Raw genomic sequence first — 72,089 nt, 5'->3', positions numbered from 1 at the left:
ATTTCTTTTTATATATATATATATATATATATATATATATATATATATATATATATATCAAGAGAGACTAACAGAGAGAGTCAAAGAGAGAGAGAAACAGAGAGAGAAAGAGAGAGAAAGAGAGATGAACAGACAGAGAGAAAAACAGAAAAAGAGACAAACATACAGATGTGTGTGTATGGTTACATCTAGCTAAGTGTAACCAGAAATATGTTCAGCATAGCACTGTAGATGATTTCACACACATTGTTATTGTAATTAAAAGAGTCTACTTGTTTTGCACATGTTGATTGCCTAAGCCGAAAGTAAAGTTTTGATTCCTGTGAAAAGAGTATCTTACCCAAAGAATTTCAGCCAATGATTGTAACAAATTTCTTGTGGGAGAAAACCTACTGTAGGCATATAACTGCTATGTTATATTACTGTATAACCTTGGAAGAAACTGCGAAGATAACATGTAACTATTCACATATGCGTTCAACTTCACAAAACGTACACTTGACGAGAGAAGAAATGGCAGAAGCTTCCACATTGCACAGCCATCCACGTAAATCATACAAATTTATGATTTATGAAGCAATCGAATCAACGCCAGAGAAAAGTGCAAACGTGGCCAAAATCTATGACTTGATCGAAAAGAAATATCCATACTACCAACAACCTGACATACAACGAAGTTTTAAAACTTCTGTACGATTCACTTTATCAGCAAATGACTGTTTTGAGCGTTTCCATGATCGGCTAGATCAACGATATGGATGCTGGCATGTTGCACCATCATTTAAACTTACCATGGAACATGGAACATATCTTCTATTAAATAGCATATTTTTGCCTAATACCAGTGACACTGAAGCCGCACCGACTGTCGCGTCTGCTGATCTACCTGCACCCTCCATTCAGCCAGACCAGATGCAAGATGGACATAACTACTATGATATGTATCCAAACTTATGTGGGCAATACCAATGTGGATGGGAAAACAACCAACAACTGTACGTACCTCCGGACGTCTTGTTTGAAGAAGCCACTGCAGATCCATAAGACGCCCTCATGGAGATGTGTGTGATTCAGGATTCAACGGTTGCCTCAACCATGGATGATACTGTTGTGCCTTCCTGCAGCGAGCAGTTGCAGCCAAATCAGTTTTGACTTCTACAAGAATGGAAAATACAAATTTCGTTATGCCTTTACTCAAATCATATATGTCTACATTAATAATATACACCATGTGTTAGCCAAATGAGTGGATACAGCTTGACATTGCAGACAGGCTTACATGTAGCGTGCACAAAGAATTATTTCCTATAACAATATACTACATGACGAACCATTAGTACACATTGGTGACGGAGTCCTAAATCCTAGATTTTTATCGCTTTTAAAGTATCATTTCAACATGTTACACTAACTGTAACACACACACACCTCATTGTTTAGCATTCAACATATAAAAACAAATTGTCGCCCACATATGACGTGGGACCGTGGTCATGTCCCAAGGCGTCCTTAAAAAGGTTTACCGATGCAAGCCCCACCCCAAGTGACGTGCGCGCGTGAAACCGTATTGGCTGTGCCCATAGCTTATTGTTACGGTCAGTGCAGTGTGTCATGGGCGCGCGTCGGTGGGGCGGTGCGTGCACAGCGCTGGAGGCCAATGTTAATTCAGTGAGAGGGGTGTTTGCGTGCATTTCACGGTGCCTTAACATGACATCACACGTCTTTTGTTCGCTCATTTGCTGATCGTCCGTTTTTTTCGTGGGCACACGTCCGTTTACAAAGTTTAGATATGTACGTGTGTAGAAGGGATTTTGTTTTGCTTCCATATCATTACTTCCAGCCATGATATGCGTACTGGTAGCAGCACCATGGAGGGACATGTATTGAACGCACAGCCTACACATCGTTTTGCGCATGCGCTAAGACTTAGTCCACACATTCGTGACGTGCGCACGCAACAGACGTTGTGCGCGCACATTATTATGAATACAGGCACCGGAAAAATCATATCAGTAGTAATGCCAGCAACGCCATTTGAAAAATTACACAGTTCTGTATCTGTAGTTTTATCCTTGCAGTTTAAACATATACGTTACTTATGCGTGGATATCCACAATCATATACTGTAGAGATGTGTTAAGCGTTGTCATGCTGAGACATATATAAATGTGCCATCTTGAACATCATGTGTTTGCTGTATTTCACAGATGTCGCGGATGAATACATGGGACCAATGTATGATTTCAGATGAGCCAATCGTTATATTAGATGATTGTGACGACGAGCGAACAACTATTATTATAAATATGTAACAATGCTTTCAATGATTTGTGCGCAGATTAACAATCACTACATAATGATATCCTCTTATGCAAATATTTACTATGCACTTAATTAACATAATGATGTTGCTAAGCACTGAAGTTAAAACTTATATTGTTTTTCGGTTATTTTCTACTAACATTATATGTATTGCCATGTGATATATGCAACCAACATTATCACTCAGCAAACACATTAATCTACTATATATTATAATCTCACGTGTGACTTGTCAAAGAATGTAAATGCTACATAACAACTCATAGACATTGTATCTGAACGTACACAATAACAATAGGGAGGTGATAGAAACTGTTTAGTCGTGTGCATTTTATATTTTCACCTAAGTTGTAGTGCTAACCTAACATACATGAGCTAATAAATGTTAGTTAAAGATCATGAAACTATGAACATTTGTGTGTAAATTTTATTCACACGACTAACTATAGTTTAGTGTTATAATTAAACGTTCAACACATACATAGCTAAGTGAGCCCGATGATAAAAGCAACATTATTATGTTTGTTTATATTATTTCATGTAGAAATACATGAATCACACAAAAAATACAACACACACACACACTGTTGCAGAAATGTGTGCGTATGCAAATATCCACTTCATTTATGTTCATATGTTGACATTAGTTATAAATGATCATGATCATTATGAATAACTAACGTGAATGAAATAAAAATTATATTAACAACATTGTCATTGTGTTGAATGAATTAGGAAAAGTTGAGAATCCAAAGAACTATACTTTGGAATGGTGTTAACATTTTGACACATGTTACATGTACGTCAAATCAACACACATCTTTGACTTATATATACACATGTGACAATGTAGTAATCAACATGAAGATGAAGTGATACAACAACTAATCACATACATTGCAATGTTAATGATGTTTAAAACATTGATGTCTTTTCATACAAACATGCATTGAGTGTTAAGATCACTCATGTGCATCAATGGATGTTCTCCTCCCATAATCAATAGCTGAGCAGGGTGTATCCCCTTCTCTCCCCCCACCCTATATTCCATGAATAGATGTTGTTACGATTGCTAAATTACATGTTATGTAATGTCCCTAATGATTTTAAAAGACACTGCACAATAACCACCAAGTGTAGCTAAACGCACGTACACAATACAGAAACGACATGTTTCAATTGTCACATCTTTTTCATTACGTTCTGTTTATACATCCTGTAACTATACCTGTATCGAGGTTTGTACTTATGTCTTATCTTATGACAGATGTGAATTGAAATACATACAGTACCATGAGCAGTCATTGAAGTGATATACCTTGAAAAAGAAAACATGAATGAATATAAATCATTGTCATGACATGTTCATTAAGGTAAGCAACACAAAAAATTGACCATTTTGTGTGTGATATGAAACAACATATATAATACGTCAAATATGATCTGAAATACAAAATAGTGTACACATCATTGTGACTCACATGTCACACTGCAAAAGAAACATTATATGTAACCATACTGCACTAGCTATTGACTATGGACATATTAGGTTTATTGTGTATGCATAACCAAAAAGAGCATGTACATAAATTATAGATTTAGTACACATTATTTCTTCACGTACACACAACACCTTTTATTGGTAAGAAGTATAATACAACCTGTTGATGAATGACATACCAGTGCCACATGCAATTGTCCACACAGCAGAGCAGAGAAAGGTGTGCGAACCATATTCATCTGTTTCCTAAGTGAATGGTATTTGGACAAATGTATTTATCATAACAAAGAATGAATACATCTATGTAGTACTATGAACATATATGTATTTGCTTACATGAAAAATAGGTGATTATGACATTCAGACATGTCTCAACACCACTGGCAGTTAGGTCATTGTCAGCTGGTACATTGATGGGATGCTCCTCCTCCAAACCCTGACGTATGTCTGTTTGTACATTATTGTGGAGTGCCACATTGTGCAAAATGCAACATGCAATTATAATATCAGATACTTTTGCAGGCTTATATTGAAGTGCCCCACCAGTTCTATCGAGACACCTAAATCTTGTCTTGAGAAGCCCAAATGTCCTCTCTATGACGGATCGCGTAGATATATGGGCAACATTGTACCTCTCCTCTGCTTCACTTTGAGGGTTTGCCACAGGGGTCAACAGTCACGGCCTAATTCCGTATCCTGAGTCACCTATAATCCATCGTGCACAAATATGAAACAATTAGTGTTAACATTATTACATACAACATTTCCTAGAAAACCAAGAGTTGTTTGTTAACACATCATAATATGTACTCACCCACCAGCCAACCAGGTCCAAAATAGCATTCTTCGAAAGCATGGAAGACTGATGAGTTTCTCAGGATAGAGGAATCATGACTGGAACCAGGGAATTTGGCTACCACATGCATAATCTTCATCGTGGCATCGCATACTACCTGTACATTCAGGGAATGGTAGTGCTTACGGTTGCGGTAAGCATGCTAACTCTGACTAGGCGGGATCAAAGCAACATGGGTGCAATCGATTGCACCCATCACACATGGTATCCCGGCTATGGTATAAAAGCAATTCCTGACTTCCAGCCACTCTGTGTGCTCTGTAGGATAAAGAATATAATACCTAGCGCGTCTATTCAGTGCACATAGAAACTGGGTAAAGGCCCGCAAGAATATAGATTGCGAGACCCCGCCCACTATGCCCACAGTTGTCTGGAATGACGCGGAAGCAAGATAATGTAATGAGCACAGCATTTTAACAAGCCCAGGGACTGCTCGACCTCTGGCTGTCACAAAATCTAAATCTCCCCGTATCTCTTCATAAAGAGCTAAGATTGCTGCTGAACTCAAATGATAGCGACTTACAATCTCCTCCTCACTCATCCCATCTAACAGGGTTCTCTCCCTGTACAAACAAGGACGAGGCACAACTTCTCTCCTCTCTCTTCTCCTCTCATCTCGTTGCCCTCTCCCTTTCCCTCGCCCTCTCCCTCTACTGTCCGTGTGCCTGTCCCTGTCACTGTCCCTGCCACTGTCACTGCCTCTGTCCCTGTCCCTTCCTTGGCCTGTGACATCCTCTCCATCAGCAAGCCTCTCGTCCAATAGAATGTTCCTCCGTTTCATAAAGATTTGCATCATTTTCAGGTCTGTAGCTGTGAATGCATAGGTAATTGCCCTCCTTTAAATACCTATGTGATGATGTCAGGTGACTTGCTGAAGTGCAAGGTGTTACATTAACATAGCCAAGTAATTCACTCCCAACGTGTATCCATTAGCAATTAAAATAATTATTTATGTGTGTTCACCAGGCAATCATGATAATTGATAATGATGTAACGTTAAGCTTTGTACAAGCATTTATTGTCAAGTATTTCTGGAATGTGTAATGCATGTACCACTTCTGAACGCAACACTCATTTAATTAGGATACAACCATGACATTGACGTTGAGAAACTATGTTGCAACATGTGTAATTTGTCATGTTATTGTCACCTGATCACATGAAGTTATTGTAAAGTGCATATGCATAATTTAATGCCATCAGGATAGTTGATATTGATTCAGTTTCAATCGTGTAAAAATGAGTAACTATTATAGATGTGTGTATAAGTTAGCATGAAGTGATTCTAATGCATCGTGTACAATGTAAACATGCAATGTTTTTGAGTGTCCAATTGCGAACGACATCAAAAGAGGGAGGTCACAAAGTACATGTAAACATGAAAACAAACAGCTACATTTACGTTTGATTATGCGTTACACATTTCAAGCATTGTATAATGTATAGCAACATTACTATACGCTGGATGTGTTAGATGTGTGAAATGTGTTACATCATATAATAAATTGAAGCACACTTAAGTAACATGTTTGATATGATGTGACCTGTTCCTTTAAGAGTTGAGTATAGGATTTTCCCTTGACACATCATAACATGAAGACTAATGTGACACGCAAATCATCATAACATAGAAAAGTACAATGTTATGCAAATAATAAAAGTAAGGGGTGACACGATGAAGTGAATAACCTTGACACTGTAATGCCAAGCACATTTGTATTATGAGCAATAGAACGTAAACACTACTATAATGTTATAAGTCCCCGCTCCATTGACTCCATTGATGTAGAGATGAGGTTTTTTTGCTAAGTGCCGTCTCGGCAACCTTGCCGATCGTTCTCCCCTCCAACTTGCCAACTTTAGTTGGCGGGACCAATTGCCGATGAAATCTCCATTTATGAGTGCCGATCAGTACCGATAAGCTGATAGGGGCTACTTGAATACAGCTGATTTCAAAAAGTGCCGAAAAGTGCCGATAAGTAGGTTATCGGTAGCCGCATGCCGATAAAAAAATTTCAGCAAGAAAATTTGCAGATTTTGAGCACTTATCGGCGCTTACTGAATCTCAAATCCAATTTTGGCGGGAAAATGCCGATAAAAGCCTTATCGGTGCTTACTGCACGAGGCCCTTAGTCTTTTAACTGCCTGCAAGAACCTGATGATTAATCTTTCCATTGCCAGATTTCTTTCCAATAAGGCTGATAGTGCAGATACCTATACTTTCAATGAGCTAAGACTGAGACCTTTCTCAAATCCCTTTTGTAGGAACTCTACTATAGACACAATTCTAGGTGAAAGGAAATTTAATTTTTCTTTTTTCGCACCAATCCCGAAAGCAAAGCCAGATTCTATGGTATACTTTTGATGTGGATCCTTTTTTTGCGTCTGAACAACCCTTCAGTCTCAATGTTTCCCGCTCAATCGCCATGCCGTCAAGGCCCATTGTTTGGCATTTGGATGACATATTGGCCCCTGTCGCATCAGTCCTTTGCGTTCTGGTATGTGCCATGGTGTATCCCCTGCCATATTTACCAAGTGTGTGAACCAAAGCCTTCTTGGCCAGAATGGTGTTACAAATATCACTTCTGCTTGGTCTTCCCTGATTTTCCTGATTGCTTTCGGAATTAGGGAGAATTGGAGGGAACAGGTATGCCAACTTGAAGTCCCATTTGAAACTGAGAGCATCTGTGCTTTTTGCGCTTGAAACTGCCTTGCACAGTAGTTCTTTACCTTGCGGTTCTGATGTGTCGCCATGAGATCTATGTCTGGCTGACCCCATCGCTCTACCAGCTCTTGAAACACATGTGGGTCTAATGCCCATTCTCCTGGGTGAAATAATGTTGCGACTTAGAAAGTCTGCTGTGACATTTTCCAGTCCTTGGATATGTATGGCTGTAATTTCTGATAAGTGGCGCTCTGCCCAATAGAGGATTTCTGCTGTGAGATTCATCAGCTTTCTGCTCCTGGTTCCCCTTTGTTTGGCTATATACTTGACAACTGAATAGTTGTCTGATTCTATCTTTACATTGCCACCATTTATTTGGACTTGGAAAGCTTCTAGGGCCCCTTTTACTGCTTTTAGCTCCAGCAGATTTGATGGAAGATGCTTTTCCTGGTTTGTCCATGTTCCTTGCACCAATGTTTCTCCCATTTGGGCACCCCAACCTGCGTTGCTCGCATCTGTTGTAATTCTTTCCCACTGTACTGGGTGTAGTGTTTGTCCTTTCCCCCGGTTTCGGGTATCTTCCCACCACTTTAATTCCTCTTTTGTGTGTGGGTGTAACAAGATTCTTTGTCTTGTGTTTTTGTGATTCCCGTTCCATTGTTGTAAAAAATTGTTTTGTAATGGTCTCTGTAACGGGACTTATCCCTGTTCAGTAATGTGCCTTTAATCTAGCAGTGTGGTAGTTAATTACTAAACACCACCTGCCTGATTAGATTGTTTACAAAAAGCCTGCCTTTGAGACAGGAAGTGACTCCTTAGCTCTGACTGAGAGCTGACCTTTGGAGACAGCACATGTCTTGAGCTCTGCCCAGCATAGCTGATTGCAAGACACCAAACAAGACTTCTAAACCTGGATGCTGATATTTTCTGTGCACGCACAAGTGCGGTTCCAGGAGAGCAGAGAAGCTTACTCTACAGAAGCTAACAGATAAGACTTTCATTATTAAGAGACTGCTTATATCTTCTTATTTTCATGCTATGTGTTTGGGGTTGGGAGAAATGCTTAACTAATGGAGATGTGAACAAATTGCATAGGATTTCACTAGAAATACTCCCAAGTGAATGGAAGCTTTGTTCTCCTCCCCTGTGTTTGGATAATTTCCAGATGAGTGGGATAAGAGGTGTCCTTGTAGTTAAAAAGGACCAGAGATTTTTATGTGAATTTTTTTTTGATGCTTTTTGCCTACAAACAGTCAGAAAAAAATAAAAAATAAATAAACCTCATGCAGCCGAGATCAGAATTAAAGGGACACACCACTGAAACTTACACTGCATTGAAACTTACAAAACCCCAGATGGACTCTTTGCCACAATCCCAAGAGGAGAGAGACTGCTGAAGCAGCTAAAACTTTATTTGCCTATCACAAAGTGTAATATGGTCATTGAAATAGGAGTGTTGCCTTCCAGCCATAGTCAGGGTTCAAGAAGTGAGTCAGCCCTTAAAAGGGATAGGTGTTTGTTGTTTTCAAAAGTTTCGCTGAAGCAGTGAATACAAATGGTGACCCACGAGTGGTACTGATTTTGCAAATAAAGGTTGCCACACCGCATAGGGCTACCAGCTGTGAATGGAGTATATGCAGAAAAGTGTGAAAATTGATACAAGACTGTGCTGATGCAGGGGAATTTTTAGCACACAAATGCTGAGTGTAAAATTGCACTATAAATGAAAAGGTTTTTCAAAGCCAATTGCTGAGTGTTGAGTCCACTGCAAAGAATGTTTTTTTTTCTGCAAGTAAAAAAGTATGCCTATTATCTTGGGAGCAAAACAGACACCCAAAGTGTGAAGTGTGAATGCCATAATACCCAAAGATGAGACTGAAAATTACTGAACTCAGGCAGAAAACCAAATTCTGTTGCTGAAGCGGAGGGATTTCACCTAGCAAGTAAATGGTGTATAGCAAATAGACTTTTTTACCTAGCAACTGTGCATCTTGTATACCTGATAAAAGAAAATGCATGCACAGCACTGCTGATATTGAAAAAAAAAATTACCCAAGAAAGAAAAGTCTACAGAGATGCCTGTGAGAGCTACGACCTCTTCAAGCAAAATATGCCCATCTGCAGGACTACCACAATTGGGGGTTCTAGCAAATACAGTGGCAACAGCTGCAATAGCGCCTCCTGAGGTCAGGAAGAAAATTACACCTGATAGCCTAAAAATGGAGGACAAGATGCAGCGTTCCTGTAATGAACCCTACCCAACGGAAGAGTGGCCCTTCCAGTCCAATAAAGAGGAAGACATCTCTTACAGGGAACCCGAACCGAGTCACACCCACAAAACACCCCAAGAATGGTGGAGGTGCCTGAACTCGGCACGAACAGAAAAGACCGCTCCCTTTGATGACGAATATGATCAGCAGGAGACAGAGCGGGAGCAGTGCATCACCGAATATTTCTGTCAGCCAAAGCAGCTGCAAGAAAAGCCTGGCGTTTATAATGAAGCTACTAAAATTTCAAATGAAGATGGAGACCCCAATATCCCTGAAGGGACGGTGTCATCCAAATCAAAAAGGCGAAAAAAGAAAAGCGGTTCTTCACCTACCGTGGAAGGAACAGACACGTCCGCAGATCCTGTGGAGGAAAAGGGGGGCCGAGTTGCCCTGCAGCCTAGAGAAAATGGAGAATTCGTCCCGCGGTTAACCGAAGTTCCAGAGGGCCCAAGGCTGAAGTCGTGTACCCCAAAGAAGTGTCTGTCCGGTGCCAACAGTGAGGAACAATCGGCCATCCATCCCAGGGAAGTGGAGTCGGAGCCAGTGAGTGACGATCCCTTGACCAGCCCTGAAGATGCACTGCAAGCTGCCAGGCATGACTGTGATCTACTCTGTGAAGAATTGGAAAGGGAGAGAAAAAATAATGCTGAGCTACAGAAGACTGTGCTCTCAATTTACTCTGCGGCCAAAACCGAATTGGAGGATCTCAAGTCTGAGCTAGATACTGCCAAGGCGACTATTTCCGCCATGGAGGAAAAGCAGAACCAATCTGATAAAATGGTGGCTATGCTAAAGCGGAAGTATGAGGAGGCACTGAAGCAGATGACAGTCTTCCAGCAAGAGGTTCACACTCTTCGCATAGAGCTGAATGCCTCACAACAGGAGGTCAACAGTGTCCGGATAGAAGTGGACGTATCTCAGAAAGAGGTTCAGACACTCCGTAGAGCACTGGATGCCTCACATCATGAGACCAACAGCTGCCGCACAGACCTGGAAGTTTCCAGAAAGGAACTACACAGTCTCACTGAGGAGCTGGACATTGCTAAAGAAACTATTGGTAATCTTGAAACAGATCTCAAAGTCTCTCAGAAGGAGCTTCAGACCCTCAACCTAGAGAAGGAAGTCTCACGCCAGGAGATTGTCATTCTCAAAGCAGATGTGCGTAAATGGATGGAGGACTGCAAAGAGGCCCTGAAGAATACAGAGACTGAAAAAGGAGAAAATTCAAGATTAAAAAGAGAAAACTTAAAACTGAAAGAAGAAAATTTTCAGTTAACAGAAGAAGTCAAGGAAAAGTTTGATGCAGAGCACTGACTGCAGAACCAACTGCAAGGTCTGCGTACACACCTCCAGTATGCTGAGGAGAAGCAGCAAACGCTACAGGAAGAAAAACTGCAGGCTGCTAAAGAGGTACAAGAGCTGCAGGAACGTCTGAATACCACGTACGTCCCCACAGAGCAGTATGAGGAGCTGGAGAGACAGGGAGACTGTTCCATTCCCTTGAGTCAGTACAACAAGGAGAAAACAGACGCAGCGGCAACCTTGACGACAAAAATTACAGAGCTCCAGAATATGAAGGAGACTCTGATACAGATTCCTCCAATACGGAAAAAGGTATTGGCTCTGCCCAAGCACCAGTATCCCACAGTAACTAATGCCCGTAAGGACAAGGGTACAGTGAGAGATGGGGACTCCACACAACTTCAAAACAAAATTATGAAGTTTGAGCCACCAAAGAAAGCACTAGCCAAACCTACAGCTGCCCAACAGGCAACACACACAGGTAGGAGTGCAGAATCAAAGACAGAAGAATTCTTAGCTGAAGAAGCTGAACTGGCGACTCCGTGGTCTGGAGAAGCTGCAGAAAGACCACTTCAAGAGTAGAAAACTCTAAGGGCTAGGCCTAACTGCTCTACAACTGTTGCCATACACTTTGTCTACAAAAAGAGGAGTGCCCGACGCAACAGAAATCTCAAGACCGCGCACGCAATAAAAAGACTTTACGTGGAAAAAGTCCTCCTCGAGCGACTGAGGAGTGCTGATCTCAAGCATCTTCGGGAGGAGACAAAAATAAACTGGAGAAAGGGCTCCAATCCCAGTGGGACAGAGGGTTCTCTACCTTTATTCACTCTCATTCAAGTCACAGAGATATCTAGAATGAGAGTGGAAGGCTGGGCTTTGGCCGTGGTAAGCCCGAGCTTCCCACAAACAGGGGAGGTATGTAACAGGGGACTTATCCCTGTTCAGTAATGTGCCTTTAATCTAGCAGTGTGGTAGTTAATTACTAAACACCACCTGCCTGATTAGATTGTTTACAAAAAGCCTGCCTTTGAGACAGGAAGTGACTCCTTAGCTCTGACTGAGAGCTGACCTTTGGAGACAGCACATGTCTTGAGCTCTGCCCAGCATAGCTGATTGCAAGACACCAAACAAGACTTCTAAACCTGGATGCTGATATTTTCTGTGCACGCACAGGTGCGGTTCCAGGAGAGCAGAGAAGCTTTCTCTTCAAAAGCTAACAGATAAGACTTTCATTATTAAGAGACTGCTTATATCTGCTTATTTTCATGCTATGTGTTTGGGGTTGGGAGAAATGCTTAACTAATGGAGATGTGAACTAATTGCATAAGATTTCACTAGAAATACTCCCAAGTGAATGGAAGCTTTGTTCTCCCCTCTGTGTTTGGATCATTTCCTGATGAAAAGGAACAGGCACAATAAAGCCTATTATAATTTCACATTATAAAGCCTCCTAATTGTGTACCTCTGTGAACGTCCGTCTACAGTATCATATGTAGCGCTGCCCATTTTGTGACGCTTAATGTTGAAGCGAATTTTCCTAAAAGCTTCATGCATTCTTCTGCTGAAGTTCTGGTTGCTTTCCTGAGTTTCTTTGTTTGCATAGCTATGTCTTGCCTCTTTGTGTCTGGCAGCCTCACTTCTCCTTTTGCCGTATCGAATTCTACCCCCAAAAATCTTAATAGTTGAGTGGGTATGAGATGACTCTTGTCTCTGTTTATTAACCAACCATGTTGTTCCAGGAAGGTTATGACCATCTTCTGGTCTTGTTGTAGTTTCTCCAGACATTTTGATTTTACCAGGATGTCGTCCAGGTATGGGTATATTTCTACCCCTCTTTCTCTCATTTCTGCCACTAATGGGGCTAGAATTTTTGTAAATGTTCTTGGAGAAGTCGCCAGACCGAATGGCAGTGCTGTGTACTGATAATGATGTTGGTTCAATGTGAACCTTAGAAATCTTTGGTGTGCTATGGGCACATGTAGATAAGCGTCTTTTAAGTCTATCGCCACCATCCAGTCTCCTGGTTGTACCTCTTGAATAATCAGGTACAGCGATACCATCTTGAATTTTCTTATTTTCAAGAATGAATTTACCTTTTTTAGGTCTAGGATTGCTCTGTAATCTCCTGAAGGTTTTTGTACTACAAATATTCTGGAATAAATTCCACTTCCTCTGTCTTCCTGAGGTACCTTCATTATTACTTCCGCTTGTAATAACTTCTTTAAAACTGAATTAATTTGCCTTCTTTTTTCCTTGGACTGTACCCATGTTGTATGGCCCATATTTCTTCTTGGCATTTCTTTGAACTCTATACTGTACCCCTGATGAATGGTTTGTAATACCAAATTGTCCTGTATTGTTTGGGCCCACGTTACAGAAAACTGCGTCAGTCGCCCTCCTACTGGCAACTGCTGGGCCCTTTGACTTTCATGTGAATTTGTTCTTGGCAAATGATCCTCTTCCTCTGGCGCCTCAAAAAAGCCGGTTCTGGCCGCCCATCCATGTTGTTTGCCTTGGACACGACCTGCCAGGTCTATATGTTTTTGCTTCCTTATACTGATTTCTTTTAGACTGTTGGAAACCGAATCTTCTGGTCCTGTTTTCCTGGGGCAAAAAAGTGCTCTTACCTCCTGATGCTTTTGTTATTATAGCATACAGTTTGTTGCCGAACAGGAATTCACCTTCAAACGGTAATCCGCATAAGCTATTCTTTGATGCTGTGTCAGCCATCCACTGTCTGAGCCATAAAGCCCTTCTTGCTGGTATTGCTAGAGCCATAGATTAAGCTGCTAATTTTACCGCATCCAAAGAGGCTTCAGCTATGTAGTCTGTCCCCCATTTTACTTCAGACAGTGCTTTCAGAATAGCACTTCTTTTTACACCCTTGTCTAATGCCTCTTCTATGTTGGCAATCAAAACTCACATAGCCCTTGCTGCTGATGTTGTTGCTATGGCTGGTTTGCAGGCTGTTCCTGCTGTGACGTATGCTTTTTTCAATACGTAATCTATCTTCCTATCCATAGTGTCCTTTAATGATGCAGCTTCTTCTATTGGGATTGTGGTCTTTTTTACTATTCTGGATATAGCAGTATCCACCTTTGGGCTAACATCCCAAAATTTTACCTCTTCTTGTGGGAATGGATACATCTTCCCAAATCTTTTAGGCGTAAATACTTTGGCGTCTGGTCGCACCAACTCTGCTTTAATGAGGTCTTTAATTACCTGATGAATAGGAAAAACTCTACTTTTTCTTTTTTTTGACCCAAAGAGTTTATCTTTCTTGTGGGTTAACTCCTCAGTATCTTCTAATTCCAATGCCTGCCTCATGCCTTGATGAGTGGATCCACCATTTCTACATCAAATTCAGATTCCTCTTCCTGAATATCCTGATCTGATGAATCCATTTCACCCTCTGATACTTGAAAACAATCAATGTCAGAATCATCTGACGAAAAACCTTTCCCCTTATGAACTGCCGCATCAACAATCTGTTTAACTGCCTCCTTCATTAATACAAGGAAAGTGCTCATTTGCTCGTTGGAATCTCCTGCAGCTGCTATAAGACAATCTTCACACAATTTCTTACCTATTAGGGCTGGTTTCTCGCAAGCTGTGCACCATTTAGTTTTCTTTGCAACTTTCCTTTTATGTTGCAGGGATTCCCCCGTACCCTTTGAAGATTCTGCTTCGGGGAAAGTAGCCACCGAACTATTTAATAAAAAAAAAAATACTAAATATACACCCTAATGTATATCGCTCTTCTCTCTTTCCCATGTAGGACTAAAACTAAGGACTCACCTAGTCTTGGGAACTGAACTTTTAGGAGTCTCCATTTTCGAATCCATTTCCAGCACTTGGCTTCTCCCTGCTGAGCGTTCCATGCTGCCGTTTTTCTCTCACACACACAGTGTGTCCGTCACTCCTATGACATCACCACAGTGCTCGTGCACGGCTTGCGTGTCTGTGCACGCATCCGCCGGCCGGAACGTGATGCGCGCTCTCCTGTGTGGTCGCGTGCACTGTTCCCTCGACCGCAGCGTTCCAGATGCTATCGCGGTCAATCTGAGCCTTTTTTATGGCTCGCAGCTGTGGCTGCTCCCCTCCACGCCCCGCGTGTACCGGGCTCCTGAGGGTTTCTTTACCGCAGCATACCAGACGCTAGTGCGGTGAGTCTGAGCCTTCACACGGTTTGCAGCTGCAGCTGCTATGCTCCCCCTCCCTTTGTGCCAGGTTACTGGGGTTTCCTCGTAAGCAAGCCTCCACGGCCCGCAGCTGCCGCTGCTCCCCCACCCCACGTATGTATCAGGTTCCTGGGGGGTTCCCCCGACTCCTGGGGGTCTCCGTCTTGCCACCCGCATGGGCGCGTCGACCGGAGCTTCAGGGCAAAGAGGTTGAGGTCCCTGGATAGCTGCACAAGGTGCAGTAGGTGAGTCCTTTAGAAAATAAAAAATCCTACTTCTAGCTGTGAGGACAGGAAAAAGACTAAGGCCTGGGACCCAGTGTGCCCGGCAGCGCGGGCGGCCACACGCGAGTTCCCCACCAGCAGGGGAATCCTCCCGAGCCGGTCCCGGTCCCCCCTGGCTGCACAGCTCACTACAACTGTGATGCGTCAGCCGCTACGGGATACAAGAGAATGGTGATCCCTAGTGTTGATGCGCCATGTGGTGTGGCTGTGAGCCAATGAGGAGGGGAGGCTTCGGGAGGAGGAGAGGCTTCGGGGAGCGGGGAGGAGTGTGGGGGGAAAGCAACGTGAGTGCCTGTCTGTGTGTGTGTATGTGTGTGTCTGAGTGCCTATCTGTGTTTGTGTATGTGTGTGCCTGAGTGCGTGAGTGCCTGCCTCTGTGTGTGTGTGTGTGTGTATGTGTATGAGTGCCTGCCTGCATGCGTGTGTGTGTGTGTGAGAGAGAGTGCCTGCGTGTGTGTGTATGTGTGTGTCTGAGTGCGTGAGTGCCTGCCTCTGTCTGTGTGTGTGTCTGTGTGTGTGTGTGTGTGTGTGTCTGCGTGTGTGTATGAGTGCCAGCCCGAGCCTGTGGAGGGAGGGAGGGGAGAGAAGCGGGTCCCTCCGCTCAAGCCACGCCCTCCTCCCACTCAAACCTCCACTCCGGCCCACCTCCCACTCCGGCTCCCGCTCCCTACAGACCGCATATCGCGGTCTGTGTCTGTCAGCGCCCCGCCTGTCTGCAGTGCGGGAGCGCTGACAGAGGGAGCGGGGCCTTAGCCTTAGATGCAGGTAGAGGGAGGGACCTTATATATCCTACCTGCAAAAGTCTATTTCCTGTCCTACCTAGAGTGAGAAGGGATTAACCCAAAGGTGCCCACTGCCAGGGTGATCAGGAAATAACTATTATCCAGATATGGATAATACAGTAGATTATTTGCCCATTATGAAACACATAAAACAGCATAAATAAAGTAAATAAATAGAGTTCTACTTACAGTCTGGTCATCAAAGGTCCTCCGTTGGCAAAAAAACCATTGCAAATATTTTCTAAGGCCAGTTAACCCCTTACTCACCTTAGCGGTTAATAACCGCTATACTAATTAAGGGGTTAACCCACCCTGCACAGATACCAACCCTTCACCCATTCATTTGTACATTATACATTTGTAAATATATATATGTTTCTCAATGGTTTGAATTTAGGAATTGAATGGTGAATTGTATAATTGATTTAGATTGTATTGTAATTGATTTAGGAAATTGATTAATTGATTGATGGTAAATTTATTTATGTTTACTTTTTTAGTTTCTATTTGATTTTGTGGCTGGCATTGTATGTTGTTCATAGTGTATTTTATTTTGAAATTGATTTTGCATAGTGTTACATAATGCACAGATTAATTGCATCATGTACACACTCAAAAGCAATTGTTTGACATTTGATATATATTTGTCAAGCTGCTGGTTTGTTGGGAGAGGAGATATCATTTCATTTTAAATGTGCTGCTGGATTAATTTTAAGATGCAATGTGCTGCTGGTTTAATTTTATTATGTGATAATTATGAGATTCAGATTTGATGATTTTATTTATACATGTTTATGTAATCCTTAACCATTTCTTTGTATATTGGTGTTAGAAATATATACAGCGTCTTGGATGCATAAAGATGGCGTCAACACTGGCTTCCGATGCCCCATACATGGCCCTGTAACTCGGGAAGCAGGGGGTCTCTGAGGCAGAAATCAATGCGGTTCAGCTCAGGGGACCCCCTTCTCCCGCACACTATTATTAAAATGTACATTAATGCAGCTTCATTACCATAGCAGATAGCCGCTAAGGTAAGAAATTATTGGTTATTGTTGTGTGTGTTTTGACAGTAGTGTAGATGTGTTCGGGGTCTCCAGAGCTGAACCGCATTGGTTTCAGCCCCGGGGACCCCTACTTCAGGAGATACAGGCCCCGTTATGGGATGCTGGTACTGTATGCCCTGCAGAATTTAAATGTCCCGGTCACGTGACGCGGAAGCTTTAAAAGTGCAGGGGATACCGGCACCCCAAACGGGGCCTGTATCTCCTGAAGTAGGGGTCCCCGGACCAGAAACCAATGCGGTTCAGCTCCGGAGACCCCTGCTTATGTACACTATTATTAAAATTTATTTATTTTGTGTACGATTGCCTGTAACAGCCCTGCATGGAGATGCAGAATCTCCATGCAAATGTTACAGGCGGCTTATTTTTTCTATCAGCTAGCGTACGTGAAGTTTCAGTGCGCTAGCTGAGGGAAAAAAACCTTGCACGCACGATAAGCCAGTTTTGGCCACGTCCGATAGAAAATGGGCTCAGGGCCTTAGTGAATTGCGCCGCCAGCTTAATTTTTTATCGGATGTGCTAATTTTTTTCAGGCCAGCGCGAAAGCTCAGAGCTTAATGCATAGCCCCCTAAGTCTAGTATAGTGTGTGGGGAATATGGCTAGTAAGAAATAAAGTGCAAACTTCTTATTCTATTTCCCATATCCTTAAGACTTAGGAAAGCATAAAATGTATGGTTTATTAAATAGTCTGTTTAAAGTGCATATCTGCTTGTGTACGGTATAATGAGCTGGGTCTTTCCGGACCGATGTTCTGAGTGAGTCACTGGGCTACCAGCTTGGTGCCAGCGTGTCTACTCAGACATCAGACATGAAAGCCACAGAGGATGCCAAAGGTGTGAAGAACATTTGGGCAGGAGGTGTAGGCTTGAGCACACACATCCTGGCATGAATGGAAGTCCTTGGGACTACCATTTGCTTTCTCAGACTGTTAAGAGCCTAAACCAGGGGGTGGCTTCTTCATACTAAGTGGCAGAGGTGGCAAGCTTGCGCATGCCCTTGGCTGATTTCGAAGATCCGCTTGCCTGGCTTCAGAAAACTGGCATCACTCTGATTGGCTGGTAGGAAATTTTCCATGCTCGGATTGACTGTAGTATTTCATGAATGAACTCTGAAATACTATAAGAAACCCTCAGCCAATCCGGAGAGCAGATTCTAAGCACCAGAACATCAGCGACAAATTTGAATCTACCAAAAGATGCTCTCGGAGGAATAGCAGCGAGCCGGCTTCAGAAATTTCAGGGCAGAATATTTTCTAAGTCCCAATTTTTGCGTCCAAGTTCTGAGAATTGAACGTAGCAGTCGCGGCTAGGATTGCAAGATGTAAATAGTTCCAGGACGTTTGGAACTAACTCCTGGTCAAGGGATTTCAGCACCTCCGGAAGAAATAGCGCGGTGGCGTCAGGAACTTCATGTCGATTTGAGTTCAAGGACATTTCGGGCTGAGTCCCGGTCAACTTAAGACTTTGGTTATTCGTTTATTTCAACTAGGAAGGTCTAATTTTGTAGAAATAACCCAGTAAGTGTGCCTTTCTCATGTATTTTGTATTTCACTGTGTGTTTGCTTATTTTAAGTGAATAAACCGCAATTTATTTCATCAACTCGTTTTGCACAGTGTTATGATCCCGGTATAATGGTGTAAATGCCTGGTCTCCAATGACAGTGGTTGAGCCCAGAACAGGAGTTTAAACTTGGGCCCCAAATTGTTGAACAGTGGATGCTAAAAGTTGGTTAAGTGTGAGGCCTACCTGTTGAGATTGAGTCAGGCAAAGTTAGTGACCTGGTCGCCCAGACAATCATGGAAGTTGTTTCTGACTTCCGCTTCTCACTGAAGGCGATTTTGTTTCTGGTTTAACAGTATTGTGGCCCCTATTCAATATTCTATGAAGTGTTCATCCCCATGTAGGAGAAGAGTTTAGTTTATTTCAAATTAAGGGAACTGAACTCTTCCTCTTGTTGAAACTGTTTCAAAGCACAATAAATATGGACTTGTGTTTAAAAAAGGAGTTGGGAATCTGAGCAAGTTACATTAGTCCTGAACAATCTAATTAGAAGTGAAACCCAAATACCACTTGGCTCTGCTTGAGGTTCCTGGAAGGAAGTGACCATTGTGAGTAGCAGTATAGAGTATGGCATTACACCTTTTGGCACAAGTAAGAATGGTTAATCCCTGCATGTGCAAAGGGAATTGAAAGAAGATAAAAGGCGAGGTGGGGATTCAGAGCAAGTGACATTTTTGGAACATGACCATTTTTGTCCTTAGTACTCTAGAACTATTACTCGTAACTGTACTATATCTCAGAGAAGGAGAAAGTCAGTGCAGACTAAATAGTGAAATGTTCATAGATATATATAATTCCTTAACCAGCCATTACAGTATATCAGGGAGGGAAGGAAAAAACAACATTTATTTGTCACACTCGGTTACATATTTAAATGTATAATATTACACAATTCTGTGAAAACACTAATTCGACTGCAAGACAATTGTGTGATTCATAGAAACATACACAGTAGGGCAACATTAGGTCACAAACAACATTGAAAATCAGAAAAATATATTAAGGGTACATGCTGTCATATTTCTTTTTTTAAATGCTGATTTTCTTTAGATCATAATTTTCTAGCTTCTTTAAAAATATTATTTCCTTTTTTATGCACTCTGCTATTTTCACATAATAAAATGTGATTTCTGACAATAATTTCCCTTTTCTTTAAATTACCCACAATATGATCACCAAGCAAATCCTGATGAAAATGATTTTGTTTAATGCGTAGATCAATGAAGTATGTTGGAAACTTAACAGCAGAGGGCAGCATTAACCATAGAATGCTATTGTATTGCTATTAATGGCCTATTAGCTTCAGACTTTAAAAAAAATAACAATCTTAAAAGGTTATATCGTTTGTACTGTACATCAGTCACAGTTTGCCAATAGTGATGTGCAAACTTTTCATACTCTAGCGAACTTTACAAATTTCACCCTTTTTGGTTCAGCAAAAACGTTTGCTTCAATCCTAAGGTTTGAAACAACTTTGATTAATGCTAAAAGTTAATGGGTATTGCATGTCTAATAAATATCTATTGCTTTTTTTTTTTAATCAAAATTGGGAATTTCTAACAATTTGGCATTTTACGCTAGAACTTTTGGAGTCAAAAGTTCAATTTAGTTTTTTGATGTTTTTCCAAATTTTCAGTTAATTTGATCAAAATGACGACAAAGCAAATCCCAGCAGTTTCGCGCATCTCTGGTTGTCAACATCCAGAAATTATTGCAGGGATAAAATGAAAGTGTAATGTGCACAAACAGTTATGGGGAAGTTTAACTCCATTTCTGAAATTATTGGTAAGTGATTTGATCAAACAGCCTTATGCCTCAAGTGAATCTTACAGTTCTTTTTTCATGTTATTTTCATTTCAGGAATGTTCTCTTCTATATTTTCAAATTTAGGATGATCTAATTTTGTTACCATTTCCTCTCATAGAAATACTGTAATAGATTACTGCTTTAAAATAAAATGTTTATTGCATGAATATTTCTTAAAATATAACCAAGGGACCGCTTTATTTTTTTAAAGGGGTCACACCTTTATGGGTCTATCAAAAATATCTGTAGTACTGTACGGTATGATGTGTATTAAAGGTGTTAGGAAACATGTGTTTGTAGAAAAAGTCAGTATGCAAGCTATTACAATTACTAAAGTAATTGGGTGATTTATTGTCTGTATTAGAGACTCGCCTCTGATCCTTAGATCCTAATGTTTACTGTATAGAACTGAACTATTGATAATTCTCTGCATTATTGTTTTGTATGCACTTTTGATACTGTATGAGTAGCTAATGATATTGAAGAGATAATGTATTTTGTACTTGCACAGTAACATATTTCATTTCAACTGACATTATAGTTTGGCACATTGTTCCAAGTGCTTTACCTAAGGAACACAAAGATCTTTTAGTACTGCAAATATCATTACAAGTTCTACTTTTAAAATAAGAGTGTCTAAGAGACAAACAATTGTTAGTATAGGAGTAGATCTAGTTAAGCAACTTAGATTTTTGTTGCAAACGTGTTCTCTACCCTGATGGAATAAAACATTTTTTTTTAATCAATCTTTTTTTATTGGCAACATATGCATACAGACAGAAGTACAGCAATGTCATGGGCACATGACTACATGACTAGATTCGGCGAGATGTTTACCAATAAACTTTTTCCTTATTGTAAGATAGAGAGAAGAAGAAAGAGGGGGTTAGACGAACAGACAGGGAGGGAGGGAGGGGGGTTGGGAGGTCAGTGAATAAAACATTTTTCATAGATATTTGCAGCAATACCTGATACCGCATAGCTTGATAATTCAAGGTTTTCCTTCATTTGAATTTCTTGATATTAATTTAAAAGCAAAATGGGAAACTATTCTTAATACATGAGAAAAGGTAAAAAAAAATACATGTTCATCTGAACTTATGAGAAAAACTAATAACACCCATAATATATCATCTAGTTTTACAACATCTGACTTTGATTCCTTTTGATGGAGATTTTCGCAATTCTAATATAAGAGACAGTCAGATTCCTTTTTTAGCACAGGAATTCCTATACAATTCCAGAGGCGCCAGACGAACCAAGGACATAAGAGTGCAATGGGACAGAGAACGTTGGGCTAACGAGAAGGGGAAACTATATCCACCCCAACGAAAGTGGATGAACTGACTGTTGTCAATTTATCTGATGTGACGCTATTGACTTATCAACTCTCTGTCCTTCAACATGGCTTGTCTTTCTCCCCTAGCAATAAATCTGAAACCTTCGAGTGGATCAAATATCTCAATTTCTTTTGCCGCAAGTTATTATTATTTAAATACTACACAAACACTGGCATATGCTAATGACTGACAAAGACCAAAACAAATTGTGGGACTATGACAGGGTAGATTTGCTATCTGATTGTTATGAATGGTAGACCTATGTTTGAAGGTTGAACACAGTACTGAGCAGGTTAAATCTCAGTCTGAGGACAGGCTGACTTGATTAGCCTGCTCAACTGGCTCATTAGAGTGTCTAGAAAAGTCTGTAGCTCTCAGTGCTCTGAGTTCCGGTTTGAACCAGAGAAACACATGCTGAAGCTCTGGCGGGGAGAAAGGCCTGCAATAAGGTCTGTTTATATTGGCACTCTTGCTCCTGTGTATCATGGACTTGACAAGCCCTTGCTGGGAAAAGGGCAAAGCACTTATTAAGGACTTACATTTTTGTTAACCATTTATATGCTGTGGATAAACTCTATTTTGTTCCACCTTTAATGAGGCTAAATTAAAAAAGCCTATATTCAGACAAAATCACTTGTCTTTGCATTGTCCCTGCAACAGGGACAACATTAATCTTGCCAGGAGATGTGCTCCAAATTTTTCTGATACTCTCGTACACAGCCTTTATTGTCCAAATGCCCTGACAAACTTTTTATCACAGTGTTAACAAGGGCTATTTTGCTTGTAATGGTTGTTCTGCCTGCAATCACTGAATCAACCACTGCATTCTGGAATATAACTGGAACCAAGAAATTCCAAATTCGACAATCTTTGAACTGCAAATCTAAAGCAGTAATATACAATTTGACTTGTCCCTGCAGACAGATTTACATTGGAATGACGACGAGAGAATTAAGATTTCACATTTTGGAACATTGTAGAAATATTAAAAATACACCACAAGATCTGATGAAAGGAAAAAGATCACTTCTGTGGCAAAGCTCTTCTTGTCTAAACAAAATTCTGCCTCTTCTGTACTAAAGGCCATTGCAATTGACAAAGTTGTTTTGTGGACTAGGGTAAAGGATTCTACTGCAATGAGAAGGCAGATGGATTATAAAATTGGGGTCATTAATTCCCCATGGCCTCAATGACTATATGGGCTACTCTATGTTCTTATGACTGGTGCTATAGTATCTTTGTTTCTCGACGTGCTCTTTTAGCTTTGTAAATAGCTTAAAGAGCTCATCCTTGATTCCCTGTGATATATCTATGCAACAGCTTATTATGAACTAGCCATCCTGCCATTGGCTGTACATCACTGAGAGGGTGCTAAATATAATACGCATCTATCACTTTGGAATCCAGGCACTGGAAGAGTTTAGGCGAAACGTACATCGGTGTGGTCATTTCCATGCTCTCATGTCCCTAAGGCATCCGGAAGCATCTACTCTCTGGTCTCACTTTGTGAAGACCCTTTCTTAGGATGTATTCAGGACTTCCTAGTCAGTTAGTCTCTAGAAAAGCCGCTTTTCTTGTCCTATTGGGACTATTCAGTTCATGTCTTATAGTGTGATGTGATGACTACATTTTTTAACTCAAAGATATTTTGCATTACTTACCTGTCTTGTGGCTTATCAAGCCTATCAGCTTATCCAATTCTTATCATTTGGGACTGTTTCTCTTTACCGGGTGTACAGTATGAAGGCTACTTATGAACAGTATTCTTTCTTGCAGTTTCTCCTGCTTAGGTGTTTATTTTGTAACTACCTCTCCAATCCACGATTAGTCGACAACTTGTAGTTTATCTGACTTGGAGATGTTTTGTTCTACCATGATTTCTTGACTGGCTGTTCTGGGAGGCATGATTTGATTCCTCTCTCCAGTGTGTTAGATTATTAGACATTACACAGCATTCATAGATATAGGTATAGGTGGTTCATATGTGCATTCATTAACATTTTCTGAGGTCAGACAGCGTCTCACTATTGTGAGGACATGAGGAACATGTTATTTCAGTATGTTTTAGTGATTGTATGTAATAAATTATTTATATCTCTTGTATACCAGATTGCTCTTTATTAGGATGCTTCATCTTTGTTAGGTGTGTGTGTTAAAAAATACTAACTAGTGCTCAAAGGGATATTTCCAAAATTACGAATATATGCATTAAGGCACAGCAAACATACAGTAAAACTGAAAATGATTATAAAATAGAAACAGAAATATGAATAAAGATGGCACAAATAAACACATAAAAAAAACTAAATGTTCTTCACAAGAATCAGTGTATGAGAAAGTCCTTAAATTCTGTTCCTATATGGTGAGTGGCCTTCCTACCACCTCCAAGAAATATGTAGCTGCAAAGAAAGGAGCGCAAAATAAGAATGTCCTATAGTGAATTATGTCTTTATAAAATATAAATCAACACAATAAAAACTCCAAAATGGACACTCACAAATATAAATGTGCATATGTAGAGCAAAACCTGGCTTCTCAGTCCTACGTCAAGATCTTGGTACACCTCCGTCCATCCTCGGCTCCCCATCTCTATAATCCTAAGCCTCAGATCTTCCGGATATTGTCCTTGTGATGTCTTTAGGGATGTCCAAAAAGGGACTGGCCAAAAAAACAACACGTGTTTCTCAGATTGTTCCTCTGTTTCATCAGGGGTATAGTGGTGAATGAACCCTCATAGGTATATATAGTGTTGGGAAGCTTTAATGTGATATGCCCACACCTTTGTTGGATCATTTAAAATAACAGATACTCCAGACAATCATTATCTGCTGATTACACACCCTTAGCAAATACACAAATACAAATGCTGCAAATACAAATGAACAAAAATAGACACAAAACAGTTACACCTAAACAAATACAAATTGTATCCTATAAGAAAAGTATAGCATGATAAGGGAAAACAACAAACATGTAACTCTCAGAACAATAATGAAATAAAGCTAATTTAACCTACTGTATAGCAATATAAAATATACTAATGTATCTTAAAATCTCCATAACTTAACTATTTTAAAATCAGTATTGCGGGCATCTGATGCTAAAAATACTTGAAATATAAATAAAAATAAATAGAAATTGTATTGAAATGCTATTAAAAGTTAATATGGATATTGAGGGAAATGCTGGGATGGAAGACCAAGTATAGAATCAAATAAAAACAGTGCATAGATAAAATGGATGCCCAATTTGTATAGGGCACTACCTCTAAGGGAGTTTAGGGATTGGTAAAAAATATGTACGAACTATAAAAACGCTACAAGGTCAATATCAATGTTAAGATCTTTAGGGACCAAAGTATTTATTTTGTGAATCCAAAATGTCACCCTGCGACGTAACTGCTTGACTCTATCACCCTCACATTTGTCTAGGTTAACTACCTCTGTACCTCTAATCTTCAGACCCTTGCTGCTATTGTTATGTTTCTCTGCAGAGTGACTGGATAACCCGTGTTGCAGAAAAGCTTATTCAATATTTATTTTGTGTTCAGCACATCTAACTTTAAGAAGCCTTTTGTCATGTCAATATATTGTTTGTAGTGTTGATAAATTGTTTAATATGGAATACTTCTCCGGTGATGTTCGAATAAAATTTCTTAACATCTGTTTTGTCGATAAAAATGCATATATTGCACCTTGCTCTCGTGCAGCCAAAACACCCAACCGTTTGGTTTGGAAACCACCCAGGTCTATCCTGAAAGCAAGAGATCTGTCTTAGCTGCGCGGGGAAAAAAACAAAGATGCCCAAAGCTACTTCCAATTTCACAAAAATACACAGTGCAATACCTATATATTCTCTTGAAAAGGGGTAATTTAGTTTAACCCTTTGGCAAAAACATCTTTAGCCTGCTGCCACTTTCAAGGCATAACCGTTAGCAGGTGCTAACACTCAGTGAGTTCAAATTCTTATTTACCTTTAAAATTATAGGAAGAATGATCAGCATTGGATCTGTCGTAACCCAGCAAAATGAAAGTGACCTGCCAACTTGGAATGTGTGAGGAGCAAGCTTAAACCTATGGGGGAGGGGCCACTACCCTCTCAAAAGCAGCTGAGACCAGCTGCACATAATTAATAAACACACAGATTCCCAACAAGCTCTGAGAAACCCCAAACATGACCACATAATATATAAATATATATATATATATATATATATATATATATATATATATATATAAATATATGTATGTATGTATATGTGTCCAAAGGAGTGCTGGTGGGCGTGGCTAAATATATACAACAAAAAACAAACAAAGATGCCCAAAGCTACTTCCAATGTGACAAAAATAGAGAGTGCAATACCTATATATTCTCTTGAAAAAGGGTAATTTAGTTTAACCCTTTGGCCAAAGTGTCTTAAGCCTGCTGCCACTTTCAAGGCATGACCGTTAGCAGGTCCTAACACTCCCTGAGTTAAAATTCTTATTTACCTGCATAATTACAGGAAGAATGATCAGCATTGGATCTATCGTAACCCAGCAAAATGAAACTGACCTGTCAACTTGGAATGTGGGGCGGGGCAAGCTTGAACCTTGGGGGGGAGGGGCCACTACCCTCCCAAAAACAGGTGAGACCAGCTGCACATAGTTAATAAACACGTAGATTCCCACCAATAAGCTCTGAGAAACCCCAAACATTAGAACATAATATATATATATATATATATATATATATATATATATATATATATATATATATATATAGCAGAAAATAGCCGTGTTAGTCCAGTTGCGATAGTGCAGAATAAATGAGTTCTTCAGTATTCGGTGATACCTTTTTTATTGGACTAACAATTTATGTCATAGGACAAGCTTTCGAGAGTTATCCTCTCTTCTTCAGGTCGAGCAATACTGATATACAAAGGAATCTATGGCTAAAACAGTGTGGAGAGAGGAAAAAAAAAACAACAGATATTTACTGTAGATAAGGTAGGGTGTTAAGTGTTTGAAGCCAGGGGACAGTGTCAAAGAAAGGTGTGGAGGGGGAGGGATACTGGGGGGGAGAGAAAGTGTGGATAAGAATAGAGGCAAGCAGGATAATTACAAGCAATTTTGATAGGGTGTGAGAAAACCCATGTCCACATTAAGTTCTTTGGTTTTGGTGTCAAAGATAAGACTCTTTTTTTTGGGGTGCACGGTAAGAGAAGGAGGTGAGGCCGGATACTTTGCTGAACCTTGGGACCATGAACAGTCTTTTGGAATCAGAACTCAGATGATAAGTGCAGCATGTGTTAGTGGTGAGGAGCTTGTTCAGATAGACGGGTAGCTTGCCCTGAATGTATTTGAAGGCAAGAGAGAAAAGATGAACTTTGCACATTTTTCGCTGTGCACTTATCGAGGATTTCTACAGCTTTTTTTGGCCAATGACGTCTCAAAAACCTTGATAGATGGATTATCGAGGCTACTAAAATAGGCCCCTATGTCTATCTTGGCTGGCAAGTAACAATGTTTAGGAACTTTTTCAATGAGATCAACAGGAGAATGAAGATGGAATGGAGCACATTTGGAAGAAACAAGGCAATCTTTCAAATTAACCTTTCATTGTGCCTCAAAAGGAAAGTTTTTGTATGGAAAGATGTATGCTGCATATTAGCTGAAGAGACAGGAAAAAGAATGAAATGGTTCGCAACCAAAGAAAAGTCTGTGACATCATCATGCAGATGAAAAAATTAAAATGGCAGTGAGATAGATATATCACAAAAATAAATGACCATTTTTGCACTAAGATGGTGAACCAAGGGTTATTGCCGCTCACCAAAAATGTATGAGGAATATATACGTAAGGATAAGGGGTGCATACGGGAAATAGGTACATATGTCAACACAGGGGAGGGTTAAGGGGTAACCCAAAAGAGATCCTATTTGCACTCCCTTATACTATTAAATGGCTGGGAAGAATTCAATCCCTGGGTTAAAAACCCATACAACATTTAGTGAAATATCATGAAAACACTTTTATTAAACACTTATGCAAAGACTTAGACAAATATTAAAAGAAATGGAGTGAGAGCAGGGAGTGGAATGAGCAATATAAACCTGTATAGTTCGCTGTAAGCACATAGTTAGCAACTATAATTACTATTGATAAATCCTGGCAGTCCTATACATAGACCTTTATAGCATGTATTAGATCAAGCACACTAGATGGGGTGTGTATGACACAAAAACACAAACACAAACTGGACTTGTAACACGATCTCATTCAGTATTGTAAAGGACTTAACCTGTGATGTCCCTCCCTAGGGGAGTTTGTGCTGCAAAGCATCAGTGGCTAGATTGTGCATCTGCCAGAATTCATGAATATACAGAGGCACACCATAACTGCCTCCTTACATGGGGATATATAATATCTCTTGACTTAAAATGTCAGATAACAGGCTCCCCCCGCGCATAAACAGTCCTGACGCACAAGCCTTTTAACGGGGATACAAACTATCATGTGTGAATATGTTATGATGTCAGCAGGACAGCTCTGCAGTGTGATCACTCTCAAACACAGTTGCAGGTTTAGCCCGGCAGTATACGACCTGATGTTCGTGGCCTCTGCTGCTCAAACACTCCTCCCTGCTCCGCGCTCACTGCTGACGTCACGGGTGTGACGTCATCAAACACCGACGATCGTTTCGCGCACCTGCGCTTTGTCAAGGTGGGAAAGGGTAGAGAGACAGCCCCTTCCCTGGTGTCTTATGTAGGTCGGCCAGGAAAAGGATCTGGTTTGTCTGTACAATGGAAACCTAACTGCTTGACCAACATACGTTTTATTTTACCTTAATTTATAGGGTTTTTATATACTTTTTTTTTTAAAGGAAATCAAATCTAATCTACTGTACGTTCTTATTGGAAATCAGATCTGATTTTTTATAATTAGGCCTTACAAAATGTCCCTGTAAACAATTGTGTGATATACTGTATCTCTGATACTTTATAATTTCATACAGTACCTCCAAAGTGTCCTGTTTCAGCTAAACTGAGACAGATTTACCCCCTAGTACCACAGGCACAGGCACAAATCTGTCATGCACTGCAATCTCCTTGCATGCACCCTCCCTTCTCTCACTGTGCCTCTCCTATATCTTCTGTACAAGAACTGCCCCACACTGCAGTGAAAGCATTGTATTCTGAAGGACTCTGTGGAAAGGCTGGTACAGTATGAGCAGGAAGAATAGCTCCCACCAGAGGGGAGAGACAGCGGGCACTGCTACGCAAAAAATAGTAAAGGCTGGACTGTGCTGAATACAAAAAATCCTTTATTGAATCATGGATAAAAGACGAGGAACAGCCCCCCCTGCAGCTCTAACGCGTTTCACCCACTTAGGGCTTTGTCCTCCTCTTTTATCCATGATTCAATAAAGGATTTTTTGTATTCAGCACAGTCCAGCCTTTACTATTTTTTGTGTAGTAGTGCCCGATGTCTCTCCCCTCTGATGGGAGCTATTCTTCCTGCGTTACTACACAGCTAGAAGCACGCCATTCCGGAAGGATTCAAGATCTCAGTGAGTAATTTCAATACTACGTTGGAGCTTCCCCAGGTGAACTGGTTTCATTTAATGCAGGACTTTTATGTATGGGGTCCGGGGTGGGTTCAAGGACTTCCCCCGGTCAACCCTTCTTTGTCAGCGCCAGACCACTTCCCAACTAGGGGTTAATTTATCAAATAAGCTCAACTTTACTATGCTTCTGAATCCTAATACCAGATGTAGCAAAAATATTTAAAAAGTTTATCATGTACTGTTAGATTGTACGCTCTGTAGCACCTGTCAATTGAGGGGACCGTGTGCCTCAATGTTCTCTCATGGTACAGTATGAGCACCTGTATGAGACATGTGAATGTGCTCATAGTGTTTTTATTTATCTTTGATGTGCAAAACCTGGAATCACTCCTACAACAGATCACTTATTTTCTCTGCTTCTGAATTAGGGGCCTGTGTATTAACAAGTGGGTCAGTGTTAGCATATTTTTTGTATTGAGTACTTATAAAGCATTTTTGTGCTAAAACTGTGCTCTGAAACACTTCCTACACTACATTTAAGGTGAAAACTAATGTATGTATGTATGTATATCTTTATTTATATTGCACCCAAAGTGTACTCAATGCTTTACAATGACAATACAATATAGGGAATTATAATACAATAGGTCAGACAATAGGAAAAGAAATCCCTGCCCGGGCCAGCTTACAATCTATGTGGTATACTGGGAAATTTACAGAGACAACAGGTGAGAGAAGAAGTGCAGTAAATGGCAGTGCTTGGCATGAGTGAATGTGGGACAATAGCCATGGGTTCAGGTTAGTTGCGTGCTTCATTTAAGTGGTGGGTTTCCAGGTTCATTTTTAAGGTGGCGAGAGAAGGTGCTTAGCATATACTGAGTGTGAGGGAGTTCCACAGATAAGGTGCAGTGAAGGAAAAGGGTTTAAGGATGAGAGAGAGCAATAGAGGTGAAAGGGTTGGAAAGGAGACAGTTATGAGTAGAGCGCAGAAGGTGAGCGGGGCATAGTGAGAGATCGATTCTGAAATGTAGGAAGGAGTACTTGAGTGGAGAGCCTTAAAGGTAAAAAGAAGAATTTTGTAGGTGATCTGAAATTTGATGGGAAACCAAGAGAGAAGATGAGTGGATACTGTTTGGGGAGAAAGGGAAATGTATTTTAGCAAGGAGGCCTGTTAGCAGTATGTTACAATAATCCAGATGGAGAGGATAAGGGCATGCATCAGAGTTTTAGCAGTAGAATGACAGAGGAAAGGAAACATCTTGCTAATATTACGGATGAAACAAATATTGGCCATGCATGTAAATGGAAAAAGAAATAAAAGAGTCAAATGTCAAATTTCACTCCTAGGCAACTTGCTTTGGTGACTGGATAGATGGTTGTACCATTTACTGTGATGAAAAAGGGGGTATTAGGCCAGATTTAGCGGTAAGTATAAGGAGTTCAGTTTTAGACATATTAAGTTTAAGGTGGAGTAGCGCCGGCCACGAGGATATAGCCAGGAGGCGATCTAAGACTTAGGACTGGGTTGCAAGAGTGAGAATAGGATAGATATACCTGTGTATCATCTGCATAGAGATGATACCTATAACCAAAATAATTGATGAAGTGATAGTGTGTAGACAAAGAAAAGGAAAGGTCCCAGAACAGAACCCTGAGGTACACCAACAGACAGATCAATAGAAGAAACGTCAACAACAGAGACAGAAAATATGAGATGGTAGTGGTATGATGAAAACCAGAATAGGGCTTGTTGTGGATACCAAAAGAGTTTAGATATGCAGGAGAAGAGAGTGATCGACAGTATCTAAAGCAGCTAAATGCTTGAATGCTTAAGCTTCAAACAAAGTATTGCAAGTAGCAGTTCATGCCAGCACCTGTGCCTACATACAAATGTAAATCCACTCTAAGCTCCTCCATTTGTTCTATAAATCCCTAATATTGTTGCAGATCAATGCAGCAATACAAGAAACTTCCATGCTAGTCCCTGATTCCCATTTGATTTGCTCCCTCTATTATTTTCTATAACATACCTTATTTTACTTGACAAAATATGTCCAAATAGTCTAATAAAAAAAATGAGTGGATTGAAAACTCAAAAAGAACAATCTGAATCCCCTTGAAACAATTTGTAGAGAACCAAAATATTAGAGTATGAGAAACGTTGATACATTTTGATCCTTGTCATATTCAGAACATGACTGGTCTTTTAGTTTTTAATGACAACATTATTAATGTGTACACTTAGTTTAAAGAAGAAAAGAAAAAAATATTACGTTTTTAAAACAATTTTTATTTGTAATGTAACTGTAAATTTGTCAGCCTAAAGCTCATTTTTTCAACAACTTTCAAGATATTGCTAATTAATATTTTCTGTGTAACACATACAAAATGATGCTTAGTCATGTCCACAGAGAGCCATCAGAACAGTTTCATAGTCACCTTTGGCTTCCTCCTACAAAATAAAAACAGAATAAAATATAAGGAGGAGTAGCAAATAAAATGTATTTCTGAGAAATTATTCAAATCATCCTAAAGTACAATTTGTTTCTCGCATGCATCACCTAATATTGCATTTAAATCGGATTAGATTTTGCCTTTAATGTGCTGTCAAACATCTAATATCAGGTTCTAAGCTTATAGTAAGTGAACCTGTTAGTACAGGAAGAGCTTGCAATGCCTTGCAAAAATAATTGCAACTTTTTAATCAGGTTTAAAGCATCTTCAATTTTTTATAGTTTTTAGGTTATGGTCATTTATACTCTGTCATTCTAAATGCTGTATTGTGCAGACTGTTTTAAAAGGCACAGGCAATAAAGCTCAGTTCATTAATACTCAGGGATTGAGCATATGTATAAAATCTTACACACTTCTGCTTTTCCAGATTGGTACCATTTTTTTACAGTGGGTTAAAGTCGCATAGTGCAGGTAAAGAAGAGATTTGTGAGGTCTTGAAAGCTGCTATTCAGCTATACTTATAAGGAACTATCCAGATGGGCTTTTAAAAGCATACGACAAACCTAAACTTCTCCAAGTCAACTTCAGCTACCAGAATTCTTCACTACACCATACTGTATGACATTAAGAGCATAAACAATAAAACAAACCATGATCGCTTCACGGAGGTTTTTGCCATAGAGTTGCTTAAACTGAGCTTTGATTTCTTTCATGTCAGATTCAGAGCGTGAGACCATCACTCTGTTGAGTGCTCGATTGCGAAACCCAGGACCCTGTTAAGAAAGTCATCAAACACTATAATAGGCTCTAGACTCAGTAAGAGGCACGTTTTGTATCCCATTCTGGAGTAATACAACATGTTGTTTGTCTAACAAAAATACCGCTGTTGTACTGTAGGAACACAAAACATCACTAGGAGAATTACATGCAGTTCAATGAGTATTTTCTTATTTTACATATTCTTTAAATGGTATGATGATGTCTATACTGTAAAACTAGTATTACTAAAACAGATCACAAGGAATTGATTGTCAATATTTGTATCACCCTAGGTAAAAGGGAATTATCTGTGTTTGTGTACATCAACTACTTTATACAAATTATACATCATTATTTTGTTATGGATAACACCCAAATATCCTCTCTCTTTCATCTGATTCTCTATCTTGCAAAATTACTGATCAATGGCATCATACTTGACTGATTTTTGTCCTTTTTAAATACACTCATTTTTGAAAGCTGGCATTTTGTAAGCCTTACAAATTTGCACACCTATACAGTGTCTGCCCATAAATTCAGATATCACCCACAAAAAAATAAAATATTGCTATAGGCAATTGACTGTACATCAATTCACAAGTACAGATTACTATTGCATGGATAATTTAGAAAAAGTAGAAATGGCCAGGAAATGTAGAATAGGACAAATTGAAACAAAGTATTCCTGATACTGAATTTTTTCAAAATGGTTAAATGTTAGTGGAATATACTGAATAAATGTGCGCTAATGAAAGATTTAGTCGTCCGTACAGTATATAACAATTATCCTACTATGTAGTCATTAGCAATTTTAATATGTCTAACATGCATTTTCCCTTTACACTCTGCTCAGTGTCTGATCTCTGAATGTATTCAGTCACAAGGCTAATAGCGGAGACACAGCACCTTATTGGTCCATTCCTCACATTCACACCAACAGGACTTGCCACAGTTAGTCATCTTTGTTAAATAGCCTCTCAGTGCACTCTTGTTTTAATGGTATTGGCATTTTCATTTTTTTTAAATACACAAATCACAACCATATTAATTGATTTTTTTGTAAGTTAGTGTAAAAACATAATTGCATTTCACTTATTTTAAACACATTGCTTTAATATGTCTCCACATGTATCTTTCTTTTGGCATGTCCGCATCATGTTATATTAGGGAATTGGTTCAAAATACCTTCATTGCTAAGCTCAGCTTTTCAGCAAAGAAACCTGGTTTGTTTACAGCATATTTCACTAAAAATCAAAGAGGTACAAGTTAGGTGTTTTATGTTGCAATTTAAGAAGCATATTCCTTGCCACCTTATATTGAATCTGTTCTGCTCTGCAAGGCATCTCTCTCTTTTATTTTGTTATGATTTAGAACCCCAGATATCAATACTCAAAATAATATGATGGGTTGTTTATATATATATATATATATATACACACACACAGTGGTTGACAAATCACCAAAAAATATACTCGCCACACAAAAAAATCTACTCGCCACCTAGTACCAAACGTGTGCTGCTTGGGCCAATATTTACTCGCCCGGGGGTTAAATCCACTCGCCCGGGGCGAGCAAATGTATAGGTTTGTCGAACACTGTATATATATATATATATATATATATATATATATATATATATATATATATATATATATCTGGCTGTGCTTAAAGCTGTGACCATGCAGAAAGCTTCAGCCTATAGGGAAACATGTTCAAAATGGGTTTGAAGCAAAAAGTGGCACTGTGTGCTCATTTGCATGTCATTTCCCAGAATCCCTTGCTGCAGTGGAAGTGCTGTGTGCTGGGTGCTAATGGTGAAAGGTGGGGTTGCAGACCTGCCTAAGACATGCATATGAGCATACAGTTATATTTCCATTTGTTGTATGCTTTGCTGCGGAGGGTTTTTGTCTCTTTTTTTACTCACCATAACTTAACCGTGTGTGTGTGTGTGTGTGTGTGTGTGTGTGTGTGTGTGTGTGTGTGTGTGTGTGTGTGTGTGTGTGTGTGTGTGTGTGTGTGTGTGTGTGTGTGTGTGTGTGTGTGTGTGTGTATATATATATATATATATATATATATATATACTGTAGTGATATAATGACCTGGTGCTTATGTCATAAAAAATAATAAAGCATACATTGCCAGCAAAGGTAAGGAGACAGCAGCACTTAGAAGGTATAAGTAGCTATAAACTGTATTAAAGAAACTTGCACATATATCCAACATATCACTCCGCTGAACAGGACCTTCCTCAGAGGGGTGCAACATGTAAGTGACATCTAAAGACTTATATACCCACCACCTAAGTGCTGAAAACACACCCACTAATTAAAAACAGCCAATCCATGCGAAGAAACAGCTAATTATTATATGCAGCACAGATGTGAAACAGACAGAGTAATGCATTGCCATTGGAGTATGTGTGTTCATGTGATCAAGCATTGGAGTATGTATGATCATGTGATCAAGCCCAGGAGCAGCGTACATGGTCTCCTTGACTGCAGGAGGAGTATATATATATATACACATATATATTATTTTTATTGTTTTTTTTTAAAGTAAAATAAGTTACAATAATAGATATTAGGTGCTTTTTGTTAGTCTTCATCTGATAAATGAATATTCAGGGGCCTCAACGCCTTTAAATTAGTCCTTTGTCTGAAACTCAATTTATTTTGCTTTTATTTATAGAGGCACCCCTCGCGACATTATATATTTAAAAGTAAAATAGGTTTGAAATAGGGAGTCTCTGAAGCTGAACCGCAAAAAGCTCCAGGGTCTCCTTGGTTCCCGAGATACTTACCTTGGAAGGGCATAACGTTAGAAGCCCAGAAGGGGCTAGTTGGGGCTATTGAAATGGCATCTTTAAATGTCCCGCGTCCTGCAGGACAATAGGAATCTGTGACATAATCCCTTGCGGCTTCCTATTGGACCACATGATGTGGGACATTTAAACTGAGTAGAGATAATGGCACCCCCTTCCAAGGTAAGCATCGTGGGAAGCAGTGGATCCCTGAAGCTGAAATCAATGTGGTTCATCTCCACTGACCTCCTGCATCAAAACTATATAAAAAAAATAAACATAATATGTCGCCACATGCTCATCTTAATAATAGTTATAGGTAGTCTATAAATCTGGCAAATGGTGTAAATAATGTTACACTATACACTGTACTCTGAAAATATACATTCCATCTAGAATTGGTTAAAACAACATCTGATCTGGAATTAATCCAAAATCAAATTTCTTATTTACAATTAATTTACAAACAAGTACATTACTTTAGAAATTATTTTTCAGACAATTATATGAGGGTATGTTAGCAGAGTCACAAACATTATTTATAAAACAAATTATTTAGCATTCTTCTCTATTGAATAATGCTACAAATATTGTCATTCTTGGTGTATGATACATACCGATAGCTACCAAGCAGGTCTCAATGTCTCCTTTCATTTGCAGATCCAGTGCCTTGCTCATATCATGTTTACTGTAAGTGGCGTACCTTTCAAACACTGAAGAAATACATTAAGCGGCTATAAAACTGAAATTGTAGTACTATGTTGTGTAGTTGCTATCAATGTTTAATCAGACCACTCATAAATAATACAGCAAAAGATCAGAATAACAATGACACTGAACAAATAAAGCATATTTTTTAAAGCAATCACACAAACGTATTTTGCTATAAAGAGTGTATCAATGTTTGATTTTGTTTATATAGAATTACCTCCCAAAGCCTGGATCCGCAGAAGGGTGCTAAGCTTTAGCATGCCTTACCTCGCAATCATATGGGAGTAAAAACGTGCTAAATGTTAGCACAATTTTGTGGATCTGGGCCTGTGTGTCATTTCCTCACTTGCATTATGGTATATATATATATATATATATATATATATATATATATATATATATATATATATATATATATATATATATATATATATATATATATATATATATATATATATATATAAAATAAAAATATTGTTGCAAGTGTAAGGAGGGCCGCCGACAGATTTTCCTGGGGGAAAAGTACTAGAGTTATGACCAGGGCCCCACACCCACCTCATGTCGGCGGTCTTGTCAGCCCATTTCACACCTGATGAGGCCCCCTCTCCTATTTCCCCCACTCTTTCCATGTATTTTTCTCCCCACGTCTCACTCTTACCCCCTCTCTTCCTCACACACTCCCCCTTTCACCTCCTCTCTTCTCTCACTCTCCCCCTCCATTAATTAACCCACTCTCACTCTATCCCGTTCCCTCAATCCCCCCTCCTCACACTTATTTCCACCCTCCCCGGGCCCCAAACACAACCCCCCCCCCACAAAATACATACAAACCCCCCAATACAAAAAAAACCACTCCCCAAATACATACAACACCACCTAAATACATACACATAAAAAAAAACATGTAAACCCCCACCCACCACCCAAATTAATTAATCCAATTGGATAAAATGCGGGTGGATTTTTAAGAATCCAATTCATGGATTCCGCAATCTGTTGGCGGAATCCCCAAAAAAGTAGGAAAGACAAATCACCCTTTTTGAGACTTATTTGTAGAAGTCCGTGGACCAAAGGAACCGGCCGATTGGAGGCGGATCCAAATGTGCAAAAACAGTTTGCCTATCTCTACATACCAGTAAATTCCAAAAAACAAATACAAAACGTCTTTGATGTTAGAATCAAAACCCAAAATGTATTTAGAACCTAATTCAGGCCAAGTGCCCAACGCGTTTAAAACTTGCGGTATTCTTGATTTATCTTTTTATAATTATTTGACATTTTTAGGTATATTACTTTGGTTTCTTAAATGTTGTCATACTTATTTTAAACATGCTTCATTATGCTACTTCAGCATGTTCCTTGTTATTTTTTAGGGGTTTTACCATACTTTAGTAAAAATCCAAAACTAAAACCAAACAAATTGAATTTGGGAAAACTATAACGAACACCAAAACATTCACCTTTTTATAACCAAAACACGAATGAAAGTGTCAAGCCTTAGTAATAGTGATTCTTCATTACAGACAATATAATGTAAAACAAATATAATCACTGCGCTTCTCCGTATAAGGAGCATGCAGCTAGTGAAGGAATTGGCCATACAAATGTGCAAAACAAATAGTGAATCCCTGCGCTTCTCCCTTAGGGATAGCAATCAATGGGGAATATATATATATATATATATATATATATATATATATATATATATATATATATATATATATATATATATATTCCCCATTGATAGCAATCCCTAAGGGGATAGCAATCAATGGGGAATATATATATATATATATATATATATATATATATATATATATATATATATATATATATATTCCCCATTGATTGCTATCCCTACGGGAGAAGCGCAGGGATTCACTATTTGTTTCAGACAATATAATGTCTATGTGCCAATATAATGAAGTTATATCTATAATCAGACAACTTACTAAGGTTTATGAATCAAACTACATGCGCAATATAATCCAGCAATGGTTTACTATTTCATCGGTTAGCATGTACAAAAATGTAAGAAACTTTCTTATCCAGACTCTTATAGTTGCAAATCTCTTAGGCGAAAAGATTTACCTGTCACCTTCATTCATGAGAAAAAAATCAAAAATACATAAATTGTTACAAATAATAATAACTTTTCCTATTGCATTATATATACCCTGTACACATTTACAAAGTACAGCTCAACCACGTTATAACACGAATCCGCTTACTGCGCAATGCAAACGTGGCTCCCAATTTTCATATTTATGAATACTTTACAACACGATTATTGGTGTCTAAAATACTTTATTCTACAATGCATACAATTGTACATTATTTCAAACGCGATCCACTTATAACGCGATGTGATTCTTTGGACCCCAAGCACAGCGTTATAAAGGGATTGAGCTGTATAGTGCAAACAAAGTATATTGATTGTCTTGCAGCCATTAGTCTACAATTAGTACTGTGTTATATCTTATGTTGCTTACCTTTATTAAGTTGTGGAAAACTTCTAGAAGTCAAAATGTTAATGAATACAGCAACGTCGGCTTTTTTGTTCTTTTCTCCAGCTTCATATAAAGCCTAAGTTCAATTAAGAGATTAGTATGTATTTAAAACACATATATATATATATATATATATATATGTGTTATTTACCATGCGAGATAGAGAAATCGAGATTGTACATACAGTATTCACTAAAAGAATGCCAAACACATAGACTATCCTGCCAGCAGAGGGCAGACTACTGTAGTTATGCCAAATTGTTCAATTCTATTTGTATATCCACATGTTATCATGTTGGCATCAAAACTGCAAAAGTTTCATACAGTAGTATGCCGAGGACATTTGAAAACAGACAGGAACTCATCTAATAGTCGGTTGCCCCTTTCCCTCCTGGCTGATCTGTATTAAATTATTTAGCAAAGCATTGGAGGCACCAAGATGTTTAGATATAAAAATAGTTTCTTACCTTTGCATCCTTGTCTGCAAGGTCATTATTTACATAGGCATCTTCGCTGCGTTCCCCCTGAAATGAATGCGGTGTGTTTAGTGTTATGGCCTATTTATCATTATTGGTCATTCATTTAAGTAGCATATAGTAGAACATAAATAATGATGTGGTGGTCATAAAAATAAGCATGGCGTGGCGTGGCCACGGTCTGTCTGGCACTTCCACAGCATGTGACCGCTCTTCACAGCAATCCCAGCATTAGGTTTCTGGTCTGGCAATGGCGCCTGATGTGACAGGAAGGGAGCGGGTCTCAGTGTGGTGTTTCTGTTTGGTGGTTTTGTTTGAATGCTTTTCACATGAATTTTGACAACTATTTAAATGAATGAATTATCATAAATCAACTAAATTTTCCTGATTTGCACTTACCAGCATATTAATACATTTCTGAACATAATCCATACCTACTGATCTACAATTTGTGGGCAAATATCTTTGAAATCTACAGTATGTTACACAGTGTCCCAGCTGCATCATCATTGCCAAAAACCGCACTATATTTATCAAAAGCATTTATCAAAGGATTGCTTTTAATAGGAATCCCCTTTGCTGATATATCTGGTAATCAAATGTCACCTCCAGACGTGCTGCTAGGTGACTTTGATAAATACACCATGTCATGAAAATGTAAAAAGGTATAAATATCAGTGAAATATGTCAGTGGAGCCAAATCTCACACTCTGTACATTCTATTATGTAGAAAGGTGACTATACCTTCAACAGGGCAAGCAAAGCTTTTTGAAAATCTCCAGATGTGTCTCCAGTGATATCCTTTTCAAGGTCAGTTTTAAATTCTATTGGACAATAATAAAAAAATAAGACAAAATGAAGAGGCCATTTGTTAAAGATATTATTTGTTTCACAAACCTGCAACAAATACCAATCAAATAAACAACCTTAAGAGTAATGAAAGTTGTGATCTACTGCAGAATGTAAAGAACTAGCTGAAGGTACTCGGTGCTGCACGGAATTCTAAAAAGACAGCTTTATCCCTCCCCTCCTCTGCTCACCCATCCAACGCCCCTCATCTCTCTCCTCCAATAACTTTCCATTAATACCTTATGGTGTCTCCAAGTATTTCCGCCTCTCTCTGCTTCTCCAGCATTTTTTAATTAAAGAAGGTAATTGGCATCTGCCAACTGACTTCCTCTCTTTCTTTCTACATCTTCTTTCTGTGCAAATGTCATAGCTATCTCACTCTCTTTATCTGCCACCAGGCTATGTGCTTTATGATGTCAACAGTATGATTTCACATGCCAGATACATAGCCTACCAGGTACAGCACAAAGTGGCTGGCTTGCTTGAGAAATTGTAATAACTCATACAAGTAAATATAGAATGTATCCAATTGTATCCAAATATAGACAAAAACCTGCCCCTTTATCTCAGGAACCATCATGCTAAATGTGGTTACAATATGTTAAGAGGTGTCCAAATGCATAGGGAACAGACACACAATGTTTCTAAATATATAGTAGAACAGGGAAAAAGAATACTGACAAAGGAAAAAATTGAAAACAGAAATTTACTAGAACTGGATTGTGTGCTGGAGTCTTTACATTTTTAATTACCTGCTCACGAAAACTGAAAAAATAAGTATCTTAATTGATATATTCGATTCTTATGAGAAATGAACTGAAATACCTGCAATTGTTTAAATACAGACAATTATTAGACAAAACAGCCTGTCACTATTGCTTTTATAGAAGAAACAATGGGCTTTTGTTTTTATTGATTCATTAATCTTGTGGACTTGTCAGAAGATTTTTCACCACAGTCTCCCTATTGATGTTTGAAAAATGTATACAGATTGAGTGGAAACCCTTATTCAACTTATTTTAAAGTATTAAAGTAGTAAAGTTAGTGTTTTCCACAACGTAAATCTTGCAGGTTTGTTTTTCAGTGAATATTGTATTTATATGTTTAATACACTATGGTTATTGAAATACCTTCCTTGTAGACTTTCTTAATTTGTTTGATCTCTTGGTTCGATCTTGATACCAAAATCTCAATGAGGCAATCCTCATCTGTTCCAGCTCCCTATAGGAAAACGAATAAGACTTTCTTAAACACATTTTTTGATTATCAATTTTAATTGTGGAAGAATAAACATTAAACTGTTGGAATACATGAAATATTTATGTAGCCCAAATTATTGAATCACTCACTTTTTTCTTTTTCTGGTTGTGAATTTAGGAATCCTGTTACCTGATAATTTTTAATGGACCAAAATATCAATTATACAAGGTTGTCTTGTACATTAGATTTTGGGCAGCAGAGGGTCTCTTCATCAGAATGATAAATGCAATATCAGGTTACTTAGTAGGTTGCCTATGCAAATAATAAGTAGGATATTCAGTGGGAATTCATCTGTGTAAGTCTTTTTCTTACAGTCAATAACATCTAGGCATTGCTTCTTGATCTCAGTAGCTCATTATGGAAAATTACTCTCCATTTTAAGAGAACAAAATCTTTAATGAGGGATTCACCAGCACAAGCTAACCATCTCTACAGATGTGCAAATTATTCAACTGTATATTAAGATCAGGTGAATGTTGGTGGTTTTTGTCCAGCCTTGTCCTCAAACTCATTAAAGTTGGCTACAAAAATAGGTCACTGCAATTTGACTTTTTTTTTTAAACTAAAACTGTAAAAAAAAAAAAAAAATTATAATAATAAACCTGGCTGCAATTTATTATTTTGTGACAAATAATATGTTCACCTAAGATTTCCAAAGAGTTAGGGGCAAAGGCAGTGATTTTGTCATGGCAACGTGTGTCAAATGATGCAATATAATTTGACGCCGAGTTCTTGGAGTGGGGGAGCGCAAACTCTGTGGCTGTCGGGCAGGGGTGCACAGCTCTAGAAGTTTGCGCACCCCTGCTATATGCAATGACTTAACCAGTTGCTACCCTCTAGCTAGAGTAGGGGTGTCAACTTCAAACCTTAAGTTCTTCGACTGAGCCACTGATTGAGCCAACTGTGCCGAAGCAGGGATATCCTGAAAACCTGACATGTTGGTGATCCTTGAGGACTAAAGTGCCACCCCTGAGCTAGAATCATTTATGGAATAGGGAGCAACAAACTAGCAAACAGATAACAACTGACAATCTGTACCATTTGCCTGGAGATTCATGCCATTGTTACCAAAAGTGAAAGGAATAATCCCTTTTCTGCAAAGCAATCTACTCTAATATCCTCTAGCTGCAAATATGTTGACAAACTCTGTCAGTGCTTCAACCAAATTTGTATTTTATATTCAAATTGTATCAATACAGTACATACTGTACATACCTTTGTGGCATGTTTAAGCTCCTGGGCATCAAACTGGGCTGGGGTTTTCAGCAAGTCCAAAATAACTTCTTTAAGTTGACCAGAAGTTACTTTTTTCAGGGCTTCATCCAGAGGCTTGAATAAAAAAGTATTATTTTCAGGTAGTGTTCCATGTTCCACTCCATGTTTAGTCCAATGAACAATGACAACAAAAATGTTACCACAATCATTTCTATATGCAAACTTTCCTAAAAGAATGAAGCTATAAAGTTGCATTATGTGTTATTTACCATTATACAATGGCTAAAGTTACCTTGTTTGAGATACTAGGAGGTAACAGTTTCCATGCGGAACAGTATTATCAGGAGCGTTACATCCTCTCAGGGATACATTGTTATGTGTTAATGCAGCACCAGTGTTCTTACAGTCCTAATGTAAAAAGTGGTAAAGGCTTAGGGGGTAGTTCTATATTGTCCGAAGTAGCCATCTTGGCTGCTTGTGGGCACAAATCCCCATTGATTTTCAGCCGAAAATAGCCAGAAAAGCGGCTTTGTGCAATATAGAATAAGGCCCTTATCCTTGAAAAACATTAAGATCCAAATTTACTGAATGGTGCTGTCTTAGCGCATATTTAAGGTTCAACTGCAGGGGTATATTTGACAAAATCAGAGTATACATGCAGTATTACCTTGCCTGTTGCCTTCTGATAGGCATCCTTGATCAGCTGGCGTTGTTCATTGGTTCTTTTAGTCAAAATGTCAATGATGGTTCCTTCATCTAAAAAATAAAATGACATATAATAAGAAATCTGCATGAATAAAAATACCACATAGAACACTTTTTATATTGCTGACAAAATAAATGTAAGCAACCCAACATTTTTATTTGAAAGGACCGTCAAAATAAATAATTTATTTGATTCGGTTAAAAAAAGGGGGGGGAATTTTTTTCAATATACTGTATAGCATGGAGATTGTACACAGCACTATACATATAATTGTGCAGGTACTGTCCAAAAGAGCCTACAATATAAATTGTGGTGACCGAGACCATATTGATAAAACGACTTGCCCAATGTCACAAGTAGAGATATGCAAATGTCTCACAATTCACTTCTCTAGCGTTTGTGTGTTTTCATTAAGAAAAGTCATTGGGAATATTTACATGTAAAAATGTTCGCCTGTTCGATCTCAAAAGTTTGCAAACAGACGCATATATACAGTTAGTGCTGCTCCAGCTATTTCAGCATTGCTTGCTTCCTGGAATGTTGAAGAAATCAGTTGTTTTTTTCGCAGATACCGTAACTGCTGGTGCAGGGCCCTTAAAGATTGGTTGGGGGCCTGTTGTTCAGGATTGTCCTCTTCTGTATAGTGGAGCGGGCAGTAACGGTAACCTGAAGAAAACTCATAATGAGAGCTCACTAACAAGCACATTAGTATGTGCTTGCGCATGATATATTAATAACCTATACCAAGAACAGTGTCAATTCAATATTTGCATGTTTCAAATTAGTTGATTGTGGACTGCACCTTTATTCACTGATACCTACCTAAAATATTTCTGCCATTTATTTACTGGAAATAAAGTTGATTGTTTGAGAAACTGGGATAAGGCAATAGCCTATCCAACAACGAATATTTAAGAGATAAATACATGAGGCTGTAAGTTGTTGCATGCAGCAATATCTACTTGATACAATGAAAACCTACTATGATAACTCAACTTTAATGCACTATTGATGAAGTCAGTTGATTTACTGTACAGTGTTTTTTGAGCCAAGAAATGCCTTATAGTATACTAATACACTGTATATCTCAGCATCTTACCTTTTTCTTTGATGGCCTTGTCCAATGCACTGACATCTGCAGAAGGATCAAATACTGGACGTGGTTTAGAGTCTGGCCCAGCATTTACTTGTTGTGTTTGCTAAGGATGTAAATGTATGTTATTAACTCAATGAGCATGCATCATGTCCCATATGCTATTCAAATAATGCAACAGGAAGCACTGATTTGTAAAGTCATATTTGTATAGTTAACTTATACAGTATGCATATATATTAAAAAATATATATATATGCCATCTTTCATAAATCCTGGGAAATTCTACTGATAAAACATTACATTTTTTATCATGTCATGAACAAGCAGAAAGGGGTTGAATTGTAGGAATAACAAACTCATAACTGAGCGTTAATCGTTAGTCATTTCGCAAACTAATTTGATTCCATCAAACAAAGTAAAAATTATCACAAAAGTAAAATATAATTTTTTCCTGTAAAGCATGATTTACTTTTGATACTATTAGACTGGATAATTGGCTTTATACAATGCTGTATTTATGTAACAGATAGTCTTTTTAAGATGTGTTGGCATAGAGGTTTTTATTATCATCCTACTATTCTTTAGACAAGCAATATGCCAAGTGCTTCTAATTGTCTTTAAAAAAAAATGTCATTACATCTTATGCCATTATTTTCCCGACTGTAGTTAAGTTGGGTGTTATTTCTAAACTTGGCAACTAGTTAGAAGTCTGTCATAAATAATGTTTAAGGTATGCGCAAAGTACATTTTTCTGAAGAGAGAAGAATGCAATAGTTTTCTTTCATGTTTTATTTTGTAACAGTTGCAGTCTTACAGTATTGCTCTGCTGGCTCTGCTGGACCTGATGGCTCTGATGGCTCTGATGGCTCTGCTGGCTCTGCTGGCACTCTTGGTAAGGCTTGGTCTGCTGGCACTCCTGGGAAGGCTTGATCTGCTGGCACTCCTGGGAAGGCTTGGTCTGCTGGCACTCCTGGGAAGGCTTGGTCTGCTGGCACTCCTTAGGAGGCTTGGTCTGCTGGCACTCCTGGGAAGGCTTGGTCTGCTGGCACTCCTGGGAAGGCTTGGTCTGCTGGCACTCCTGGGAAGGCTTGGTCTGCTGGCACTCCTGGGAAGGCTTGGTCTGCTGGCAGGCCAGTAGCATCTGTTGAACTATAGAAGTGGTTGTTTGTTGCTCCATGTTTCTAAAATAACAATTGAAACAGATTAGTATGCACATTTTCGTATCTATTTTCTATAGCTTACATATTTTGGTTTCTGTGGTTTTGTTTTGATATGACACTGGCTTAATGTACTATATTTCATGCCTTTATTACAACAGCAACCTGTACACAGGATAACAGACATGGAATAATACTTTTTAACTGGTGTGAGTCAAAGATCATATGTCTTTGGTACTCTCTCGGCTATGCATTATACTGAGGCATCTTACCTACAGCTAGCCTCTTGCTTCAGATAAAAAACCATCACTACAGCCTAAACCCTAACCTGTCAGCAATAAAAACAATTGTAATTCATTTTTTATTGTAATTACAAAGCATAAATAATAGTTAAACAACATACTGTTTGTATAATAATGGTGCCAACAATTTTGTTCCATTTTCTTTTTAACAGGAGTTATCATAAGAGCAAAGAGAAATATATATGTAAAGACTATTAATAATGACTGAGCAACTGGATAAAACATAATTTTAACTGTTTGTTTTAGAAAAGCAGTGAGTTTTTCCATAGTCATAATTTCCTCGATTCCCTGTATCACTACTCGTTGGGATGAGGTTAAATGACTCTTCCATGCTGCTGAGATTGAACATCTAGCTCCTGTTAGTATGTTTGATATGTCTTCCAATGTGATGGTCTATAGATTCTACTGCCTTAGCTAATAGGTATAGTAGTGGGTATAGAGGTATTGTGATCTTCATTGTATATTTTACAAGTTTTTGAATCATTAGCCATTATTTTTGTATTGTTTGTCATAGCAACCAAATATGGGCCATATCTCCAATTTTTCCACATGTACTCCAGCATAGTTCTGAGGTTTTTGGGAAAATCTAGTGCAATCTTTGAGGAGTTACGTACAAAAGAAATATCATTTTGTAAATATTCTCCTTTGTAGTCATACAGATTGATGTTTTTGAAACATTATCCCAAGTGTCTTCTCAATCTTCATTTGTTATGTCAAAATTTAGTTCACCCACCCACCTTCTCATATACTGTATAGGTGGGGGGACATTTCCCTGTGTGTTATTAATTCTGAATACACTTTGGTGATCAAGTCTTTCTGATATTTCCCATGTCAACACATCCTTTCAAAATTAGTTGAGCCTGGGAATTCCAAATTGGGTGATATCTTTTGGATATAATTTCTTATCTAAAGGTGGAAAAATAGCTCTGATCTGGGTAATTTATACATGGAACATATTTCTTTAAATTAAGCATAATTCCTCTAATTATTAAGTCTCCCATATCTATGATGTTTTAATCTCTCCAGGATCTGAGTACTTTAGTGTCACATCCTGGAGGGAAACTTGGATTATCAAAGATAGGGGTAATTGGGACGGTGTAGACCATACTTTATATTTGAATTTAGTTTGGCTCCAAACCAATAATGAATATTTCATTACACTGAATGTGGGTCCTTGTTGCTTAGTGCATCCACCTGTATCAGTCCAAAGATAAGAGAGCAAATTCCATGGTTTATGGGACTCCATTGCTACCCAACAATAGAGTTTTGAGTTAGCCTCCCACATAATAATTAGACATAATTGGTCTACAAGTTAATATCCTTTAACATCTGGTACTGCAAGGCCACCTCTCGATTTGGGAGTCATCATAACAGCTCTGGCTACCCTTGATTTTTTTCCCTTGCCAGATAAATTGAAATATTCAATTCTGTATATCTTTTCTATCTTTGGCAGGGATGCGGATAGGAAGAGTCTGGAGATAGTATAAAATTCTCGGAAGAATGATCATCTTTACCGATGTGATTCGGCCTAACGAAGATATTTGGTAGAGGTTCCAGCTTTTCAAATCTCTTTTCATTTGGTTAAATAGGGCTGGATAATTGCAGTTGTAGAGGATATTGTAGGAATTAGCTATATTGAAAAAGATATTGTAGATCATTTTCCCGTCGTCTAAAGTTAATGTTTAGTAGTATAAGTTTTATGTCATGTTGAGGAAGGGTCAAATTCAATGCTTTTGATGTATCTCTATTTATTTTGTATCCCGAGAGTTTACCAAATCTGTGAGAGTGGCTTGCAAGTTTGGGAATGACGTCAGAGGGGTTGCAATGGTCAAAATTATATCATCTGCAAACAATGACGTTGTACATTTCTTACTCTTTATATCTGGATTAGATCTAATTGTGGACGCTAGTGGTATACTTGGTATTTCTCAGTTAAAAAAATGAATAATGACAAAACAAGACAGAACCTGCTCAGCAGTGCATTCATGTCTCATACATGTATGCTTCAGAAATCTTCTACAGTCATCAAGATTTTGGGAGTGGACATACAAATTAATAAACTTTCACACAAACTCTTTGGTCCATATTATCTAGGCAGTGCTCAACTATGACACTTTACATCACCATACCACACCTTACTGTCCATTAACTTGAGTCTTACATCACCATAAGATGCCTTATTGCTTTGCACAGCTTAATAGTAAAGCATCTTGAAATGTGCTTTGTTTTTAAATCCTACTACAGTACTTACTGTTTAAAAATGGGAGAAAAAAAATGGGCAAAACTACTTTCTTAACCAACATAACAATGGTCCCACATGTACACTGGCGACACACTTTATTCGAGCTCGGCTAGTCCCAAGAATTCGGGTATACCCGGGTGTATTGAGGTTTGTGACTGTTTTCTGCCCGAGTGCATTGAGGTATTTTCCATGCAGGGATTGAAGCATTTTATTCCCGCTGGCTGCAATACTGCACAGTATATATATATATACTGCATTACAATTCATGAATTTATGCCATCTGGTAGACACGCGAAGCATTGCAGCCTATTAAATCCTAATCATTATCATTTAACAGATCAGCCGCCCATCAGCCAGGCATGAACCCAGGCTGGGAAGGCAAACGCAACGGGGCTTGTCAGAGGTGAGGAGCGGCGCATTCCAGGTATCTGCCAGGTACATACTGGGTATTTGCTCGAATAAAGTGTGTCGGTGCAGTATCCTGTTGTTGGTCATTTGTTAAATTAAGAAGCTTTTAGTGTGGAGACAGACCAAGCTCAATTTGTCCAAAATGACAGGAACAGCATTAGTAAATTGCATACGGCAAATGATAGCAGATTTAGCGAGCTATTTGGCATTTATAAAACTTGTCACATTAGAACATTTTAGCCTTTTTTTTTTAACCTGCTAATTTTAATGCTCAATTTCTCACACTGAAATTGCAACTTATTTGCAAAAGTACAATGGCTTTAGGGAGAAGTAGTATTTTCATAGTTACATCACTGTTGTGTTACCCACATCCAGACACTTACCCAGGGCTCTTCCAAGGTCTAGATGGGTGTAGCATTAAATTTCTCTTCTCGCTTTCTCAACTTGAGCTAAAGAGTAGAACGATTTTCATGATCTGGACATACTTAACGTCATATTATTGGCAGATAACTCAATGTTATGCTATAATAATGACGTTAAGTCTATGCAAATGAGATGTCGTTTTGGACTGTTTTTGCCTATAATTAGCTTTGAGTATACCATGTTAACTCCGCGAACGTAACTTACTATTTTTGGTAACGTCCCGTTGTGAGCCCTGATTTAACATCTTCCTGTGCCACTGTCACCAAAGCAAAATATATTATAAGCTCTATAAGACAGAGACTTGTATATGAAAAATATCCACATATTTTTCTACTTACACTGCAGTGCAATATAATAATAAATATAGTAGAAAACAATAGCATATGCCTGAGCTATTTCTCGTGAGCATACACCCGCAGATAGTCTCACTGACAACAGCTACATCTACCCAAGCCTGCTCTTTAGAGTTTTCACTAAACAGTCATGACCATACAACAGAGAAAGAAATAGATGTGCTGAACACGCAGTGAAGCAAAAACAACACCATTAATCAGATGCTACGAAACAAACTGAACCAGTGAAAAAGAATACAATGATGGATCTACAATACATAGATAAAGCATATGGAGATGTGGTAGCTGCTCGCATATTCTGCCCAGTGCTCCCTCTAACGTTTAATGCTTTGAGTATCATGCACTGTTCATTTGCCTACTCTCTACATTGAGCGATGTTCTATAAAACAAAGGGAAAGTGGACCTTGGCACTCCAGATAATTTACTGGTGGTTTGTTTTTAATATAGTGAAAGTTTTAAGACTTTTAGAAAAAGCCTCTCGTACCCCCCAAATGTAGCATATGTTGTATTGGTGTTGTGATTATTAGCATGCAGATGACAACTGTAATGTGCTGACCAAGAAAATGTTTATTTCTAGATGAAAAATAACGGGGAATTTTGATGTAATAAAGGCCCATTGGGACCATTAATTCATTAAACAGCAATCGTGCCGATCAGGGCACTATCGTACTGAATCTATCATTTAAGTCATTCAACCGTGATATTGCCAATTGGGCCACTATCACACAGAGACTCCCATTAGAGTAAATGCTCTGATAGTGCCCTGATTGGCTGGAACTATCAAAATTTAATTAATAACCCTCACTGAATCTGAATAGAGCATGAAAGAAAGAAAAAAAATGTTTTACTCCTCCTAATGTAATTTATTCTGCCTTGTTCACTTGACAAGGTGCTCTGCGTAGCACAAAACATGTTGGTAGGATAATGCCTTGCCAGTTTTCCCTTCATGACAATTAAACATTTTATGGATAACGCACTTTCCTTCTAAATCCTTTTTTTTTATATTTCCGGTTGTGCTCTGCCATTTCTCTCTTCTACTGCATGAAATCATTTATAGTAGATAAGAGAAATTACATAGTAGATAAGGTTGAAAAAAGACGTACGTCCATCAAGTTCAACCTATGCTAAATTTAGACAACAGATACTTTATCCTACATCTATACTTACTTATTGATCCAGAGGAAGGCAAACAAAAAACCCCATTAAGGGGGAAAATAAATTCCTTCCTGACTCCAAGAATTGGCAATCGGATTAATCTCTGGATCAACATCCTTCCCATGTTTACTTATTTGGTATATCCCTGTAAACCTTTCCTTTCTAAAAAGATGTCCAACCTTTTTTTGAACAAATCTATTGTATCTGCCATCACAGTTTCCATGGGTCATAAATTCCACATTTTAACTGCCCTTACTGTAAAGAACCCTTTCCTTTGTTGCTTGTGAAATCTCCTTTCCTCCAACCTTAAGGGATGCCCCCGAGTCCTTTGTACTGCCCGTGGGATGAATAGTTCTTTTGAAAGCTTTGTGTTGTCCCTGAATATATTTCCTAAATCCTTCTCCATCAAGGATTCCCCCAATTTATCCCATTTAATTTTTTAAGTCGCCTGTTTATTCTTGCATCCCAAATGCATAACCTTACATTTATCTGTAATAAACCTCATCTGCCATTTCCTTGCCCACGTTTCCAGTCTCTCCAAGTCCTTCTGAAGAGAAATTAAATCCTGCTCTGATTCTACTACTTTACGCAATTTAGTATCATCAGCAAAGATGGAGACTTTGCTCTCGATGCCAACCTCAAGGTCATTAATAAACAAGTTAAAAAGCAGGGGTCCCAGTACCGATCTCTGAGCTACTGCACTCACGACTTTAGCCCAACCTGAAAAAGTTCCATTTATGTTAGTTTGATGCAGATAAATGTTAGCACTTTGAACATTAACGACAGTGCATAATTTATTGCTTTCCTCCTCTTGATTGACAAAACTATAATTTAAGAAATGGCAAGTACTCAAAGTTTTGTTAATTGATTTCCTTTCTGAATACTTGATTTAATGTCAATAAGAGAAGCAAAAATAAGTGTTCAACAGTTTTTTGACAATATTTTGCTGGGATTTTGCAAACGTCAGTAAGTAGCAGTATCTAAGGGCCACGTGACCTTGCACATTGACTTTTAATGCTGGGCACAAACAATACAAAGCTTGCTATTTTCGCAAAAAAAAAAAGCCAATTTTGCCAGATTTGCCAACTTCAGTGAAAAATGTTAACATATTAATTTCAAATTTATTTTTATGAATTCGTTTTGGAGGTTAACCTTCTTTCATCCAGACAGCTGTATGGCTACTACAATATCATGCATATTCAATCAAAGTCATTATACAAAGAAAAAACTCTAACCTGTAAACATTTTCTTAATAAAGTTTCGACATCATTGTTCTTGTTATGCTTCCAAACTTTGGGAAACACCCATGGGATGGGTTTTAGTGCCTGTTTAGACTTCTTTTAAAATAACGAGTTATGCTGGTTAGGCATATACTGCTGGTCTATTGTCACATTAATAGGCTAATTAAACAAGTAAGACATTCACACAACTTGGATTCAACTCAGAAGCATTCTTTGAAATTCTCTATTCATGCTTTAGGGTGAGGTTCCACCATGTTGTGCAATATAATTTTAAGAGGTTTTAAGCAATACTGTAACCTAATACTGTATAATTACTTTTATTACTCAATATACCTTATTTCCATCACCTTTTTTCTTGGTAATAACTAATTACACATGGTTTATTGGGAAATGAATCATAAGATTCTACCAAACACACATTTATCCATCATAACGCTTACACCTGTAAAACAATTATTCTAGTAAGCTATAACAGGTTTGGTATTTCCCATTTTGTATATTCATATGACACTAACCAATAATTTAAGAATGAAATATTACGCCATAGGTAATATAGAAAACTTATCTATTCAAAAGCACTTTTTTTTATTTTTGAGAAGAACAAGCATTCAGATGTAACAAGTTGCATTTGGCACAGAATATTCCAGAGTTTTCACAGGATTCAACAGCAATTTTGGTGCAGAAAATCACCACGCATAAAGCACCAGAGGTTACAATAAAGCCTGCTATGTTTTTTTTAAATAAACTGGGTGAACTTATGGTTTTGCAAATTAAAACATTTGCCAAGTATTGCAAACATTCCCTGTTTATTTTCATTTTTTTTCCCCTACTTAAAAAAAAAAAAAAACAACCATAACCAAAACCAATTCAATTCCATCAAAAATAAAACATGAACATTTTTTGGAACCAAAAATAAAACACTTGTGAAAAGGTCCACCCTTATTTACCATAATAGTCAGGATTGCATATTTAGGAATACTGTATTCTAACTCCTCATTGGATTCCTTTATATTTTGTTTCATACAGGTACAGTATAGCAGACATTATTGCAACCAATGTACTTCCACTGTAATTAACTCATACATTATTTTCTGTGTTGGTTTTTGAGTTAACATCCGCTAGTGTAGTATGGTCTGATTTGATCATGCCAATTTAATATTTGTAATCTCAGAAGAGGGCATTCAAATACTGTATTTTTGACTGATAGCAGGAAATAATGTATGTTTTCAAACTGCTTTGAGACCAGATATCAGTTGAAGATGCATATATGACCTAACCCTTCATTGTTACCTCTAATTATAATCCTCTTTTCAATCCTACAATATGGTTTATCAAGTTTACAAATTTTGAAGGACACAAAGGCAAATAATTATCAATTTTTAAAAAAATAAACAGTTCTGTTTAGTCATCTCTAAAATACAAATCACACCAAAACTCCTTTAACGTTTTTCTTCGGTTTACTTCTTTAAGGAAAAAGTCAAATATATGTTTTTCACATAAAAACGGTGATTCTACTTAGAATGTACAACATCTACTTTAAGCAAGCAGAGATCATTTAGAAATTATACAAGTACTGCTCAAAACTACACAGGACTATCAAATATGCAAAGAAATCTACCTAAGGAAGAAAAAAAAAAACATACCTCTTCTGTGATAATGGTGTGTTGTCTTCTTGTTGAGAAGCTAAGCAATACAAGCAGACACACAAGACCTGTGATTTTTATAGAATTGTCATGGACCACACCTACAGTATGAATCAAACCAAGGAAAATAAATGATGACAGCTCTGATAATTGGCATGTTCCATATTATAGTCACAGCTCTGCCAATCCATGTATCCAACATTAATGAAAAATAAATTAACATGAGCTAATGTAATTGTAGAAATGTTTGGTAATAGTGGGAAATAGTTCTAATTATATATATTTTTACAGTTATGTAGTGTTTATTTGAGGTCATGATTATGGTTTTTGATTGTTGTGTTTTTCTGTTAACAATTGACAAATTCTAAAGGTGAAACAACTGCTCATCCAAGTACATAGAAAGCAAATGTGTAATGGACTCAAGGTGCTCAGAGGGATATGTATCTTGTATATCAAGGTAGATCCAAAGAAAGGATCAGAAAGGTTCCCTCATAAAAGAGCACTCATGGTGTGGAGTATAGTGCGCAGACTGCTATTGGTCTATCAAAATGATATATGTAGATAGGTCCAATTATCCCATCTAAACCACATAGGCCAGGAAGAAAAAAAATAAAGTTTTATTCAAATATATAGATTAAAAACATACAAATCACATTCAAACATTAAAATTAACCCCGTAATTCAAGTGGCTGGATCAGCTAATTCAATGGAGATTGATACAAATATCAATGTGCTGTCACTATAGGCGTCTAGTAATATAGACTAATGTCTTACAGTAGGGAAGAAGCTAGGAGGAATACTCTCTTTGAGCCGGTAGGATATATGACGTCCCACAGAGTAGCTAAGTGTGTATAAAGGATAGTCAATATAAATGCTCAGTTAGGGATGCTCCAAAGCGGTGTATCAGATTAGCAGTTGGTCATGATCATTGACATATAGTATCATTTATCTAAATCTGACAAGCATGGCCCGCAGCCTTACAAAAAAGCTCTACAGAGAGTACATATGGCTGCCAGTGTACATGGGTGGCTGCTGGGTATAGTAGTTCTGTTGGAGATAATCAGATGCAGTGTATCAAAAGAACAGCTAGCAATAGTCATTGACATATAGGATAAATTATCCAAATCTGATATAGATAGCCCGCCGTCATCCCAATGGGTTCTATAAAGAATACACACGGCTGCCAGTGCCTGTAGGGAGCTATTAAATACAGTTGCTCCGTTACCGATAATACAGTGCTGTGTATCAAATAAACTGTTTCGCTGAAACAGGTATGCTGTCTGTAGCTAGCATAGGTAAACCACAGTGATACCAATGAATCAGCAGAGAATACAAGCCTGGCGGTGTTGTGTGCTGCTTCCTGCTTCTCCTACGTGTCGACGCTGCCACTTGTGATGACATCACCTACGGGACGGCATGACGCCATAGGTGACGTCATCACAAGTGGCAGCGTCGACACGTAGGAGAAGCAGGAAGCAGCACACAACACCGCCAGGCTTGAATTCTCTGCTGATTCATTGGTATCACTGTGGTTTACCTATGCTAGCTACAGACAGCATACCTGTTTCAGCGAAACAGTTTATTTGATACACAGCACTGTATTATCGGTAACGGAGCAACTGTATTTAATAGCTCCCTACAGGCACTGGCAGCCGTGTGTATTCTTTATAGAACCCATTGGGATGACGGCGGGCTATCTATATCAGATTTGGATAATTTATCCTATATGTCAATGACTATTGCTAGCTGTTCTTTTGATACACTGCATCTGATTATCTCCAACAGAACTACTATACCCAGCAGCCACCCATGTACACTGGCAGCCATATGTACTCTCTGTAGAGCTTTTTTGTAAGGCTGCGGGCCATGCTTGTCAGATTTAGATAAATGATACTATATGTCAATGATCATGACCAACTGCTAATCTGATACACCGCTTTGGAGCATCCCTAACTGAGTATTTATATTGACTATCCTTTATACACACTTAGCTACTCTGTGGGACGTCATATATCCTACCGGCTCAAAGAGAGTATTCCTCCTAGCTTCTTCCCTACTGTAAGACATTAGTCTATATTACTAGACGCCTATAGTGACAGCACATTGATATTTGTATCAATCTCCATTGAATTAGCTGATCCAGCCACTTGAATTACGGGGTTAATTTTAATGTTTGAATGTGATTTGTATGTTTTTAATCTATATATTTGAATAAAACTTTATTATTTTTCTTCCTGGCCTATGTGGTTTAGATGGGATAATTGGACCTATCTACATATATCATTTTGATAGACCAATAGCAGTCTGCGCACTATACTCCACACCATGAGTGCTCTTTTATGAGGGAACCTTTCTGATCCTTTCTTTGGATCTACCTTGATATACAACAATTGACAAATCTAGCCTTTTTTCTTTCTTTTACTGTAGGTATTTACACACAAAGAATGCTTACAATAAATAAAAATGTAAGCCCATATTTACTAAGCAATGCTGTTCAATAGTATATCTTCCAGTGTTGGGAGACAGCTTGTGGGTCATTTAAATGAATGGGTTGTATAGTATCTTTTGGTGTTGGAAGGCGTTATACTGTATGGCATAGCACCATGAGGGCAGTCAATGGGGGGTAGGAGGGGGGGAGACACTAGTACATCTGTCAAAGGCCTGGTGTGTTTAGTGGCTCATCCCCCTTTTTCCAGGGGGCACTATGAGCTCCAGGAAGCACAGTGAGGGGAAATGCCTTCCTTTCTGCAGAGCAGTGGGCAGAGTCTCAGTCAGCAGGCAAGCGTCGGTCAGTGGCCAGAGCCTCAGGGAGAGAAGTGCAGGGCTGGAGAATGTGACAGAGACAGACTGAGAGGGAAGGGCCAGATCAGGGGGAGAACAACAGACATGGAAGGTCGAGGAGTGAAGAGGTAATGATCATAGGGGACACTAGCCGAGGTCGAGGATTGGAGAAGACCAGCACATGGTGGAAGAGGCTGAGCCTAAATAGCAGGAAGAAACCATCAGTCTCAGCACAGCAGGCAGGAACAAGGCTGGAGCCAATCAGGTGACCAGAGCTTGACGAGGGCAAAGCCTAAGCCCGATACTCACAATAAGATCATTATGGGAGATTTCAATGCAAAGATTAGTGCACATCAGAAATACGAAGCCTCAGTTGGTAAGTATGGTTATGGTAATAGGAATTAACATGGAAACACTTTTGAAGATTGTAGAAGAAACTGGAGGAAAATATCTGATTAGACAAAATAATTAATAAGGAAACAACAAGAAATTAAGCAATCCCAAGATGCAAGCATAAGAATTAAATATGCAGATCTGTGCCAGACAATCCACAAATGTAAAAATGAAGACGATGCAATAAAATGTTACTGTGATATGATAAAGAAGACTATTGAAGATAACAAAAGCTTAAAGAAGACAAAGCAGCATTTATGGTTAGAAACAAGCAAATCATTGCACTCAAACAAGACTATCAGGATGTATGGAACCCTCGAAGATAACATGGAAACCCACAAAAGACAAGAGACCAGAATAAGTGAAAACTTATAGGGGCCTATTCGAGTAGCTTCGATAACCAACTCATCAAGGATTTTGAGCAGTTATTGCAAAATGTTGCTAGGTAGCTATTCAGAAAGCCTCGATAAGTTGGTTAAATCGTACGGGGAAGGCATTTTGGGGCTCATGCAGTAAGCGGCGGAAAGGCAATTCTCGCCACTTTCCCACCTGAAAAGCTTATCCGTATTCAGAAAGGGGCCAGAAAGTGGCGAGATTAAAAAAAAACGCCAGTTTGGCTGGCGGTTTTTTTGTTTCCGCCGGTGGCGGGGCGAGAAGGCACTTTCCGCCTAAAAATCCAACTTTTTCTGCCATGCTATATTCTAGTAGTGGCGAGTAGCTAAGCGGAGCTATTCGCCTCCCTAGAATACCGTTTTGCTGGCGGATCAGCCACGCAAGAAAAAGATGGCAAGTTGCTGCTCAGAGGCAGCGGATGAGCGGCGGATCGGCACTTAGAAAAAATTCAGGCCTTTTTCCTGGCTGGGATTGATGCCGGGGGTCTCCGGAGCTGATACCATTAATATCAGCACCGGACCCCCCCAGCATGCATCCGAGGCAGGAAAAATGTATTTAAAGCCCACTTCATTACCTTAGCGGTTAACCGCTAAGGTAATGAAGGGGTTAAACAGCCATGCCAGCTTTATTGTGGGTAGCGGGGGTGGGTGAAGGGGGTATTTGGCCCTTGGTGTTTGTTTAGGGCTTGCAGGGGGGTTGCGGGTGCATTTAACCCCTTCACGACCGTAGCAGTTAATACCGCTACGGTCATGAAGGGGTTAAGGCCTCCCGCTACCCACCTGCAAGCCCTAAACAACCACCGTTGGGGCTAATACCCCCTTCACCCACCCCCACTACCCACAATAATAAAACATACACACACCAGCCCCACACTAACTAAATAAATATATATATATATATATATATATATATATATATATATATATATATATATATATATATATATATATATATATATATATATACACATGAAGGTCAGTCAGCACACTGTAGTAGAAAAGGTTGTAATAGCAGATGCTAGTCCCATAGAGAATAAGTATGATACGAACCAATCCAAAGACCAGTAAAGAGATAGCAGACCGCACGGGGTTAATCCAAAAATCTATATTCACAACATGAAATACACGTAAGCCAACGTTTCGGTCCCACAGAGAGACCTTCCTCAGGGCCGTGCAACCCACAAGTGCAAGTGACCAAACATATATACCCTCACCCATAGTGCAATGCAAACAAAGGGAACCAATCACCAACATGCAATCAGACAAAATATGCAACATAGCTGTGCTCCGTGCCCCCTCCCCTATTACCTGATTATCCAAATGACTCATCATGACATGAGAGTAGGCACTTAAACTATTAGGAGAGAGACACCCTTAGACACTGGTCCCAGGGTCTACTGCCATTGCGGGGGATAGTCGCGCGCCGCGCTTGTGCAGTGGGCCAAAACATATTGACTGCCGGAGCGCCAGCAGGGCGAGTGCGCCGCGCATCACAGCTGTGAGCAGACGCCTCATTAACTCTCCCTGGCCACCAGGGACGCCGGCAGCGCAAAACGCACATGCGCAGTCTGAAAAACTGCCTCGGTGCACAGTTACCCGCACACTGACAGTAATAATGGGCTAAACAGAATAGTAATACACAGAGCGTTAAGGTGAACCACAGGGGGACAGATGGAGGTATAGAGCACAAGGAGCGCATAGCATCACCATAATATATAAGGACAAAGGAAGTGCAAAAGTGCAGAGGGAGTGATGCAACAGAGTATGAGTGACAAACATATAAAAGGCATAATGCAAAATTCAATGAAAGCAGGGAGACAGCTACAAAAAGCAGCTAAGTGAAAGTTCCTCATTTAAGCCACCAGGTGTCATAGTTCTTAGTTCATAAATAAGCCTTCTTCCTATTTAAGTAAGGTCCTGCCCCTGTCACCCCCACGGGGGGGGACTGGAACCTGCAGAATAGGCATACAACGAAGTGTGGCCAGTGTGTGTCTTTTTTCTTTGAAATGTCTAGTCACAGGTAGACACTTCAGATCTATATCAGCGGCATCACTCAGTAGGGCTTTTCTGATGTTTGAACGGTGCATGGCCATACGTTCTTTCAGCATCCTAACAGTCTTCCCGATGTACAGCAATCCACAAGGACACTTAATAAAGTACACCACGAATTTTGACTCACAGTTCAGTGGTTGTTTGATTTTAATTGGTGCGCCACTATGCGGGTGATTGTAGCTAGGGCCCAGCTGCATATAGTTGCAGTTGGTACAGCCATGACAGCGGTGCGAACCAGGTTTTTTGGCTAACCAAGTGGTGGGTGTGGCATATTTGTCTATTGGGTCAGATCCAGTGACCATGTCGCCAATGTTTGGTCCCCGACGAAAACAGAATAGAGGTGGCTCTCTGGCATATGCACCAATCCTCTCGTCATTCTCCAGGATGCGCCAATTGCCCCAAATGTAGCGCTTAATGCTGTTAGCAGGAGTACTGAATGTACTGACTATATTGAGCCTGTTGCTCACCGGTCTGCCTGACGAAGGTGTCAATAGTTCACCCCTATCAACCTGTCCAACCTTTTGCAAGGCAAAGTTGATGTCCTTGGCCGAATAGCCCCTCTCCCGGAAGCGTGCAGCCATTTGGGCCAAGGCCCTTTGTGATTCTTCTGGATCAGTGGTGATTCTTTTCACTCGGAGAAGCTGGGAGTATGGGAGACCCCTCTTGAGTGGTACAGGATGGTGGCTGGCTGCACAAAGAAGGGAGTTCTTGTCTGTACTCTTCCGGTATATTCTAGTAGCCAGCGTGCCTCCAATTTTGTACACTATGTGTCTAAAAAAGCGATTTCCTGGTAGCTGTGGTTGAGGGTAAAACGGATTGAGGAGGGGATTTTGTTTAAATCAGAAACAAATGCCAGCAGCTCATCTTCACTGCCCGTCCACAGAATGAAGATGTCGTCAATATAGCGAAGGTATTTGACGATATGCCGTCCATGCGTGGTGTCAGTTAATATGTGCAACCGTTCATACAAATCCATAAACAGATTAGCGTACGACGGTGCCATATTTGAGCCCATGGCAGTACCCGTAAGTTGCAAGTAGTAGTGTTTCTCAAATTTAAAGAAGTTCTTATGGAGGATGACCTCAATGAGCAACATGAGAAAGTCCACTGGTGGACCCTGTTCGACTCCCTGTTCTTCCAATTTTGTGCGTACTGCTTCTAGGCCCTCTGCATGGGGAATGTTGGTGTACAGGCTGGATACATCTAGCGTAGCAAGAATACATTCTGCTGTGTTAACGGAAAGATGACTGAGCTGCTCAATAAAGTCCGTGGTGTCCTTGATGTATGAACCCATTCCAGCCACCAGGGGCTGTAGATAGAAATCCACGAATTGCGAGAGGGGGTGGCACAGCGACCCACGGGCCGAGATGATGGGTCTGCCCGGTGGTGCGACTATAGATTTGTGTACTTTGGGTAGTGTGTATAATACTGGCATCACAGGGTGGTCCTGAGTCAGGAATTTGCTGGTTTCTTCTGTGATCCAGGCATTATTCAAGCCCAATCGGATGATGCCATCAATCTCCTTCTTGTAGGCTATCGTCGGATCCCCCGGGAGGCGTCTATAATGATGTACAACTGCAAGCTGTTGCTCAATCTCCAGCTTGTAGTATTGATAATATAAAACCACAATCCCTCCACCCTTGTCTGCTGCTCTCACTATGATCCCCTTGTTCTCCCGTAGCATTTTCAGGGCAGCTCTCTCCTCTCTCGATGTATTAAAAAAGCTGGTCTTATGATTCTTCAGAATTTTCCGTGTGTCTTTAGTCACCAAGTTCATAAATGCAGCTATGTTGGGGTTCAGTGAGTGCGGGTCAAAGGTGCTCCTGGTCTTAAATGGATTTGGGGTAATGTCTCCAGAAGAGTTAATATCAATATTCTTAGAGAAGAAATCCTTTAACTTCAATTGTCTGTGCAGTCTGTACATATCAACCTCCAAGTCAAAGGAATCCTGCATATGGGTTGGCACAAATGATAAGCCTTTCTGTAGAATGCTAACCTCTGCCGGTGTCAGTGAGTGGTCCGATAGATTGTAGATCACCGTCTCGCTTGCCTGGTGCCCCTTGTCGCTTTTCCGTCGCGCACGGGATACCGCCGATCTCCGGCCACCTCTCCTGGTGGGTCTGTGCGCGTTGTGCCCTGCGGGAGAGTTCTCGCTCGACCGCCATCGCCCGGACCTAAAAAAGGCTCCATGGAGGCGTTATCCTGGGCATCTGATGCATCAGTATCACTGGTCGTGTAGCCCATCCTGGCGGCATCACCCCGCCTAGGCCGAGGCTGGTATCGTCGCTGTGGACCGCTTCTACCGCTCTTCGTCTCACCCAGCCCCAGGAGCCATCGGTAGACGTTGCGCTCCTTGTAGTCCGCAGTCACCTGCCGGAGCTTCTCCTTCTTAAACTTGATTAAATTCGCCCTATAGGCATCAATTGTGTTCTGCATCTTGTCCAGCCAGTTGGTATCCGTGTCCGCTGCCAGGGTGTCCACATGTTTGGTTTCTATTACTGCAATGTCCTTCTTCAATTTGGCAATTTCCTTGCTTGATTGGTCAATGACCAGAATCATAAGATCGAAAGAACATTTGTTTAAAATGGCTATCCAGCGTTTGCAGAAATCCATGTCACATCTGTATCATGTATTTCATGTTGTGAATATAGATTTTTGGATTAACCCCGTGCGGTCTGCTGTCTCTTTACTGATCTTTGGATTGGTTCGTATCATATATATATATATATATATATAAACATATATATACATATATATTTATATATATATATATATATATATATATATATATATATATATATATATATATATATATGACCCCAACAACACCTATACCCCCCTAACATACAATATAGTAATGGGCACAATGACTATTATCCACAAATGGATAATAGTGCAGTTGTCCATTTAAAATACATGCACAAAAATAAAGACATTAAATACATATAGCACTCACCCATGTGCGGCTGCCACGATGAAGGCCATCCTCATCTTCATCCTGCCCATGCACCATCCGCTTCTGCAAAACAGACACAAGAATTAAAACATCCAATGTAATGTCCCCTAACCCCTTAATCACCAAAGCGGTTATTAACCGCTACAGTCATTAAGGGGTTAACCCACCATCACCCACATACCCTCCCCCACTAACCCCCCAACCCTGAGGCCTAACCACCCTCACCCACTACCCACAGGGGAGTCCTACCAAATACCCTTGGGGCCAATACCCCCTCCCCAGCACATACAGTACAATAATGTGCCAAATAACTATTATCCACATAGGGATAATACATTATTTGGCCATTATTAAACACATTAAATACCGTAATAAAGTAAAGAAAATTGTACTAACCTCATCAATAAGAAGGCTCCGTCGCCAGCATCATCCTTGGGGTCCGTTGCCAAAATAATAAAAAGCCAATACATCTCAATTACATTAACATACCAATGAACCCCTTAATCACCTTTTCGAGTACTAACCTCAAAGGTAATTAAGGGGTGAAGCCATCCTGCAATGGCAACACCACTTATGCATAACATCCTCAATGAATTAAAAAGCAATTTCCTACACAAATCTCATTTAATCATTCAATCTGAAGCCTCAAATGCCACTTAAAACATTGCATTTACAGTGTATACATGTAGCATAACATGTAAACTACATGTACACGCTGCAAATCAATGTTAACAATACAGTAATCCAACTCAAATAGCCTGACATCACAAGAAGTATATTATGTAAGCAAATAAAGTCACCATCAATGAATAAACACACATGAATTACATCCCTAAACAATTAAAATACCATCCATTCCAATTACACAATTAACTATAGCTATCGTAACAGAGAACAAGTTCAAAACATACAAAAAAAGACACCAACAATTACAATATACTAAAGCAAGCCTCTCCATAACCTACAGTACAGCATAAAGCCCAAAACTTACATCTCTCTAATAATAAAATACATTTAACACACATCTATGCATAGCAGCATAGCCACAATCATTTACAATACAGAAAATCAAGCTTGAACAACACTATCATTTCTTACCCTGTATGTATATATCTCTCTAGACATACATACATACATACAGTGGCAAGAAATGATATGCATAAAAAAAAATGAACACATGAAAAAGCAAAAAAAAACACAATTACATTAAATACATTTCTTTATTTAACTTACCATTACTTGCCCCCACCGACTCCCGTTGATCAGCTTACTCACGAACCAATCCACGAACAGGAACCCATAAAATAAAAAACCATAAAATAATAAACATTAAAATAATAAAACACGACAATCCAGGGGTCTTCTAGTTGTAATCCATCTTCATCTGTATTCTTCTACCTTCTTCCGGGGTCTTCTTGCCGTCCGGTGCCACGCCCTGGTCTTCTTTCTTCAGAGGAGGTCCTTCCTCCTCGACGTCTGGCTTCAAAATGAGACGACATAGGCATTTAAAGGCCTATGACGTCACATTTTCATCATATGGTTCCCACAGCCCTGATTGGGCCGTGAAAACCATGTGTCACTTAAAGGCAATGACAGCACAGCCAATCAAAATGGCTTTGCTGCAATTGCCTTTAAGATGACGTCATGAAAAGACACATGGCCGGACTCACATGGTACGGCAGCCAATCAGAGCTTTGGAAGTCTATCCCTACTCTGATTGGTTCAAGTACCATATGACAGAGGCTTGGGGGAGAAAGGATGTGACGTCATTATTATTTTATGTTTTTTTATTTTATGGGTTCCTGTTCGTGGATTGGTTCGTGAGTAAGCTGATCAACGGGAGTCGGTGGGGGCAAGTAATGGTAAGTTAAATAAAGAAATGTATTTAATGTAATTGTGTTTTTTTTTGCTTTTTCGTGTTCAATTTTTTTTTATGCATATCATTTCTTGCCACTGTATGTATGTATGTATGTATGTATGTATGTATGTATGTCTAGAGAGATATATACATACAGGGTAAGAAATGATAGTGTTGTTAAAGCTTGATTTTCTGTATTGTAAATGATTGTGTCTATGCTGCTATGCATAGATGTGTGTTAAATGTATTTTATTATTAGAGAGATGTAAGTTTTGGGCTTTATGCTGTACTGTAGGTTAGGGAGAGGCTTGCTTTAGTATATTGTAATTGTTGGTGTCCTTTTTTGTATGTTTTGAACTTGTTCTCTGTTACGATAGCTATAGTTAATTGTGTAATTGGAATGGATGGCATTTTAATTGTTAAGGGATGTAATTCATGTGTGTTTATTCATTGATGGTGACTTTATTTGCTTACATAATATACTTCTTATGATGTCAGGCTATTTGAGTTGGATTACTGTATTGTTAACATTGATTTGCAGCGTGTACATGTAGTTTACATGTTATGCTACATGTATACACTGTAAATGCAATGTTTTAAGTGGCATTTGAGGCTTCAGATTGAATGATTAAATGAGATTTGTGTAGGAAATTGCTTTTTAATTCATTGAGGATGTTATGCATAAGTGGTGTTGCCATTGCAGGATGGCTTCACCCCTTAATTACCTTTGAGGTTAGTACCCGAAAAGGTAATTAAGGGGTTCATTGGTATGTTAATGTAATTGAGATGTATTGGCTTTTTATTATTTTGGCAACGGACCCCAAGGATGATGCTGGCGACGGAGCCTTCTTATTGATGAGGATAGTAGAATTTTCTTTACTTTATTATGGTATTTAATGTGTTTAATAATGGCCAAATAATGTATTATCCCTATGTGGATAATAGTTATTTGGCACATTATTGTACTGTATGTGCTGGGGGAGGGGGTATTGGCCCCAAGGATATTTGGTAGGACTCCCCTGTGGGTAGTGGGTGATGGTGGATAGGCCTCAGGGTTGGGGGGTTACTGGGGGAGGGTATGTGGGTGATGGTGGGTTAACCCCTTAATGACTGTAGCGGTTAATAACCGCTTTGGTGATTAAGGGGTTAGGGGACATTACATTGGATGTTTTAATTCTTGTGTCTGTTTTGCAGAAGCGGATGGTGCATGGGCAGGATGAAGATGAGTATGGCCTTCATCGTGGCAGCCGCACATGGGTGAGTGCTATATGTATTTAATGTTTTTATTGTTGTGTATGTATTTTAAATGGACAACTGCACTATTATCCATTTGTGGATAATAGTAATGTTGCCCATTACTGTATTGTATGTTGTGTATTGCTGCTATGTTTATTGGGGGCATTTGTCCCCAATAAATATGCTATTATGCGTTAACCCCTTCATTACCTTAGCGGCTATCCGCTATGGTAATGAAGCAGCATTAATGTATTTTAATAATATTGTGCAGGAGCAGGGGGCCCCCTGAGCTGAACCGCATTTATTTGTGGCTCAGAGACCCCCTGCTTCCCGAGTTACAGGCCCCGGTTTGGGGCATCGGTTACAGTGTGGACGCGATGTTTGTTGCGGGCACGTAGCGTATGGGACGCTACAAAACATGGCGGCGACACTGCCCATCCGATCACACATACCGGGGCCTGCAACTCGAGAAGCCGGGGGTCCCTTGTCCACAAAGTGATGCGTTTCAGGTCGGGGGACCCCCTGCTCACTGTACAGTATTATTAAATAAATATTCATGCTGCTTCGCTACCGTAGCAGATACCCTGTAAGGTAAGGAACGAGTCTTTATTGATATGTGTGTTTTACTCATAGTGTAGATGTGCAGAGGGTCTCCGGAGCTGAAGCGCTTTTGTTTTAGGTCCTGGGACCTCCTGCTCCCCGAGATACAGGCCCCTTTAGGGGGTGCCGGTATCCCTCTGCTTTGTTTACATGCCGCGGTCACATGATCGGGACCTTTAAAATGCAGAGGGATACCGGTACCTCATAAAGTGGCCTGTATCTCGGGAAGCAGGGGGTCCCCCGACCTGAAACCAATGCGGTTCAGCTCTGGAGACCCCCTGCACATGTACACTATGAATAAAAGTTTTTTAAAAATAATTTTTATTGTGCTGATGTTTGCGCCGAGAGAGCAGCGGATCTCTCTCGGCTGCAAACACAACTCGGCAGGGGACGGCTTCTCGGCAGTTTTGCGCCAGGCAGCCGTCCCGCCACCGGTTACACGCCATTTCATCAAATGGTGGTGGCTAATTCATTCGCCAGGGATTCGCCCCTTACAGCATACAGCCAGTTTAACACGCCAAAAACATGGCTAATTGCTAAACTGGCTAATGCTTTTTTCTGCCGCTTACTGCATGAGGCCCTTTGTCGCAATTTCTCACTCCTGCCCAAACTCACAGAGCGGGAGCTGCAAAAGAGCTCCAACTCTCATTTTTTCTGAAATCATGCTATCCTAGTAGCTTCGATGAGATTATCGGAGCTCTAGGATTGAGAGTTTATCAAAGATTCATTTCACCAGCCCAAGGGTGGCGAGATGGGATCTGAGAACAGGATTTAGAAACAAAATGGATTTTTCCTGCATCAAATTGAAGCCGGGAATCTCTGGAGCAGATACACATTAATACCAGCTCCTGGGACCCCCAGCTTCCATCCAATGCAATAAAAATACATTTACAGGCAGCTTTATTACCGTAGCGGCAAACTACTAAGGCAATGAAGGGGTTAACTAACAGTGCCCGGTTTATTGTGAGTAGCGGGGGTGAGTGAAGGTGGTATTTGGCACGCGGTGGATGTTTAGGCCTTGTGGCGGGGGTTGCGGCAGGAGTTAACCCCTTCATTACCGAAGCAGTACCTCACAATCCCATTGGTTTCTGTATCATGTGATGGGATCCTTTTTTTTAAAAGGACGTGACATCACCCTTAAAGTAGATGTCCCATGCTTTTAAAAAAATGGAACATGTCACGTTACTTTAACCAATCGGCTTGGGAACAATCCAATTGGCCGTAGTACCATGTGATGGCAGCCATTTTGGTTTAAGGATTTGACGTACCTCCCTTGGAGATGACATCCCATCATAAAAAAAAGCCTGTCACATGGTACAGCGTCCAATTGGATTGGAGCTTTACCATCTGACCCTAAAATGTTCCGTCTCATTTATCTTAAGAAGACGACGAGACAGCATCTACATATGGATCTCTATGGATTAGTAAAGAAGATTCAAGATTGAAGAAATACATTTTTACCTACAATAATACTGAGGATCACTGAAGATTGCTGAGGATGGCATCGTGGATGGTGAGCTTCCAGATACACCGGGAATCAGAGAATGAAGACATCTCAAGGTAAGAAAAATATGGAATGTATGTAGTATTTGTTTTTCAGGTTTTTTTATTGTATTTTTTCATTTTTATTTTGTTGCTTGCCTATTGACTGCCAATGTATTTATCTGTGCTCAGCACTCCACAGAGCACGAAGAGCAGAGCCACAGAGGGTTTGATTACTGTTTTCATTTGCTATTCCCATTAACTTTTACATTGACTGTTGTGGACTCCTGGTGGTTTTTTGCAAGCTGTGTTCAGCCTTTACTGTATTATTGCCAACAGTGTCCTGTAGTACTTGAACTACTGGCATTGACTATAGTGGATTCTTGCTGCCCTGCTATTAGCTGTATTTAGCCTACACTACATGATGGCTATCTATTTTCAGGGGTGTCTGATTTGACCAGTGATAGGGGAAGGAAGGCTTAGGGAAGTACCTCTGGGACCATTTGGACCAGGGGGAATGGGCCAGATGAAGAGGTAGTCCCTCGAAACGTTGCCCCGCTAGCATACTTTCCGTTCTCCGTTTTTTTGTGTATATTCCTTGTGTTTCATGTTTTCTTCCCCCACCCCTCACTTTGTGACATGCCCATTTGTGACACTGGTTTCTGCAAACACATTTGATTTATTTCTGGTTTGTGTTATTATTAAAAGTATTTTCTGCATTACAACTGTTTTCATCATTTAGCTATTAGACAGTGAGTACTGGTACTTACGTAGATTTTTTATAATGTACAATCTATTTTTCATGATTCTGCAGCAAATTCCATCCATTCTTAGCGGGGAGGGAGAGGCATTGAGTCCATCCTGCGGAACAGAGAGCATGGCCTGTGGAACCGAAGAGGGCACGTGTGAAGCGGGCTGGGTTGTATGAAATGTGGCAGGTGGACAAATAAAATAAATATATATATATATATATATATATATATTATATATATATTATATATATACATACACACATACACAGTATGTATATTAAATGATAGCAAAAGTTTAGCCCATAATAGAACTAAACCCTTCAGGACAGGGCATTCAATACCTTGCCACTATTGGTGGGTTAGAGACCCTCGGTAGTGCATGCTCATTTATTTCGGTTTCACGTCAGTCCTTCAATTTCTTCATCCAGGAAATCAATAGCTAGGTAATGCCCTGTCCTGAGGGAATTATTACTTCATTATTATTACTGAAAATAGTACTATTGAGTTACACAGGAAGTTGTGCAATGAAGGGTGTAGTCCATACATACCTTAAAGTTAGCTGATTTCACAATTGCTTTATCTTAGTTGATATAAGGAGTTCCTTATAAACCAGTTTCTGAACACTCTTAGTTCTTACTAATCCATAGTTGGACCATCAGACATCCATATTTTAAAGTGAATAAAAAATGTAAAAAAAAGTATTCCACACACATTAAACTTCGATATTCCTTAGGCAAAATTCTCCAAAAAGGAATACTATTAAACATGATAAAAATGGGCATTTTTTTAATGTTAATTAAGAATTATGCAGATAAAACGCACAAAAAAACTCTCACTTGCATGTTCTTTTCATCCGAAAATTGTCCCAAAAAGAGACATTTTCACATGTAAATGACAAAATCTCAGTTTAATAAATCAGCTCCATAGTGCTTCAAAAAAGGCATATTAGAAAAGAAAGCAACATGTTCCATACTTGTCCAACTGTAACACAAGCCTTTTAAGATAGTAACAACCCTTTATTTTGACTGCACGATAAATAATTGCTTTCAATAAATGATGTTACAGGTAAGATATCAAATAGTTTTGGATGCTTTTTCAAGATACGTGCAAGATTTTAGAAAGAAAGCCCTGGACTTGTAAGGAAGGGGCGGCATAACATAAGGCAGAGGGGTCCTTCCCCTGAAGATGCTGTGTTGTAAGGCCATTGGGTGATGATAAGGAAATGGTCCTTAAGGCAAGGGGGGGGGGCACTAGCTACCTCTTTCTTTTAGGATCTACTCGAGGGAAATTTCACCCAGCCACCTTGTTTTTCGGCATGAGGGATGATGGCATTGGATGAAAGGATTCGGATTTTGCTTTGTTTCATCTCAGCTTGGGGAATGTGTTGGCGGGAGTAATGGTACTCTGGGAGTGGGACTCTGTCAGTATTGGCTCCTGGTGGGAGGTCTAAGACCTCAGAAGTTTTTTAGTTGTAGAAGGTGGTACCATTCCAGGCTGCTGCGGCCAGCATGGTGGTGACCATCCAGATGGAATTTGTGGAAGGCATTTTCATTCCAGACGTTCGGTTGGTGTGGTAGTTAACATCCGATGGGGACTCTGTGTTTTCAAACTAAGGTACTGAGGGACTCCTTCTAGTAGGTTCGATAACTAACTAATCGAGCATTTTGAGCACTTCTCAAACCAGTTGGCATAGGTAGCTCTCTCGCTCAGACAAACTGTGTGGGAGCTCACAAAATGCTCAAACTCGCATTTTTTTGAGAAATCTAGCTATTCAAGTAGCAACTCACAAGCAACTCACAGTTCTCATCTCATCACCTCAAGACTCCTGAGCTTGCGTGTACTAACTGATCCGTGTGGTTGATTTGAAGTGCTGGTTGTTTAAAGTGTGTGCAGTTAGAACCAGAAGCAGTTTGAACAAGGAAGCGGTTAAACAGGGTATAGTATATTGAAGTACAGTTTACTGTTAGTACTTCTAAACTTCATAGTTGCTAGAATGAGCAGGATTGAAAATGCCACTCAATGCACATCTTGTCACATGTATGTGCACTTGGAGCAGCTGTTCCAAGGAGCATACCGATGTGAGAGGTGTGAGCGGATGGTCTCTTTAAAATCAGAGATTGCTGATCTGAAGAGGCAACTTGCAATATTGAGGGACATTGGCAATATTGAAAGGGAATTAGAGCTGACTGAGCAAGCCCTTGCTTCGACTAGTGGTGCAGATGGTGGCGCTGTTAGTGAGGAGCAGGTAGGTAGCTGGGTGACAGTTAGAAGGGGAACCAGGGGCAATAGGGAGAGGCAGGTTGTTTCTGAGCTGACACATCCCAATAGATTTGCCATGTTGAGTGAAGATATTGGGAATGTTGGGGCAGAAATGTCAAGGCTGGGGGAGACTAATTCCTCTAGCAGCTAGGGGAATAGTTCCTCCAGCACAGTGGGGACTCAGGATGCTCAGATATAAAGAAAGATTGTGGTGGTATGGGACTCCATTATTAGGCAGGTAGATAGGGCAATCTGTTGCCGTGACCACATGAACCGAACAGTTTGTTGCCTCCCGGGTGCTCAGGTTCGGCACATTGCGGATCGGGTAGACAGATTGTTGGGGGGGGGGCTGGGATTGACCTGGCGGTCCTGGTACACATTGGCACTAATGACAAAGTTAGAGAAAGATGGAGGGTCCTAAAAAATGATTACAGGGATCTAGGCCCAAAGCTTAAGGCAAGGACCTCCAAGGTAGTATTTTCTGAAATACTACCAGTGCCATGCGCTACCGCAGGAAGACAGTCAGAGATCAGGGAGGTTAATGCATGGCTAAGAAAGTGGTGCAGGAAGGAGGGGTTTGGGTTTTTAGAGCACTGGGGCTCCGTTTCTGAGAGGTGCCATCTATATTCTAGGGAATGATTGCACCTCAATGAAGATAAAAGAAAAAAAGGTGATGTAAAAAAGCGCTAATGGGAATAACAATGTACCCTGTTAAGAGGGGGAACCCTATTGGTAGATAGGCAGCCTGGTGAAACTGATAGTACAATCAGATGAACAGCATAAATAAAAGAGAGATACCGGCGCCTGATCAGTCCACAATGGATGGAAGTCCAGTAGAAATAGTCCCAATTCCAGGATGTGCTACAGTCACTGAATCTTTGAGTGCTCCGTTAGGAATTCATGCAGGGGGTGTGGAACATGAAATAAAAGAAGAGAGAATTTAGTGCAACACAGCTAAACAGATTACACAGACATGAAAATGCAAGCTGGCTGACAGAGGGGGACAAGACAGACAGACACAACTAGACAGACAACATTAAAGCAAAGCTAGTGATAAAAGTTAATTTATTATAACTGAAAATAAAAAGTAGGACAGGTTGCTGATATGCCGCTCCTGTGGGTTAAAATCTGAATAACACTCACAGGACGGCAGATGTAGATTCGCATAAGTCAATGTGAGCCGAAATCCACGTGTGGGGGGGTCGCAGGGTTCTCAGGATGCCGTGTATTCCCTCTGTTGATCCTTACTGGTGAGGACCGGAAATGACGTCTCCGTTGCGCTGAAACCGGAAATGACGTCGCCGGGTGTGACGTCAGGACTGGTGAATCCAGTGAAGCCTCAGGGAAATGGCGATCCGCACCTCCTTGCCCCTACTTCGCTCAACAAAAGGGCTGTTTTATTCTATTTTGGACACTTTTACTGAGTACAAGCTGTTATATCGCTGAGTGCTTTTGTTGAGCGAAGTAGGGGCAAGGAGGTGCGGATCGCCATTTATGAAGAGTTTATGAGACTCTGTGGATAGAAATTAGCAGTGGAGTTTTTTTTTTTAGCATGTTCTTGTATAGCGCTGCTAATTGTACGCAGCGCTTTACAGAGACATTTTGCAGGCACAGGTCCTTGCCCTGTAGAGCTTACAATTTATGTTTTTTTTGGTGCCTAAGGCACAGGGAGATAAAGTGACTTGCCCAAGGTCACAAGGAGCCGACACCGGGAATTGAACCAGGCTCCCCTGCAGCAATCTCAGGGTCAGTCAGTGTCTTTACTCACTGAGCCACTCCTTAAGTTAAAGTATTAAGAAAATGTTTGTGGGAATATGCTATAAACCACCAAATATCTGTGAGATTGAGGAAGCTAAAATACTTTTGCAAATGGAAAAGGCATCAAAACTGGGTCATGTTTGCATAATGGGGGATTTTAATTATCCAGACATAGACTGGGGCAAAGAGATTAGCGTTACAACAAAAGGAAACAGGTTTTTGGGGGTGCTTAAAGACAATTTTCACAGGCTCAGTACCACAAGATTGCCGTAAAGCAGATGTGGTGCCTATATTTAAAATGGGAGCTAGATCACAACCCGGAAATTA

At 39.6% G+C, this 72,089-nt stretch overlaps 1 protein-coding gene across 1 annotated transcript; it reads right to left on the bottom strand.

The window, feature by feature from the left end:
- Positions 1–31,752: 31,752 nt before the first annotated feature.
- On the bottom strand, positions 31,753–53,385 carry LOC142493727 (annexin A1-like). Its single transcript, XM_075598248.1, has 13 exons — positions 53,244–53,385; positions 45,134–45,500; positions 44,323–44,422; positions 43,185–43,273; positions 42,518–42,631; positions 41,173–41,263; positions 39,938–40,017; positions 39,185–39,241; positions 38,700–38,793; positions 36,114–36,209; positions 33,882–33,940; positions 32,588–32,710; positions 31,753–31,935 (listed from the first exon to the last, which is right to left on the bottom strand). The coding sequence occupies exons 2-13, from the start codon at positions 45,494–45,496 to the stop codon at positions 31,879–31,881; spliced, it is 1,323 nt and encodes a 440-aa protein (XP_075454363.1). The 5' UTR covers positions 45,497–45,500; positions 53,244–53,385; the 3' UTR covers positions 31,753–31,878.
- Between the last annotated feature and the right edge of the window lie 18,704 nt (positions 53,386–72,089).

Source organism: Ascaphus truei, chromosome 1 (genome assembly GCF_040206685.1).
Source record: "Ascaphus truei isolate aAscTru1 chromosome 1, aAscTru1.hap1, whole genome shotgun sequence".
In the NCBI taxonomy this organism is placed as follows: Eukaryota; Metazoa; Chordata; class Amphibia; order Anura; family Ascaphidae; genus Ascaphus; species Ascaphus truei.
This window is presented reverse-complemented; position numbering and strand designations above follow the sequence as displayed.

Coding starts and splice junctions, on each gene's coding strand:
- LOC142493727 (XM_075598248.1), bottom strand. CDS start 45,496: ATGGAGCAACAAACAACCACTTCTATAGTTCAACAGATGCTACTGGCC. Junction 33,941..36,113: donor GACCTGCTTGGTAGCTATCG/GTATGTATCATA, acceptor TTTGATTTTTAG/TGAAATATGCTGTAAACAAA. Junction 31,936..32,587: donor ACCTCCGTGAAGCGATCATG/GTTTGTTTTATT, acceptor TTTATTTTGTAG/GAGGAAGCCAAAGGTGACTA.